We start from the raw sequence: 72,089 nt of genomic DNA, 5'->3' as shown, positions 1-72,089 counted from the left end.
GACTTTTTTACAAGTAATCAGGGGTATACTTTACAATAAGTGTGTTAGACTTTTACAATAATCAAAGTTATGCTTTACATTAATTGATGTTGAATTTTTTTGCAATTGTTCTGATTTTGTTCATTTAATAATACCTTGCGCTATTACAATAATCATGTGAAAACTATACAATAATCACAATTATGCTTTATATATTTCCATAAATATATTAATTTGATAATGCTTTACAGTGATTGATAATGCTTTGCACTTGCCAATTTGTTACAATAATCAAGGATATGCTTTAAAATAATTTGGGAAGAGCTTTACAATAATCAGATACATGAGAGCTTTACAATAATCAGAGGTATGCTTTAAAATAATTGGGCAAACGCTTTACAATAATCAGCTACGTGAAAGCTTTAAAATAATTGCATTTGATCATTTGAATAACTGAATAATCATGTGAAAACTATACAATAATCACAATTATGCTTTATAATAATTGATCTTTGAGTTTATTCGCAATCGTTCTGATTTTTTTCCATAAATATATTAATTTGATAATGCTTTACTGTAATTGATAATGCTTTGCACTTGCCAATTTGTTACAATAATCAAAGATATGCTTTAAAATAATTGGGGAGGAGCTTTACAATAATCAGATACATGAGAGCTTTAAAATAATCAGAGGTATGCTTTAAAATAATTGGGCAAACGCTTTACAATAATCACTACATGAAAGTGATAGAATAATTGCATTTGATCATTTGAATAACTGTCTAGAGATATTACAATAACAACTTAAAGGCATTACAAAAACACTAACTTGTTCATCAATCAATGACTACATCAAATTTGTTCAAACAATCAACAACACTATCTAAACATTAGATTATCGAACAAATCCATCTAGAATTGTTTGCTAAATCCATCTATAATCAATCAATTGTTCTTTTATGTGTTTCGCCGAGAAGGACCAGTAACGGCTGTTGTTTTAACCCTTTTCTTCCCTAATCTTCTGAATTTTAAAACTTCTTTCTCTACTTCCGATATACTCCGCCTGAAAGTTCCCACTTGTTCCAAAAGAGATGCTCTTGACTCGTTGACATCTGACATCAACAAAATAGCAATCATCTCAAGCCATATAGGAATCCTCTCACATTTCTTGTTAACCGCATACAATCCTTGCTCGTGCTTCCCTTCATATGTGAGCATGTGAAACATTGTGTAAAATCCTGATTCCTTATCACCCCTGATAGTCGCTTTCCATTCAAAATCAACATTCACGAATGTAAATGTGTTAATGACAACTCCTACTTTTGCTGTTTTCCTTGTCTCCAAAAAGTCAGAAAAACAATTAACCTACAAAGATGTACAAAAAAAAGAAAGAATTAGAAAGCACGACTATACAATAACAAGTTTAAAACAATACAATAACTTTGTTACAAAGAATACAATAATTAAATTGAAAATAGCATTTGTATATGATCGGGAGTTAGAAAAACGTCTCGCAATCTTTGCAAGTCTGTAAAAATCGGATTTTTCCCAATCAGATGTATGACGTATGGTCCAAAGACATCAACCGTCTTGTTCATAAAGTTCACACAAACACAAAAGTAGTACTTCTCTAAAGACAACGGGATGAAGACAAGGTCCACATCGATCTCGAGTTTACAACATTTTCACCTAAAAAATAGGACCAAGATCGCACAACCTTGTCTTTCTCGGGTCATCGGTTACATCATCACTATCCGCTCCTTGCTCTAGCATCTCTTCAAAGATTCCCTATAAATACCATAAAACTGTGAATAAAATTGAAGATAAATGATTAAACATTCTACAAAGAATCGAACAATGAAAAACAGATCATACCATATGTTGTGTCCCAAGGAACATCATCACTGGCGCTTCTTTCTCCTTAACCTCCATGAAATTCAAGACAACTGACCAGGCAGCTATTACGCGCAACTCAGTGTAGTCTTCGGGCTTCGTAGAAAGAATATCAGACCTATCCAAGATAGCATTGCCCGCAAAAAGCAGTTCACCGCAAAGGAGTTAAAAAAAAAGCTTAGTACATTTTAAAAACAATATTTAAAAAATAACTACCAAAAATAATAAACGAGTTTTTCATAAAACAATAACTATGTTAATGTAATACAATAATCGATTATTGTACTGCATTAACATAGTTATTGTTTTATGAAAACTCAGTTATTGTAATTGTAAAAAAACATAGAATGATTGAACTTGTAGAATACAATTATTAGAATAATCACACAAACTTGTTTCTCATTGAGTTTGGAGAAAAATGAACATACCCATCTGCAAGATTGTAATCATCCAAGAAACAATAATCAACAACTTGTTTCTTCTTGCTTGGCATAGCGCGTGTATATCTGCTGTTAGCCCTCATAACTTTTGAAACAACAAGAAGATTTGTATCTGCCTTGCCACAGTTTATTGAACAGCCAAGACCATCAGAGTTCGGTCTACTACCTCGTGTGGACAGCGGGCCGCCCACGGGGGCGCTCGGGAGCGAAGGGGTGCTCGAAAACAAGCGTTTGCATTTTGTATGGAGTCGCCACCAATTTTTATGGGAAATTGGAACCGTTCGAATACCTCGTGTCATGTCAAGACACAAAGTAGTGACATGAACACTAAGCAATCGTTACCCTTAGCATTCTATGTCTAGAATGACTCTCGTGGATGCCAATGAACACGGGTGCTCACGGAGATCTGGAGTAAGGGGTGAGGGTACGTATTAGGAAGCTCTTTTGATCGAACACCTAATCCCGCCCGCCTCGACAGCGGCCTCTACTAATGATTAGGGAGTTTATTCGTACTTGATATATTGTCGGTTATATGCATGCAATGCAACATCCAATAGATTAATCCTAACATGTGAATTAAGACTAAGTCGGTGAACAATTAATTAGCATACAATTTGGTCGAAGTAGGATTTAGTATTGATTTACATGTGGAAGCATACAAATGATAAATGAAAGGAATACAATAAATTAATATAACTACAATAAAAAAGAATTACATTAATTACAACGGATTAGGCGATTTATGTCGAAAATACCGATAAAACGGATAATTTGAGAAAATGAATAAAAGAATAAAATAACAAATTAACGAACAGGAATTAGCGATATTACGAATATTAATTAATTGATACGTAAACTAATTAATCTAGGTCAAGGCAGAAAAGGAGTTCGTGATGACGAAGTCGTCCCCGAACAGTAGCGAGACATCGCGCCCTTTGGAAGAGGCGCAGCAGTTGCTTTGCGTCTGTTCCAAGGACGAACTCTGGCTGTGAAGCCGGAACTGCAATTGTTAACGTTAATTGGTGAATTTAATGGATTGATTTAGATTATGTACTCGGATGAAAGTGATTTACGGATTATTTACATATGATTGAGGTCATAAGACAGCAAAACATGAATGAGACGGAAATAAGACGGATTAAACATGTGAAGGGTCGATGTTAATGAATGATTAAACTAACTGAACGAATTATACTAAACATGATGAATTGATGGCGAATTAGTGATGAAACAGATGAAAATATATCAACAATGAATCCCAGAAACTCAATATGAACGAATTGAATTTCTAAAATCCGGGTTTGAATATTAATGACGAAAACCCATAAATATTGATTATCTAGGATTTAAGTCGGATGAATGATGAATTAAACATGTTAATGATGAATGAATAATATACATATGAATTATTAATGATGATGTGAACGAATCAACAGAAAACGATTGAAAGTAAATATAAACGAAAGACGAATTACAGAGGACGAAGAAGAAGAAAAGAGGCAGGAACTGCGGCAGCCTCACGAAGAGGCGCAGCAGGTGCTGCGCTCCTTCAAGAGGCGCAGCGAGCTTCGCGTCTTTTCTCGACGTCTGTCTACTGGAAATCCGCAAAAAAGGTTTTAAAGATGGTTTTAGAAATCGGCTTTAATGAGATACTTTCGACATAAACCTTACAATTGTTATACAATAATCAAAATACAATAAATAAAAGGGATTATACACCCTCAGACTTACATGTTGACGGAACGAGAAGAACTAAGAAAATCGATTAGTGATGCTCGACGCGAATGCAAGGAAAGAGTGCCCTCTTAAGAGGAAAACGATTTAACAAGATTGATTAATTAGATTGATTGAGTGTAGTGGTCAAATTGGTCGGTCATGCAACGGAGAGGCTGGTACCCGGAAAGATCCGAGCTTACGTGGTCGGAAGTCCAAGCACGTAGGCGCCAATTAGTAAGAACAAAGTCTAGAATGCAAAGGGAGAAGAGAAGGGCGGACACTCGCGTGAGAAATATGAGGAACGAAGGCTCCTATTTATACTAATCACGTGAAGGAATAGGGTTTCGGAGACTCTTTGGAAGTGAATCTCGGAAAGATATGAAAAAGATACGTAAATCATGCAAAGAAGGACCTGGGAAGAGGCGCAGCAGCCACTGCGTCTCTTGGAAGAGGCGCAGCACCTGCTGCGTCTGTTCCCAGGAGGTTTCCTCCTGTTTAAGAAAGATTTCCGTGTTTAAGTTATGGTAGGACGGATTTATTTGATTATCTTTTGAATATTACGGGATATTATTTGCCAAAAGATAAAATTTGATGAGTATGGAAATAGAAATATCCTAACATTCCGAACATTCGACTCGGGATTTAACAAATATCGAAAAATGGAGACGGTTTTTGACCCTGACTCAATGTACTCTAATTATCGCAAAACGACCGTACCGGCACGTAGATGACAATTAAGAGGTTGACATTAATATTTGAGCAATCACTTGACGATAATCTTACGAATTGTCACAAATCGTTCCGCGTACCAAACATGCGGCCCAATCATCACCGGGTGGTTTGCGAGGGGTGCAGAAATGAGGTGTCTACAGAGCCCCCACTTTGACTGAGGCTTGGACAAGGCGAAAGTCAAAGTATAGCCATCAGGTCAATCGAAGATTACAACCTGACGACTATGGCGACGCGAGGCGGCTCAAAGGGGTCTGAGCCAAGGACCTGTCGTCGGGAACATTTTAGAGTCTGTCGACTATCGGGGAGGGTCGTTTAAAGTCCATTAGACTACGTAAGGAAGCTCGCCAGCCATAAGAAGAGATCATACCTGAGACTTCTTTCTCGAGATGCTTTCGGAGGTGCATAGGAGCTAAGGTTAAGACCTAAAGTTTAAATAAGGATGGGTGCTAGGGTGTGGGACCCTAAAGGAAAGCATTGACGGGAAGGAGGCCAAATATAAGTTTCGACCTAAGGTTTGAGTGTAGGAACTTCTGGAGAACGACACCCTGTCGAACTTCGCGGGGAAACAAGAAACATTTGAAAGTAGCAGGACGTCGGTAGAAACTGCTGTGGGGAATCCGCTTGCGTTGGTCTCAAGCGAACTCAGGCAAAACTTGAAGTTGAATCTGCTTGCGTCGGTCTCAAGCGAACTCTCGTTGGGGAATATATCGACGATTAGGAACATCTTGATCATCGAAAGAGAAGGTCTTGAGCGAGCGGTACTGCAAAATACTACTCATACGCTGGGATAAAAAGAGCAATACTTGCAAAATACTCGGCCGCGAGGGATAAAATGAATTTGGACGACACTGCAAATATTGTCGCTACGGATAAGATGCGGGCCGGGACGAAGAAATCGTCGAAACGGACCAAAATGATAAAAATGTCATCGAGGAAGAGGCGCACCAAAGATGGGCCCACAAATAACGAACTCATAACGAATTTTCGAAAATTCGTAAGGAGGGAACAAAAAGGAAGAGGCGCAGAAGAGCTGCGTCTCTTGGAAGAGGCGCACGCCGCTGCGCCCTTTCCCAATTTGGCAATTCTTGCGTAAAAACGCGAACTCAGAAGGGTTTCAATTCATTATTTCGAAACACAAATCCTTCAATTTCTCTCTCAAATCTTCACCATTTTTATCAAGGTTGGATTCAAAAGCTTGCTTAAAATATGACTAATCGAGGTATGTGCTTTAATCTTGCATTAATCTTCCATGTTTGTCGAATTTTGAGCCGCGAACATTAGGGTTTTCGACCCAAATGATCGAAAATTTGGGGCTTTTCCCCCAAATGAATTTGCCATGCCAAATTGATGCTAGAAATGAGTAGTAGGCAATGTTAGGAACATAACCATGTATTTACTTCGAATTTTCATCAAGTTTTGAGCCCTTGAGCGAATTTTGAGACTAAGTTTCACAAACTAGATCGAAAATTGCTTCGAAAATGGCCTTAGGATTGCCCATTTGTGCTGAAATTTGATAGTAGGGACCCTTGGATGATGGGTAAACTTCCTGTCATCTTGGAAGTTTGGCTTGTGACAACTTTTGCAGGACACTTTTCTAGGGCATAACCGCCATTATAGCGAAATGCTGCCGAATTTTCGACTCGAACTCGGAACTAGGCTTTGACTTGGGCTTGACTTGACCCTATTCATCACATGAGTGATTGAATTGGCGGGAACATGGCCAAGGATGGCCGGAAAGGGGCGATTTCTGGGCCTTGAAGGCTCGAAAACTACTTAACAAGGGCTTGTCGTCATGTGACGCGGCCTGGATTTGCTTTAATCGTTGCGCGCGACGATGCTTCTACTGGGAGAGATCCTATGGACGTAGACGCCGCCGTTGTTGAGGAGGCTTTAGAGCGGTGCCTTCACCGCCGCGGTGATGGCCGCTGCAGAGAGAGATTCCCGAGGAGGAGGCTGCTGACGAGGAAGAGATTCCGAGACGGGCCCACCTCGGACGAGGGGGTCGCCAGCTGAGAGGTGCTCCTGCGTGGGCTGAGACCTGGGAGAGTAGGCACCTCGTGTGGGCTGCAGAGGGTCACTTGTCCTACAGGACGGTGAAGAGCTTGGTAAATAGGAATTCCCTAACTCATTACCTATCCTTTTCCATTTTTGTTCAAATCTCTTTTAAATTTACTTCAAAACTAAAGATAGCTTTGTTTCAAATTTTAATAGGAGGCCGGGAACATCCGGTCGTTCTCAGGGTATACGACGGCGATGGAGCATTACGAGCGGCTGTCGGAGGAGGAGAGGGCCATGATCGAGCGCGGAGCGTTTGGTCCTCTGGTCCAGGTTTGGAGGGATATCGTGAAGAGGAAGTTGCGGGCCAACCTTAGCCTGGTCCGCGCTTTCTTGGATCGATTCTGGGATACGACTTCCACATTTCACCTGCCTTTTGGTGAGGTGGGAGTCACCTTGGAGGATTACGGCATGATTTCTGTCCGCCAAGTGCGGGATCGAGGAGATGGTGTGGCCGGAGGCCGGCATGAGGGCGGACTCGGCCGAGGCGAGGAGGTTGATTGGTGGAACTTGTCGCCGAAGGTCTGTTGCGGTGTGCGGGTTTGGTACCCAAGTACTATGTTCGAGATTACTTTGCGGGGAAGACCCCGGCATCGGTGGTGATCGATGGGAGGGAGACGGTTCCTCCTCCTTGTACACCGAGCAGGGGCTCGCTTGTGGCTCTGGTGGTTCTTGTCTTCGATTTATCTCGGAGACAAGGGTGAGAGGTCACGACGAAGCTTCTTCCCTTTCTTTCGACTCCGAGTTCCTTAGGGCGTTGGGACCGGTCATCACGGGTTTTGCGGTCCTCATCCGCTTTATGAGGGCCATGGTTCGCCCAGAGCCGATGGAGAAGGGGACTTCTCCGGCGCCGTCGGACTGGACTACTGTTGGAGGTATGAACCTTCCTTTAGATCAACGTAAATTCCTTTCTTTCATCAAAGATCGAAAGATCGTCATTGACTATTTCGTTTTACAAAGCGTGGGTGTACTCTTACTTCCGGGCCTCGCGCCCAAGAGGACGGAGCCGTTGGAGAGGGCCTATCCCGCGGTGAGGGATTGGGTCATGTGCCGGACGAAGAGCAAGCGTTCTTCTCACAACGTCTACCGGCGGGATGTGAACGCCCTTCAGCTGAGCAGCGTGAGTATCCCATTTGTATTCATTCACATCTTCTCATATTTTGTTTTCAATTGATCATAGGAATGACCTTTGTCTTCGTATTGTCACAAAGGTGCCTGCCCAGACCTTGGGCGGAGTACGCTGGAGCGCCTCCCTTTGTTGCTTTGAGACCCTTCGTCCTAGGAGTTCGAGTCGGTCGCTGTTGTGGACGCGATGGGTCCCGTATGGTATTTGGGCGAGCGGTTAGCTCGTCGGTGCTTTCGGGCGCGTTGACGGTTCCCGTCGATCCTCCTAGGACGATGTTTAGGAGCCTTCGAGGCCGAGAGGGAGGCGGACCGGCCGGTGCCGGTGGGCGACGACCTTCTTCTCCCTGACGAGGATTACTCGGCGTTCCTTTACGGGAGGTTGGCGTATTGGCCGGTAGTGGTGAGTATCCTTTGTCTTTCTCGTTGATTTGATTTCCGAGACTTGCGACGAAAGGTCGTCGATTGATGAGAGTTATTCGTTTTTTCAGGAGGTTGAGGCGGCGGGCATCGAGCCCCCAGAGTACCCCGAGACCCTCGAGTACACCGACGCTACTGGGAGGACGACGATCTCCGAGCTGCGTGATTTTGACGTAGCTGTGACGGATGCTGGCCTAGATGACTGGCAGCATCTGATTCGGAGGGTGAGTTCCCATTTTGCATGGTTTTCGTGTAAGAACACGTTTGACTGTATTTGTTTAATTTGCTGAGAGTTTCCTTTTGAAATGCAGGTCGCGCCATCCCGGTTCGTGGCACTATGGAGGGTGGCCAACCGGCTACGAGCTACGGCCATTGAGGCACTCGTCGGCGGTCGAGGTCGTCAGGTATGAACCTTTATATCCATTTTTCGATCTTCTTTTTTTGATTTTTGGGTTTTCCAATTGAGTTGATTGACACGAGCCAATTCGTTGTTGTTTGCAGGGTGACCGCGAGTCAGGACGAGAGTTGGCCCAGGCTCGGGAGGAGACGGCTCGCTTGTCGAGGGAGCTCGAGTTTCGGGATGCCGAGATCGCCGCTCTGATGGCGAGAGTTGCTGAGTTGGAGGGTGCCCAGCAGTAGTCTGTGTAGTTTTGTAGATTTGTACATTTTGAAACATTTTTGGACTTGGTTCGGGGCGCAAGCCCCCAGTTTTCTTGGATTTTGGATTTGGTCGGGGCGCAAGCCCCCAGTTTGCTTGTGCATCTGGACTTGTTCGGGGCGCGAGCCCCCAGTTTGCTTGTATATTTGCTTTTTGTTGTATATATGATGGCCTGAGTGCCTTTGCTGCTGGGTTGTTTGTTTGTACCTGCAGGTTAGTTCTTTGAACAGGTTTGGTAGATAACGGTTTATGCCGTTATGCTGCCGACATTTACATGGAAAATCACGCGATTCATACATTTTATATACATATAAGGCCTTAAATTAGCGCATAAAGAGACTCAAAGGAATGCAAAAATTTTGCCGGAAATGACCGGACGGTAGGGAGGGTTACCCCCGGAAAAAAAAGAAAAATAGAAATTTATAAGTTAGAAAATGTAAAAATAGAAATTAAGAAAATGAAGTAAATATATAAAAGTTTGAAAAATAAAAAGAATTAAATGGACAATTAAATACACAAATGTGATAAAATGTCGAAAATGTCAATGTCGCCTCGAAATGCGTGCCCGTGAAATTAGGAAATCCCGAAACATGGTAAACTTCCGTAGTTTACCAAAATAAAATCCCATAGGAATAGGAAATCACGCGTGTTATAGAAATAGGAAAGATCCAAACGCGAAAATCACAGGAGTGAGCCTGGGGAAGAGGCGCAGATGAGTCGCGTCCCTTTGAAGAGGCGCAAAGCAGTGCCGCGCCTGTTCCCGCAGGGGGTTTGTTCGACGGATTTTGGAAACAAAGAAATTAGTATAAATAGAAAGCGCCGCCAAGCTTTGAATCATATAATTCTTCCGTCTTTTCTTCGTCGCTTCTCCTAAAACTCCTAAAATAAATTTTCAAGAGAAAATTATCATCATGAATACCTTGGAGGCTCGCTTGAAGGAATGGACTAACGAGTTTTCGAACACGGAAAAGCACGACATGGGTGCTTATAATCTTGGGCCTTTATTGAGTTTGAAACTCATCAAGGTGGTGAAACCGTTCTTGGATGCTTGCCTTGATTATTGGGATCCAAATTATCATGTATTTGCCTTTCCAGGAGGTGATATTTGTCCTTTTCCGGAGAAATTGCTCGCTATTGGCGGGTGGGACCCGAACACCTACCCGCCATCCCTTCTACTCGCTCAAGGGTATAAGAGCAAGTTTAGAGATTTGCTTGACCGACTAGACTCGAGGTAGATCGTCTTGTTACTTCGAAAGGTGTGCGGATGTTGGATTTTATAGACCGATTCATCAACAGGGCCGACCCTACTGTCTCTTATGTTGCTAGAAGGAGAGCATTTGGCTTCTGTTTGTTGCATGTGTACGTCTTTCAGGGACATGTTGATGAGGACTTGAGAGGCGATCCTCGCCTATTGGGTCTTATTGAGCAAATGGAGCTGCGCAGGAGCCCAGCTTGTCTATGCTTAGGGGAGATTATCTTGGGCTTGGATAATAGGAAATCCAACCGCGATCTTCCATTTTTGGGGAGTCCCGTCATCCTACAGGTAAAAGACACCTTCTTCTCTTTTTTTCTTTTTTTTTTTTTTTTTTTTTTTTTTTTTTTTTTTTTTTTTTTTTTTTTTTTTTTTTTTTTTTTTTTTTTTTTTTTTTTTTCGTTTGGTGTCTAATACCTGTCTTGGTAGGTTTGGCTCATGGAACGGCTCCGATTGCTTGAGCCCCCAGTTCATGCATTTTCCTATCATGCCCGTATGATTGCGATGAGGACACGGCTGTACATGGTGGACTTCACCCGGTCTCGACTATTGGAAGAACAAGCTAAAGACCGATGACGGCCCTTTGATCGTGTGGGTCGTACCATGGTGGCACCTCAAGTCCACACCGGGGTGTCTTCTTTGATCCTACTAGGTCCGTGCGTATCCCCGGATTGGAGTTTATGGTGTGCATCTTCCCCCGAGAGATTGATGAGGCAAGTTGGGTTGAAGCGATGATTCCTAGGCTTGACACCGTCCCGCAGATCGCCATGGCATTGACTACCGAGAGCCGAAGAGAGTGGGCTATGAAATGGGCCCAGAGAAACATGTGGTTCCTGAGCTTCTCCTCCAATGCTTTGTGGGTGTCGGACTCTTATCTGAGGTGGAGGAAGGCTGCAACTTCGGAAGAGCGCGAAAGACTGAGGAAGCGCGAGCCCGTTGATTACAAGGTGCGCGAGGGAGAGAAAGAGAAAGAGAAGCATCTGACCGAAGGAGAAGAAGAAGCCGGCTTTCAAGTCATTCATCCTTCGAAGAAATCAAAGACTACTCCCCGCCGCGGAGATGGTGGTTGGCAAGAATGGGAGAGTCAGGCCTCGAGAAAGACCGTTGGTGATTAGGTCTGAAGTGGTGCAAGAGCGCCCGGCTCGAGGTCGTGACAAGAAATATGACAAGAACGACAAGGGCAAGGGAAAGATGGAGGAATAGCCCAAGTCCTAGTTATTATTATTTGATTATTATTATTATTGTTGTAATAAAAAGGAGGGATTTTTAGAATCCTAGCCTATCTATTTTTATTATTTGTCGTACTATCATTATTAGAAATTGAATGAAATAAAAGAGGTTAAATGGTTATGAAACCGTTGGCATTTTCTTTAATTATTCTTGTCGAATTTCAAATGCAATGCAAATGTCCTTCTATTTACATTTATTTTATATATAATGGCGGGTTGAATCCGGTGAAGGATTGCCTACGTATTCACTTAAAGAAAGCGAAATCAAACCCTTGCGCGTAGTTCGAGTAAATGTAAAAGAATAATTGTTCGAAGCAAGAGCTTGTAATGAACATAGAAAATAAGCATGAGCTTTTGCTTACTCGGGAGGTGCGAATTTAGTTTGTTTAATGATATGAGGATGACAAGTTTGCCAAAATGCAAGAGCATAGTGACATTCAAATAGGCCGGGGGCCGTTTATTTAGTGCCACAAGAGCGACACGTGGGTTTACGCGAGGCGCGTTTCTGTTCTATCCTAGGCATAGTACCGTTTCAGTTGGTCGAGATTTGTGGGGTTTGAAAACTCATTCCCATCTAAGTCTGTGATTCTAACCGCACCCCCTGGGAGTATGGATTTGACTAGATATGGTCCGGCCCAATTAGGTTTGAATTTCCCTCTCGGGTCGACAGGTAAAAGAGCTCTAACCGATTTGAGAACTAAATCTCCTTCTTTGATGTTTCTTGGCCTAACTCTTTTGTTGAAAGCTCGTTTGATACGTGCTTGATATGTTTGGACATTATGTAAGGCACGTAGCCTACGCTCATCCAAGAGGATGAGTTCTTCGTATCTATCCCTTTTCCAATCGGCTTCCGGGATTTGACTTTCTAGTAGAATACGCAAGGATGGTATTTCTAGCTCAACTGGTTGTACGGCTTCCATGCCGTAGGTCAAATAGAAAGGAGTAGCCCCGGTGGGCGTCCCGACGATGTACGATACCCCACAAAGCGAAAGGTATTTTGCTTGGCCAATCTCTATAATTGTCAGTCATTTTCTTGAGGATCGTGACGACATTTTTGTTAGCAGCCTCTACCGCGCCGTTAGTCTGTGGTCGATAGGGCGAGGAGTGATGATGCTTGATCTTGTACTTGGCTAGCAATTGTTCGGTTTCGGCTTGGAAGTGGGACCCATTATCGCTAATGATCTCATGCGGGCAACCATATCGACAGATGATGTTGTTTTGTATGAACTTTGCCACATTTTTAGTCAGTAAGAGCGGTGTAAGAAGCCGCTTCTACCCACTTGGTGAAGTAGTCAATCGCTACTAGGATGAAACAAAGGACCTCCTGTTCCTACCGGGGTTATTTTCCCAATTATATCAATTCCCCATGCGGAGAATGGCCAAGGAGATGTCATTGTATAGAGCAACGAAGGAGGGACATGTTGTACGTTCCCGAAGATTTGACAGTTGTGGCAATGCCTCACATATTTGATGCAATCGGATTCCATTGTGGTCCAATAGTACCCTAGACGTGTGATTTTCTTTGCCATCATAGGCCCGCTCATGTGAGGACCGCATTCTCCGTCGTGGACTTCTTCCATTACTTTTCGTGCCTGTGGATGATCAAGGCAACGTAGGACTACACCAAGAGGTGTTCTTTTGTACAATTCTCCTTGCATCAGGATGTATTGGGAAGCTAGTAGGCGTATAGCTCGTTGTCCCCTTTTGTCATTTCTGGCGGATAGGTACCGTTAAGCTTGAAGTTTAGGATTGCTTGGAACCAGGGTTCTTGTGCGATTTCTTCCTCGTCGGTAATTTGATGGACATACGCTGGCTCCGACCGTCGTTCGATACACAAAGGCATTTCCATCATGTAATCTGGCATGTTTATCAAAGATGCAAGTTTCGCAAGAGCGTCTGCAAATTGATTTTCCTCTCGAGGTAGGTGTAAGTAGGTTACATGATCAAAGAATTGAGCCACTTGGTCTATCCTAGCCTGATAGGGTGCAAGGCTTTCACTTCGGATTTTCCAGGATCCCGTAACTTGGTTGATGATTAGTGACGAATCCCCATGCACTCGTAGGTTTTTGATACCTAAGCTTACTGCCGCTTGTAGTCCAATGAGACAAGCTTCATATTCTGCGGCGTTGTTTGTCACCTCGAAGTCGAGTTTGACGGCGATCGGTGTATGCTCACCTTCAGGAGAAATGAGCAACACTCCTATCCCAAATCCTCTTAGGTTTGATGCTCCATCAAAGTATAGATCCCAAGAGTCTACATCAGTTTGAAGTATATCCTCGTCGGGAAATGACCAAGTATCTATGGTTTGTGCGTCGTTGATGGGGTTTTCTGCGAAGAATTCGGCGACGGCGCGACCCTTTATTACTTTCAGTGGCACGTATTTGAGGTCAAATTCGGAGAGCATCATGGTCCATCTTGCCAGACGTCCGTTGAGAACGGGTTTCTCGAAGAGGTATTTGACTGGATCCATTTTGGAGAATATCTTGACAGAGTAGCTAAGCATGTAATGACGTAGCTTCTTTGTTGCCCACACAAGAGCGAGGCATGTCTTTTCGAGTTGTGAATATTTGCACTCGTATTCCAAGAACTTCTTACTTAGATAGTAAATAGCTCTTTCTTCACTTCCTACGCTTTGAGCTAGCATAGCACCCATGGCGCTTTCGATTCTTCGTGAGATATCAACCAAGAGGTTGATCTCGTTGTGGTGGCATGAGCACCGGTGGTTTAGCCAATATCTCCTTGATTCGTCGAATGCCTTTTGACACCGTCGTCCCACATGGTGTGGTCTGTTTTCTTGAGTTTCTTGAAGATAGGCTCGCAAATCATCGTGAGTTTCGATATGAATCGACTTATGTATTGCACTTTTCCCAGAATCCTCCGACTTCTTTTTCTCGTTTGAGGTTGTGGCATTTCGATCGAGCTTTGATTTTGAAGGATCTATTTCTATGCCTCGTTGGCTAACGACGTACCCTAGGAGTTTGCCAGATGTCACCCCGAATGTGCATTTTTGAGGATTGAGTCTCATGTTGTACTTCCGTAGCCTTGCGAAGAACTTGCGAAGGTTCGCAATATGTCCCTCTCTTTCCTTGGATTTGACAATCATGTCGTCTACGTATACCTCGACTTCTTTATGCATCATGTCATGTAGGAGTGTAGTCGCGGTGCGTTGGTATGTAGCTCCGGCGTTGATCAATCCGAACGGCATTACTGTATAGCAATAGGTTCCCCATTGGGTGACGAACGCGGTCTTATGCATGTCTTCCATGGCCATTTTGATTTGGTTGTAACCCGCATATCCATCCATGAAGGATAGTAATGCATGGTCTGCAGTATTGTCTACCAATATGTCGATGTGAGGTAGAGGGAAGTCGTCTTTTGGGCTTGCTTTGTTCAAATCCCTAAAGTCAACACAAACTCGGATTCTCCCATCCTTTTTGGGCACGGGTACTATGTTAGCTACCCAAATCGTAATACTCGAAACTTTGATGAACCCGGCTTTGAATTGTTTGTCAACTTCTTCCTTAATCTTCGAGCCCACTCTGTTCTCATTCGTCGAAGCTTCGCTTTTCACAGTTTGAAACCCGGCTTAATCGGAATCCTATGTTCGGCGATATCCCTATCGATCCCTGGCATGTCTTTGTAGGACCAAGCGAAAACGTCTTTGAATTCATTTAGGAGGTCTATGAAATCGGTTCTTTCGGTCGAGCTCAAGGTAGTCCCTATCCTAAGTTCTTTGGGTTCTAGTTCGGTTCCAACATTGATGGGTTCGGTGTCCTCAATTACAGGTCCCCCTTCCCCTTCCCCGTAGTATTTCTTTGGCTACGTAGGGAGGTATTTCATCAAGTCCGGGTCTTGGTCATCCTCGGTATCATCATAAACAGAATTGCACTCAAGATAACGCAAAGAGTAAGCGAACTCGATTTATTCATATTAAGATTTGAGTAAAGTTGAAACAAAGAAGCCAACTCGATCCAAGGATAGTGGCGGCAAAGGGAGAATTGGGGCATTTCCCGAACTACCGTGACTACTCGAAAATAAGCTAGGAGAAACGAGGGGAGTGGGGACGACGACAGAGTAGACTCTCTAATGACTTCTCTAGACTCGACTCGACTCCGACTCCGACTCCGACTCGATTCGAATTCGTCGTCTTCCTGGTTCTTCTTTGAACATCTCTCCTTCTCCAGTGGTGAGCTTGAAGAGTCTTCCTTGATTGTTGGTCCATTTGATTGATTTCCTCCACCCTTTCTCGCTTGGTGTCGATTTACGTGATCGAGCGGTGGGGTTGAAGCGATCGTCTTGAAGTATCGTAGTAATGATCTCATCTGCGCGCCCTAACAAATCGGTCCTCTCCAAACAGGAGGCTAACAGCTTGTTCGTCTAAGCAAGGTGCTTGACGGGTTTTGACGGTAGGAACCGTTTCTGGAGGGATGAAGTAGCAATCGTGAAAGATCTCGATTCCGGCTAACTTCTTCTCGAGGTAATGCCAAGGTTCGGGAAATCCACGAAAAGGTTCCGAACTTCCTTCTTGAACGAAGTATCCATTGAGGGTAGGGAGATATGGCCTCATTTGGACTCCTACATACTTGCGGTTTTGGACTTGGGCGAGCATTTCGAGAACTTCTTCTGTTGTGGGTTTGTACCCTAGTCCAAGTGGTATTCTCGATGAGTTGCCTTTCTTGTATGGCGCGAAGGTGTTCTCCCGAATTGGGTTCAAAGGCATTCCAGGGAAGTATCCCTGGTTTTTGAGTATGTGGTTGACCACTAAGTTAGAGTAGGGATTATAGTATAGGGGTGCCAACTCGCTTTCTATGACATTTACACTCTGGAAGCCTCCAAGTTCGTATATGGGATCCGCAAGGACTTGATTATTTGATTGCTTCTCGATTATGGCCTTAATGGGTGACGAAGTGATTGTCACAACTTTGCCATTTAGTGGGATCTTGATCTTTTGATGAAGGGTGGATGTTACGGCTTTAGAAGCATGAATCCAAGGCCTTCCCAGAAGTATGTTGAATGAAGCTTCGATGTCCACTATTTGGAAGTTAACCTTTCGTTCGATTGGTCCCGTTGCTATGGTTAGGTTAGCAAGTCCTACCACTTTTCGTCGTGTATCGTCATATGCACGTACACCTTGATTTGTAGGAGTCCAGTCCGACTCTCTCATGCCTAGTTTGTGTGCCGTTTTGAGGGGTATGACGTTGACCGCGGAGCCATCATCTACCAAGGTCATTGGCACATTCTTCTTTAGACAGATGACGGTGATGTATAGAGCAAGGTTGTGACTGGCGCCAAAAGGTGGCAAATCTTCATCCGAGAAAGTAACAGGGTTACTTAGTTTCGGGGATTCTTGGAAGACCAAGTTGACTACATCTTCAGGAGTAGAGTTATGTGCCACATTCAATTTGGCCAAAGCTTGCAGTAAAGCTTGGCGGTGTGGAAATGAGCTTGCCACTAGTTGCCGGACCGAAAGATCACCTTGGTTTTCTCGTAATTGCTTGAGCAAATGATCGGTGGGGTCATCTTCGTTGTCATTTGGTGTGATGACATTGGTGGGACCGTTTTGAGTAGTGCTTTGGTATGGACGACCCGAGCGAGTTAGGTGATCCACATCTTGGTCTTCGCCATTTTGGACTATTTCTTTGACTAAAGAGTTTTCAATGAGATATTCGTCTTCATCGTCATCGGCCCAAACTCCATTGATCGCGCCGTTCCTCATCATCATGATGTCACTTTCTAGTTGTATGATTTGATCGACTAGTTTATCGACCGTGGTGATGACTTCTTGCATAGTAGCATTTTGAGAGAAGATCAATGGTACGCGTTCTTTAGGTGTTGCATTGGGATCGCGCAAGATCATTGCCATGCTTTCTAATTCCCACACTTGTCTATCTACACTCCTTGCCCAAGCGATGAAGTCGGAAATGGTAGGGGAGATGGTAGAGTAGAGTCTTTCTTTCTCAATTGCCTGAATTTCATCCTCGGCGGGAGAAATGAGATATGAGCAATCTAAGGTAGATTCGTCACTTGTAATCACTAGAACTCCAAGAGGATTCTGAGTGTTATTAGGCTTACCTCCTGGTGGAATTGGAAGTCGACCATCTTCGATCATATCTTGAAGCACGTGTTTTAATTTGTAGCATTTTTCGGTGTCGTGCCCCTTACCCCTATGGTATTCACAGTAGGAATTTTCGTCCCAGAATTTGGACTTCCTTTCGGGCTCGGGAGTAGGCCCAATGGGTTGGAGTTTGCCTTGCTTCACTAGCCTTTTTAGAGCATTGGAGTATGTATCCCCAAGGTTTGTGAACTTCCTTGGTGGGCTAGTTTTCTTGGATGGTTCAAGAAGGTTAACTTCGTCGGTCTTGCTAGTAGAGCCGTATGAACGACTTGTGGACCCTTGATATCCTCGACCTACCGTTTTGGACAAGAGTCCTTTGCGGATGTCATCTTCAATTCGTGTCCCTAACACGGTTAAGTCTTTGAAAGTCTTGATGTTTTGATATCTCAAATGGTTGGCATATATGGGCTTGAGATTGTCCACGAATTTCTCCACAAGAGTGGCCTCATCTGGACGTTCTACTAGTTGAGTACTAGTCTTCCTCCACCTACTTAGGAAGTCGGTGAATCCTTCTTTGTCATTTTGGGTAAGAACCTCTAGAGTGCGCATATTGACTTGGATCTCGGCATTATCCGCGTATTGTTTTGAGAATTCGATCGCGGCGTCCTCCCAAGTAGCGACCTTTTTGTGATCTAAAGTGTAGAACCATTGCTTTGGGATGGTGTCGAGAGATGAAGGAAAGATCCTTAAGAACATCTCGGGTTTGATGCCTTTGATAGACATGTAGTCCTTGAAGGCACGGATATGGTTCAAAGGGTTCTCATGTCCCTTGAACTTAGGGATATCCGTCATGCTAAAGTTAGTGGGCAATTTGGAATTGACGGCTTCATACTTACGATTGTTCTCCCCAGAATGTCATCCCCCTTAAGGTACATCAATTGCTCCTCTAGGTATTGGAGTCTTTTCTCAGCTGCAGTTGTCCCCATGAGAGGATTCTCATCCTTAGATTCGTCATCGGAAAATTGTAGTACTTCACCTTTAATGGGAGGCAACCTTCCCTCTACGTCAAAGATACGGCCTTCGATGAGTTCGAGGCGGTCATAGGTTTGGTTCTGGGTAATTTGCATTTGGGCCAGCGCGGCTAGGATTTGATTACTATTCTCTTGAATTTGCTGGAGGTTCGTATCATCACTTGACCCAGGCATCTTGGAAACTGGATAAGAGACCGGCGACGAATCAAAACACGATCGACCATTCTATCACACTTGCTAAAAGCGGAAAAGTTTTGACTCGTGAAGTGGGTGTGTGCCACTTGTGTTGAGTGAGTTTTGAAGAAAGACAAGGTTTTTTGAAAATGTGTGTCCTAGCCAACTGTAGTGTAGTTGTAGGAGTGGACTCGAAGTGAGGTTTGAAATGGGCTTGTGGCCCGAATTTTGACACGACAAACGGACAGAGTTTTGACTGGACTTTTGTGCTAATTAAAGGCCCTATTTTCGAAATTCTTGATTGAAAACGGATTTTGATTTTTTTGAAAATTCGTCATGGTTTTGTTTAGAAATGGTGATCACATAAGGTTTTGCATATTTATACAAGCATTATAACGGGATGCTGAGTGCATTTAGAAAGGTTTTGGTTTAAAGGGTGGGTTGCCATACCGAACCATCAAACCCGAAGTCTGTGGAGAGGCTCGTGCCAAACAAGAGTAAGGCCGATTCCTAGTCCATTTCCTCAAGTAGTGAAGGCCCTTGATACAAACAAGAGTAAGCATCATGGTATGGATGACGTCAATCGCTATCCATCCTTAGGCCCAAATAAGAATTAGGACCGTTTAGACGGGACGATTGGTCGAATAGGTTGGGTTGGGCCTAGGAAGGCCGAATTAAACGGTCTTAGGAAGACCGAGTTATGAAAACCGACAATTGTCTTGCACAAACTTATTCCCTAACCTTGTTCAAGTTTCACCCTAGCTACACGTAAGTGTATGATCCCCAGCGGAGTCGCCAAACTGTGGACAGCGGGCCGCCCACGGGGGCGCTCGGGAGCGAAGGGGTGCTCGAAAACAAGCGTTTGCATTTTGTATGGAGTCGCCACCAATTTTTATGGGAAATTGGAACCGTTCGAATACCTCGTGTCATGTCAAGACACAAAGTAGTGACATGAACACTAAGCAATCGTTACCCTTAGCATTCTATGTCTAGAATGACTCTCGTGGATGCCAATGAACACGGGTGCTCACGGAGATCTGGAGTAAGGGGTGAGGGTACGTATTAGGAAGCTCTTTTGATCGAACACCTAATCCCGCCCGCCTCGACAGCGGCCTCTACTAATGATTAGGGAGTTTATTCGTACTTGATATATTGTCGGTTATATGCATGCAATGCAACATCCATAGATTAATCCTAGCATGTGAAGATTAGACTAAGTCGGTGAACAATTAATTAGCATACAATTTGGTCGAAGTAGGATTTAATATTGATTTACATGTGGAAGCATACAAATGATAAATGAAAGGAATACAATAAATTAATATAACTACAATAAAAAGAATTACATTAATTACAACGGATTAGGCGATTTATGTCGAAAATACCGATAAAACGGATAATTTGAGAAAATGAATAAAAGAATAAAATAACAAATTAACGAACAGGAATTAGCGATATTACGAATATTAATTAATTGATACGTAAACTAATTAATCTAGGTCAAGGCAGAAAAGGAGTTCAGGGACAGAAGTCGTCACTGGAACAAAGAAGAAGACATCGCGCCCTTTGGAAGAGGCGCAGCAGTTGCTGCGTCTGTTCCAAGGACGAACTCTGGCTGTGAAGCCGGAACTGCAATTGTTAACGTTAATTGGTGAATTTAATGGATTGATTTAGATTATGTACTCGGATGAAAGTGATTTACGGATTATTTACATATGATTGAGGTCATAAAACAGCAAAACATGAATGAGACGGAAATAAGACGGATTAAACATGTGAAGGGTCGATGTTAATGAATGATTAAACTAACTGAACGAATTATACTAAACATGATGAATTGATGGCGAATTAGTGATGAAACAGATGAAAATATACCAACAATGAATCCCAGAAACTCAATATGAACGAATTGAATTTCTAAAATCCGGGTTTGAATATTAATGACGAAAACCCATAAATATTGATTATCTAGGATTTAAGTCGGATGAATGATGAATTAAACATGTTAATGATGAATGAATAATATACATATGAATTATTAATGATGATGTGAACGAATCAACAGAAAACGATTGAAAGTAAATATAAACGAAAGACGAATTACAGAGGACGAAGAAGAAGAAAAGAGGCAGGAACTGCGGCAGCCTCACGAAGAGGCGCAGCAGGTGCTGCGCTCCTTCGAAGAGGCGCAGCAGTTGCTGCGTCTTTTCTCGACGTCTGTCTACTGGAAATCCGCAAAAAAGGTTTTAAAGATGGTTTTAGAAATCGGCTTTAATGAGATACTTTCGACATAAACCTTACAATTGTTATACAATAATCAAAATACAATAAATAAAAGGGATTATACACCCTCAGACTTACATGTTGACGGAACGAGAAGAACTAAGAAAATCGATTAGTGATGCTCGACGCGAATGCAAGGAAAGAGTGCCCTCTTAAGAGGAAAACGATTTAACAAGATTGATTAATTAGATTGATTGAGTGTAGTGGTCAAATTGGTCGGTCATGCAACGGAGAGGTGGTACCGGAAGATCCGAGCTTACGTGGTCGGAAGTCCAAGCACGTAGGCGCCAATTAGTAAGAACGAAGTCTAGAATGCAAAGGGAGAAGAGAAGGGCGGACACTCGCGTGAGAAATATGAGGAACGAAGGCTCCTATTTATACTAATCACGTGAAGGAATAGGGTTTCGGAGACTCTTTGGAAGTGAATCTCGGAAAGATATGAAAAAGATACGTAAATCATGCAAAGAAGGACCTGGGAAGAGGCGCGCAGAACCCACTGCGTCTCTTGGAAGAGGCGCAGACACTGGCTGTGCGTCTGTTCCCAGGAGGTTTCCTCCTGTTTAAGAAAGATTTCCGTGTTTAAGTTATGGTAGGACGGATTTATTTGATTATCTTTTGAATATTACGGGATATTATTTGCCAAAAGATAAAATTTGATGAGTATGGAAATAGAAATATCCGGAACATTCCAGAACATTCGACTCGGGATTTAACAACTATCGAGAAAATGGAGACGGTTTTTGACCGGACTCGAATGTACTCTAATTATCGCCAAAACGACCGTGCACGCGCACGTAGATGACAATTAAGAGGTTGACATTAATATTTGAGCAATCACTTGACGATAATCTTATGAACTGTCACTAATCGTTCCGCGAATCAAGCATGCGGCCCAATCATCACTGGGTGGTTTGCGAGGGGTGCAGAAACGAGGTGTCTACACCTCGGCCTGATCTAATCATCCCAGCGCTCATAGGTGTACCAGGCATACTCTTTTTCCTAGGCCCCGGAGTACCTACACCATCATCAGGTTCCTCTGCCATAACCCTAACAGACTTCAAAAGCATCGGCTTCACCCTTGCCGCTTCAACTCGGCTAGCCTACGCTTCTCAAAACAAAACAGCAAGGTGCCTTTGTCTTTGTAAAATCATCAACCAAATCCAACAATTCTTTCCTAATTTTGTTGATATTGGCTAAAACCAAGATGGCAATATCTCGGCTCTATATATGATCCTTTTCAATGCGTCATGCAACTCTGATTTGAACAACTTCCCGGCATAAAACATCATATGAATCATGACAAAAACACCACAATCCAAATTCGGGACCCCGCCGATTTCCACCCAAAAGCCACATTTACAAATTTGAAATTGCGGACCTCACTGCCTCTTTCAAAACCTTTCTCGACAAGATAACTACCAAATATTTCAACCTGGTTACATTTTTAAATCAAAAATCATCACTAAAGAACAAGAAAAATAACTAAAAGAAGTAGATGAAAACAAAAACTTATAATAAGGTACATACAATAGAGTTGGTAGCCAACACCCAGATACTATCTTCAAAATCATCATATACACGATTGTCAAGATAGTCCACAGTCTTCCCCACAAAGTTAACAACAACACAGAAAAAATGATCTCCAAAATGAACAGGAATAAAAACCTGGCATGATAAAACAGACGTACATAAACCTTTCTTTGTTCTCAACGATAAAATAATCAACAGAAGAAAGAAAGAAGAGAAAGAATTGGAAAAATTACCAAATCGGCACCAATGTCAAGAGAACCTTCGTTGTTCTCAATGACAGTGTCCCAAACATTAGAAATTTCCTTTACGTATAAATCTTTCTCATCATCGACTTTGATAAGCTTAAACAAAGAAGCCTATGAAAAATATTACCACACGATAAGAGAAAATGAAATATCACAATGAAAAAACTTGGTTAACTGAATACAATAACTACTATTCTGCTTTACAATAACTATCACAACAATAACAGCTTTCATAATACAATAACTGAGTTTACATAATACAATAACTATGTTTCCATAATACAATAACATTGTTATTGTAATACAATAATCGATTATTGTATTACAATAACAATGTTATTGTATTATGAAAACTCAGTTATTGTAACTTGTAAAAAAGACAGAATAATTGAACTTGTATAATACAATAACTGAAATACAGTATTAGAATAATCACAGAAACAAAAAACAAAATTGAAGAATAGGAAAATTGAAGAATAGGAAAAACTGTTTTAGCTGAATAAAATAACAGCTAATATACTTTACAATAATCAAGTAACTACAATAGAATAACTGTCATAACCATTGTAAATTTACTGAAACAGAAATATACCGAATGATTTGTACAAAAAAAACTTCTTGTGGGGGATAACCCTTTCCCAACCTTGACCAGCATGTCATTAAGTAAGAATGACCAACAATCAATCACGTTCGATGTGATCATAGTCTTAGCAGACAGTGAAATAATGTCATCTCGAGTTAACATGTGATGAAATGAAAACACAACCAAATCCTCCCTGCCACATGAAAACAAATTATATAGTAAAGACAAAAACCCAAAACAACAATAAAAGCTTTTAAAAAGTAGATATAATAGCAAAAAAAGAAAAAAAAAACAGAGAGGGAACAAAAAACATATAATGCTTACCCAATTCGTAGGTCATGATCGTGCAGAAAACAGTAATCAAGTACAGTCTTCCTCCGCATTAAAATAGGAGCAAAAAGCTCCTTGTACTTGCACAAAAAAAAAAACTACAATCTGCATCGGGATTGGGTGATTCACAATTTAAATCACACCCTATACCACAATTCCCAAAAAACGTATGCTCGGGCATAACGCCCCGAATGCACGTGCAGTAAGCACTTATAGCAGAATTATCTTGAATTCTATCCCCAACAATTACACCCTCATTGACAACTTTGTTAACAACGTCATCCACACTACTCAAGTCCACAGCTTCATTCTCAACATCAATATTATCAATGCCGTCATTAGTTGGCACCTCCTCATTCGGTTTCTCAACCGCTACCTCAGAGACCTTATTTTTACCTTTCTCCCGAGAATAAACCACCTTATATTTTTCGGGATCAAACGCAAAACCCCCATTCCTTTCATCTTTTCCCTTTTCATGCTCCCCCTTTTCATGCTTCCCTTTTCATGCTCCTTACAAAAGTTTCATACAACGGCATTTACTTCCCTTGTTTCATTTCCTCGGCTTTTTCACAAATAAAATTGAAATATTTAGTGAACAAAGAATCATCGTCACTAATGAAAGCGAGTCGAAGAAAGCTGAAGTGGTCTGTCGAAGAATCTTCAATCATTGAAGAACCACACTCCTTTCCCATCGCTTCCTTCCGTTGCGTGTACAAATGGAGAAATATCTCAACATCCCTCTTCATCATCAAAAGATGTGCTTGGGAAACCTAAGAAAAAGAAAAAAAAATGAATAATTATACTAAGTCTTTACAATAATTATACTAAGTCTTTACAATAATTGTCCTAAGTCTTTACAATAATTATACTAAGTCTTTACAATAATTGTCCTAAGTCTTTACAATAATTATACTAAGTCTTTACAATAATTGTCCTAAGTCTTTACAATAATTTACAATAATTGGAAAAATAATCGCTACAAAACTTTAAAATAACTACACTACACCTTTACAGTAACTACACAAAAATGATTAAAAGAATGATTGGAACTTACATCGGCGGCCTTTGCTCGAATAACATCATCGATCAAAACAATCGGGCGGTTCCGGATACTTTTTCCCAGTTCGGTTTATCAACGATCGCACACACCTCGCCTTTTGCTTCTCTTAAGCGTTTGCGACGGGATACACACCATTGACATATTCCCCATTACCTAGCGAACCGGACTTGAGCTCAAATACACCTACTAACAAAATACTTCTCATCCCGAGTGCTTGATAAGAGGAGTCTCGAGAAGACATTGTTTTTCCGTGAAAGACATACGATGGAAGTATGCCACCATAACAACAAGTATGCAACCACGCAAAGTAGACGACCCAGTTCTACACCGCTCAACACCTGCGACTAATTTATCAAACACATACCCACACCAATCCAAATGGTGGATACGTGAAACATCTTGCACCGCTTTAAGAATTGTAAAGTCAATTCCATAATTTGAAGGGGGGCAAGGACAATGGACATAGCATAAAGCACAAACAACCTCAAAATTCATCTCCCCATCATCCCCAAATCGGAATTGCGGTATAAACAGGGGATAGTAACATAATTTGTCCCTTCTACGTTAAACTTCTTCCTAACTCGACTTTCAACGTTTCTTGTGAAGACAATACACTATGTCCAAAGATAAACAACCTCAACCTTATCACCACCATTTGGCAATCCAAAAACATCACACACATCATCTTTTGTGAAGAAATTTGACATCTCTTGCTTTAAAAATATGAGCAGTAGCATTAAAGTGTTTTACAAACAATGGTATAACACCCAATGGTATCTTTGGTCACTTTAAAATCAAGCAAACCACCAAATCCGATCTCAATGATGACCTTTCGATTTGGACCAAGTTGTTTCACCAGATTAACCAAACCATTAGGACGACTCTCACTTTAATGTTTGAAGCACTGAAAATGGAAAATCAAGCAAAAATTAAAAAGAGTAACACATCAAATAAAGAGAAACTCATAACAAGGGGGCAACACACATATACTCACATGTTCAATTTTGAAGTTCCAGAACCTTCATCGAGCTTCTTTTTGGAAAATTTACTTTTGAGCGTTTCAAATCATCTTTATTATCATCTTCGGGCTCCTGCTACGTTTAGGACCCGTTTGTTTGTATCAACGAGCAAAGAATACAAAATTATCAGAATAAACACAAAAAATATGACAACAACTAATACAATAACCGAATTTTAATAATACAATAATCGGCATACAAAGAATACAATATAACTGGACTTGACTAAAATGATAACTAAATAATACTACGTATAGAATAACTAAATTACTATATTACAATAACTATCACAATACATTACAATAACAACATCAATCAATATATATATATAAAAGAGACTTTTTTCAGGCAATTCTAGAGACTCTAAGTTTTATGAAACACTTTAATATAAATAATTAAAAAAATAAAAATAACTAATAGATAAAATAATTTAAAAAACTTCAAGTATAAAACTAAAAGATAAAGTTTTAAACAACAAATATAAACATAAATAAATAAAAGAGAGATTAAAAAAATAAAAATAAATAATAGATAAAATAATTTAAAAAACTTCAAGCATAAAACTAAAAGATAAAGTTTTAAACAACAAAAAAATTGACTATGAGTAGGTACGTTAAAGAAGTCTAATAGGGCTCAAATTTGTCTACCTCTAATGTTATATATGCACAATTCAATGTCTTTACTTCAGCATTATTATTCATCTCTCTATTGTTTTTCCACCTTTTTTTTATTTGTTCATAGTGTTACATTACATTGATTGGTATCAAAAGATATATACGCATATAAATATTCTTCCCTATCTCCTTTTTTGGGATGATTTGTGTGGTCCAAATTCAATGACATGGGAGGAGCAATTAGTGCCTTCGATTTCTATGCGTTTCAAAGGATGCTTCCAATATTTCACCTTCTTCTCCAGTATATCCAGCAAAGTCTGCAAAACCAGCAACGTTTAAATAATGCAACATAAGTCGATCAGTATTCTGTGGTGTAGGCTGTAGCCGGAGAAATTTTGGGCGTGGGGAATTAGACGACATCCGATTCAAAATATCTGATCAATGGTGTCTTAGATGCACAAATCAGTAAGATTCTAACAATCCGACTCATATTTGCTAAGTTTGTCTTGCCACTCTAACCAATTTTTTTGTCCTTCGGTTCAAGATGCATGCCTAACAATTTGCGATTTATCATTGTGACCTTCATGGAATGGAAGGCGGTTAACCATAAAATGCAAACCTAAAAGGTACTCCTTTCGTATGATTTACATCCCTCCAAATTGACAATGATGCTTAGCTATGAAAGGCGCTAGGCACACCAAAGCTACGAGACGCAAGCACGGTGAAAATACTATGAGAAGGGATTAGGGAGGCCACAAAGTATTCATATAGCTATGTTCACTGCAATGTCATAAATAAATGAAATCAACAATACACAAATTCGGACAAAAATCACAGAAACAGTATAATGAAAGTAGGCATTAATGGAAACATACCCTGATGACAACACCATAGCAGGCCGTCTATGAGAGCTTTACATGAAGATTCTTCAGGGACGGAAGTGGAACATGATAAAGACAGCTTCAGTTCTTGGAGATCATAAAGTGGTCCAGCAAAAATCTTGCTAAGTTGGTCCTTGTTAAATTCAATCTATACATTCAACATACAAATTGATCAGAAAATAAAAAAGGGTTTCAAAATTATTGAGTTTACAGTTTACACTACAGTACTACATGAAATCCTTGAACTTCGATCATTCTTCAATGTTTAGGATCCAAACTTTCATGTTTAGAGTTATGGATGTAAAAACGTATCTCTGTTAACTTTCTTCTCCCTCTTGCTCTAACCTAGAGTGGTCCAAATTCACTTTGTTATTTCTTAGGTAAAAATGAAAGGAGAAGAAAATATAGAATAGGAGGGAGTATTATTTTGAATATAACAATAATTCTCTCTTTTTTATTCTTTGATGATGTCCTAATTTAGCAAAATTAACACCCCATTTTGCCCTAATTGATAATACTCATTGATAGCAAATGCCGGAAGGATTCTATGAGAGCATATATTCTACCACTACTACTCCACGTTTTTATATCAAAGTTAATTTTAAAACTCCTTAATGAGGAATTTTCTTGGATAGAAATCAAACTATTAGCATGTATATTATCTCATATAATCTCGTGTGTTTCAATTGGACTTAAAAGCTAAGATAAACTATTATTAATTAATTAATTAACTCCGTACTTCGTTTTTAATAGAGTAAATTAACAATTACTCCCTTATATAAACCACTTTTCTAAAATAACTCCCTTATGAAAACTTTTTAATAATTTACTCCCATAATATGTTCTCAGGTCAAAAATTACACCCAAATTGACACTCCGGTGAAAGATTCCGTCAATTTTTGAATTTTCTGATTGTAAGTCTATTTTTTGGACGAAAATGCCCTTACACATGTTTTTATTAGTTCTTCCCTCTCCCTTATACTTCAACCACCCCCAACCATCATCACAACACCACCACCTTCAAACCACTGGCGCGCCGCTTTGTCAGACCTTACCCGCCTTGCCCTTTCTTCCCATCGTCTCCTTCACAGTAAACCTAGAAAGAAAAAAAACAAGAAAATAGAAAATGTTACCTAACCACAAGAGAAAAAAAAAAATTAAATTGAGATATGGTAATTATGAATTTGGGAAAATCAAATCCAGTCGGGATGTATAAGTGCCTGGATAAGGAAATTTGGGAAAATCAAATCCAAGTGGTCAATCAGTGTTGCATATTCAAGGGCGGAATTTGATTCTATGTGTACGTAATTTGGGAAAATCAAATCCAATCAGTTTAGTATGAGATAAGGAAATTTGGGAAAAAAATTGAATTGAGTTAAATTGTTGATGCTGCAATCGGGTTTCGGTTTCGCCATCACGATAAGGAGCAGGGAAGACGCACTATAGAGGAGGAGCAGACGGTGGTCGATCAGCAGGGTGTACGAAGGTGCTCGATTGATTGATGGTTGAATTGGTGATGGAGGTTGGATAGTGCGACGGAAACGAGTTGCTGCTCTTAGGTGAAGTGAATTATAAGCACGGTGGTGGTGGTGGTGGTGGTGGATCTGGGTTCGCGAAACGGAGCTAGGGAGGTTGTGTATAGTGGAATTAATGGTGAACGAGTTTGAGAACGAAAATGGCGGTTGAAGCTTTGATAATGGTGATAATGGTAAATGGATGGGGATAATGAGGGATGTAAATGGTAAACGATTTGTAAATTGAATTTTTGGGGGGCTTGGTTGTCAATCCAACGAAGTAGCAGGGGAGCAAGGGGCAATAAATTTGATAGGGAAGAAGATGAAGTATCAGGGGAGCAAGGGGCAATTTGATAGGGAAGAAGATATGAACATAAGGGTAAAACGGTCATAAAAAAAGATTTTTCACCGGATTCTCAATTTGGGTGCAATTTTTGACCTGAGAACATTTTATGGGAGTAAATTATTAAAAAGTTTTCATAAGGGAGTTATTTTAGAAAAGTGGTTTATATAAGGGAGTAATTGTTAATTTACTCTTTTTAATAATAGATGCAATAGCATTGTGATGAAGGATTTAATATTTAGTTTACAAATCCTAAACGAACTCAATTGTTACATCTTCTTAAGTATAAATATGGTCTTTCTAGACTCCCTTCCTCTCACCAATAACTATAGGAGATTTAAAAAAAATTGTACTTTAACCAATCAACATGTATATATTTCCATTATAAAAACATGTATAAAGATCTGTTGTTATACACCAATTATTTGTCTACCTACGTTTCATATTGTTCAAGTCCATTTCGTAGATCACGTTACCAGAAACGTGAGGATAGTGAAATTATTAATTAGATAGAATTTGTTTTATTTAGATAAATAAATATACAATTTTTGGGGATAATTGTATATAATAATATTTTAAAATTTAATTAGGAGGATAAAAAAAGTTGGAGTCTCTATATCAAATTAAGTTTATTTAGAGTTATTTTTTACAATTTTGATTTATGGTTGACATTCCTATGTTTTTTTTTAAATAATTCAACAAACAATTTTGTTTAGTAATACTAATTGAAAAATTAAGAGAGAGACCTACAGTCTTATACCGTGAAGAGTAGCTATCCGGTTACAAAAATAGTATAGTGCAGCTAATACATATAAGGATTCTAAATTTTCTGATGTCCGACTTTCCGTTATTGGTTAGTTTTCCTTAAGACGAATAGTATCATTTCACTCGAGAATATAAGACAACACATCTTAAGAAGGGCGTTTTCCGAAAAGATTCATAACATAACTTTAAACAAGTGACGATTTATCAATTTGTTACTAATATATATCGTACACTTTTGTAGGATTCGGTGCGTTGAGAATTGGTTACTACACCCTATATATACGCAAGAGTGGTACTCTTTCCGTTTCAATAATTTAATTGTTTTTGATTAAAATAGCTCTCACAAGTAAGAAAAAAGACAAACAAATGAGTAGGACAAAAGGGATATATAATTAATCCTTCATAAGTTGGGTCAACGGTGAATTGGTGATGGGTGACGATATTGAGTTCTTTATGTTTTTATTGAAGTAAGTTTGAGAATAAAGCGATTTATTGCCAACTGAATAAAAAACTATTATATTCTTGACAAATACATTAGATTTTAAAAACCTGAAAAGAAAAATAATACGAAATAGAATTTCGCATGGCCATTAGTTATTTACTCAAGAGAAAAAAAAACGTCTAAGTACACAATGACAATGTCTATAATGAAAAAAATTGATGTTAATGTTTTTTATTCCCTTTGACTATTTTATTTGCCTTAAATTTTATAGTATGAAGGATAATTCATGATTGTGAACACCGTTTAAAATGATTAAAAAGGTCCACATCAATTAAAAGAGAGTCAAATTTGAAACCCGTGCAACGCACGGGCACAAAATCTAGTATATTACAATAACAAACTTTTCATATTAAAATAACTGGACTTGACTAAAAGCTGACTTTTAAACACTAACCAAAGATCAATATCTAAAATAATACTCATTACAATAACAGATTTTCTAAATTACAATAACTAGCACAAATACATTACAATAACAACATCAATATATTACAATAACACAAATAATTCCAAACAAACACACATTATGTTCATTAGAATGTACAGGAATTCAAGACGAAAAAGAAAAACCTGAAGAAAAGATACAAAAAATGAAAAAATGAATTACGAAACCCTAAATTATGCGGAAAAATTGGTAAAACTAATTTAACAACAAAAACAAAACAAAATTAAACTATATACTAAACAAAACGAAGAATAAACACAGAAAACAAAAGAAAATCAAGTAGAAAACAAGAAGAGGAACCGAAAATCGAGTAGAAAATCGGCGAAATTGAGCACAATAATCAAGTTCAATTGAGTTCATTGATTACCTGTTGAGAGAAACCGAAAATGGAGTAGAAGGACGAACAAATTGAGCACAATAACTGAAGTTCAATTGACGAGAACCACGAACGAAACTGACGAACGAAACTGACGAACGAAACTGACGATGAATGCAGAGAGAGAGAGAGAAAGATAGAGAGATAGTGAAACTGAATTAAAAAAGTGGGAAAAAAGAAGTTCAAGTGTCAAAAATTTACTTTATATATGAGATGTAAGATTAAATCTCACCACATATCTTATGTTAGATGAATGGTCAGTTTTAGAGGGTAACTCACCAAAAGTACCCTAACTCATTTGATCCTATTTATATATATATATATATATATATATATATATATATATATATATATATATATATATATTAGAATTTCAACCTATAATAAAGTCTATAAAAAGATAAAATATAAAAAGATTTTTTTAATATTATCTTGTTGCTTAACATTTTTACGTATTTTCGAAAAGTTGGACTCTCTATAATCGCTCGAAAAAAGCTTCCTTAGATTATCTTGTTGCTTAACATTTTTAAGTATTTTCGAAAAGTTGGACTCTCTATAATCGCTCGAAAAACGCTTCCTTTATTAATATAGACAGTTAGATAGATCATCAAAGTTAGTTTTGTAAGAGGTGTCACGTTGGGAACTCAGAAAGAGTAAAGACGATGAGTTACGTGATGAAGACGCTAACGAAGAAGAAGGAGGTGGACTCCATGATCCGAGACACCATTGATAAAGTTCTCGTTCTTCGTTTTGGTCGTCCGTCGGATTCCTCTTGCCTCCACCTCGATGACATCGTATTACTCTTTCTCTCTCTTTTTTTCCCTTTATTATCTGCAATTTCATTTCAATCATTTCTGGTTAATCGGAATTTCGATTGACTCATAACGATTAACATACCTAATTATCTCCGATACTTTAATTTGGTCACGTTTCGCGTTATAACAAACCTAATTATCTGCTTCTGATACATGTATTCATCCATGATCCTCTTAACTTTTTAATTGGCTCACTAGGAATTGTTCAATTTTTATATTTTCTTCCAATTGACGTGTTTTGGATGTAATTGTACGCCATGATGGTATTTTCTTCCGTTTGATGTGGTTTTTGGCGAAAGTTTCACTTGAGGTCATACGGGAATCGGAACAACCTGTGTGTATTGAGGAGGTGTAAGGTTGGGTACATTTGACACTGCTTATTCCGTCTTTTGCGGGATCTCACATCGAGACAATGGGGAAATGTTGTAGTAACTCTAGTAAGGATAGATTTTGGTTTTGTTGTGGTATTATTTCGATCAGTAAGAATTGGGGAAGGGAAGAATGTACTGGAAGTAAACAATAACTGGAATTGTTTATTTGTTTAATACTCCACATATAGCCAAGTAATTCAGAATATTGGAAGAAGTAAGTCGAATGGGAGTGTTTTAGGACATGAGTTTTATATAGAGAACCATCTTTTAGATTTTAAGGCGCTTCTTTAAGCTATCTGGACTGGATTTTGCCATGACTCCTTTTTACTTCATTGTTGCAGTTGGCGAAATCTGCTCGGGATGTCTCTAAGTTTGCTAATATTGCGTTGGTTGATATTGACTCAGAGGATGTACAGGTGTATGTCAAGTACTTTGACATCACATTGATACCTTCCACTATCTTTTTCTTCAATGCTCATCATATGAAGATGGATTCAGGGTATGTTTCTTCCGATGGGTGATTATCATCTGAATTTGTGTTTGTTTCTGTATGTGTTAATAACTTAATATGTCCCATGAAATCATCTTTAGAGTGGTAGTATATTTCGCATGTGTCTATTTATTTAATTCTTAATTAACTAATTGGGAAGAAAGAATGTTGCTTTTTTTTTGACAATATTATTTTCGAGACATCAGTGGCTCTCTTGGCCTCTCATAGCGTGCTATTTCATAAACGAGCAATTTGATGGAATTTGTTGGCAGTTGAAAAGTTCCACTAGGAATGAAGAACTATCATTGATCAGCAGGCTTCACATTGTCCTTTCTTTTGCTGTGTTGTTGTTATTACTGCTCTAGAGGTTTCTGCTTCATTATCCAGCCTGATTTAGAATGTGTTCGTTTCTATTTAACATTAAGCATGCACAACATGTTTTCATAACAGAATTAGATAGCTGTGGTTAACTTTGAGAGCTTAACCCGAAAATGGTTCTCTTTTTGGAACTATATTAGTATATGGAATATTAATTTCATGTTTGTCGTGATGGTTGATACAGGACTGCCGATCACTCTAAATGGATAGGAGCATTCTACAAAAAACAGGATTTTATTGATGTTGTCGAGGTATGTGAATTTTCTTGTGAATTTAATCTTACGATTTTCATCATATTTTTTTTTTTGAGTTAATGCGCTATTCTTACCTTTCTTATACCTCATTTTTAAGACTCTCATCTTTTCTAATATTTTTATAGAACTCCCACATATTCCAAATTGTCTCTAAAACTTCTACTTAAAGCCCATTTTCGCATAATTAAAAAATCTTTTTGGCAATATTAATATTGAAATAACTTCATTCTTGCCCAAAACGAACTTTTGGTATAAGGGAAAGACCATTGATTGATATTTCCGAAAAAATGGCGGGTGTTTTGGCAAAATGGGTCTTTGGCGGCAGTTTGGAGAAAATGTTCTGAATGGTGGGAGTTCTGGAAATAATTTACAAAATTAATTATAGTTTGTTTCTCTTAAATTTTATTACGACAAAAAGCCAAGAACCAAAAGAAAGACACAAGTGTCTCCCAAGAAGCCAAATTCAGGAGATGAGTAACAATTAAATACAAAACCAAACGACAATGTAAAAACTACTAACAAAGTTTAATTCAAACCAAATTTTATAGTCTAAATCATCATTCACCACCATCAGTGGGCCCAATAGTCAAATCTTTTTCCCCTGGAACCCATAAACTATCGAAGTTACTGTCAAACCCCATAAGGTCAACATGAACATCCTCTCATCAATGTCCATTTTCGAACTATATCCTCTACAAACATCAAGCTCAATTACAGGCCCATCAAACAAGTACAATCCCAATATTCAACAGATTAAACTTTTCTTGCCGCATTTACTGAAGCAAAATCATTGGATCGAAACAAAATTCTTCTAGACAGTTTGTGTCCTATTTGTTATGCTCCAGATGGCAGACGCCTCAATGTTAGAATGCTTTTTTTACTTGTCACAAGTGGATTTCATGATGGCGGTCAAATTATGTGTATATCTGGTGTATAACGTTTGCTTAAATCAATTAGACATTGTGACTTTAAACTTGAAGAGTTTTCATGGTTTTTTTTTTCAGGCAATATATAGAGGGGCCATGAAAGGCAAACTGATTGTGACCTGTCCTTTGCCGCCTGAAAGAATACCAAAATTCCAGTTGTTATACAAGGGCGTTTAGGAGGTGAGACAACCTCATTAATTTCATCACTGTGAGGGAATGAATGTCTTAAAATCAATAGTTGCTACCCGAATTAGGAATTGTCAAAAATCTGAGTTAATGTGTGTTTTAAGTCGCTAAGGAAGACTTTCATATGGCCCTCTAAAATCAATTTCCAGTATGAAGGTTGTGTGCGACTGTGTTTAGTATCCCAACAAGACTTGGCTAAGGGTTCTTTCGAGTTAGGTGAAATTGGTAAAGCTTTAGGAGTTAGATCATCATCTTGATTACCTATCTTATCATTTGCTCTATTTCAGGTCAGATGCACGTTCACTGCATCAGATCAGGTGTATTCAAGTCATTCCATAGGTATTACACACAAACTATTTGGGTCTCTATTCGTGATGCTGGGTATTGGAGGCTTGGTTTTTGTATTGAGTCGGTACGACTTTTAAGATTGGACATCAGGCACAGCTGGTCCAATCAATTTCAAGCTGCTTTGTTTAAGGCTTCAAACATCAGTGACTATTCTGGACGAGTAACGGTGTAAGCCAGCAAACTTATCTAGATGCAATGTCTTGGACTAACTGAGTGAAAAATGACCATTATTCAAGACTCCGTTACTTGTTCTGCCTATTGAAGCTTGTCAATTTAATCTTTATGATATGCACTCTCTAATCATGGTTGCTTGTAACTCATGTGTTGGCCCTTGCCTGACAAATTTGGCTAGCTATTCTATGTTTTGTGTTGCAGTCTGGTTTGAAAGTGCAACATAGAAATCACTGCGTAGAAGCAGGGCTGATTTTCTCGGATTGTTTAGAAATTGCTAGCTATCGAGCTCTCATCCATTAAAACAGGTACTTGCCGCTGCTTTATGTTTTTGTGTATGACCTCCTTGAATATCAAGGTAGCCCTTGTGCAAACAACATTTTTGTTCTGAAAGTTTCAGATCATAATTGTGAAACTGCTTTGTCTGCTTAGTTTTTGTCATTGATATGAAATGTTATTGTTAGGTTTCTATAATCTGTATAATTAACTTCAAGCGGAAACTATACACATTTTTGATGTTAATGTTACGTATTCATTCGCGCATATTCTTTAATGGAAGTTAGCATTGCTTACAACAAACTCTTGCTTGAAAATTTCTGATTCCTGTCAAGATGAAACATAATCTGTATAAATAAAAAACTAGAAGGGACAAGCAGAAACGTAGAACTAGAACAGTATAGTATAACTTTAGTTTGAACGTTGTTATTAACGGCAATTAATTAAGTGGGAAATAGTCTACTACGGGGCTTCTACCCATAGAGGTAAGGTGGATTTGCTAAGACATGACGAACCTTTATAAAATTCGTCGATTTTATGGCCTAAGCTTATATCATAGATACCCATGTCACACGTTTGTATCTCATCGAATAGGAGGTGGTTGTGAACATAATTATCAGTGTAGTAGATACAATTAGGCTTACAAATAGGAGGGTGCGCCTCGACTGAGAAGGACGAGTTATGACCAAGAAAAAGAGCCCTATTTCCCAAACTCGTCACCAGCTTAGCCACCCCGGTATCAACATTTATCTCCCACACTTTGAAGCATTGAAGCTCCACTGTATAGGTACCGGAATTTTCTAATTGCTTTAAAACCATCAAAGAACTTTCCAGCTGATTCGACCAAGTAAGATGAGCTTGGGTATGTATGTGGGAACTCTAAATTTGCCACGAGCCTCGGTGTTGCTGGGGGGCTTGAATTTCCAACCGCTATAATTTTGCCATATTGCTCCAGGGCGTAGAATTCTCCCCGGTAGAATATGACGTCCAAGAATTGCGCATAATGTGTTTCGAGCATGGTCCATTTTGTATCTCCATTCTTCCAGAAAGCCAAAAAGATATTGCAGGGAAATATCATGGTTAAGACGAACTCACTATTGGTTGACGGATTTGCTGATAGTTCAAATTTGGAAAACATGTAGAGGTACATGTCAGGTTCCCAATTCCATAAGTCCGAGCGATGCCCAATGATATCGTCAGGAATGGCCGGGGGCTGAACAACTTGCTTAGTTATTGGATTTATTAGGGTGATATTCAAACCAATTTGGGTGACACATATAAGCCAACCACGGGAAGAGAAGTACCTCCAGTCACCGAGCCCGTCCTCATCCTTGTCCGGTGGGAACAACAGAGAGAGGCTTATGTCTTCATCATCCTCGGTCTGACCACATGTGGTTGATGGCTTAGGTAGTTCAACGGACAAAACCTTATTGTTATAGAGGCTGTATAACCGACGCTTGGACGTGCATGGTGATTCGGCAAGTAATAACCAAGGAGTTTGGGCTGGCGGCTTTTGTCTTTTTGCAATCTTCATTGCTTTTCTCCAATCACTACAAACTCTTGTAAATGCATCAACATCTTCGTAAAATTCTATTAACTCGCCAATTTTCTGCCATATGTCTAATGGTAGCTTACTCCAGTTTGCCATGTATTATGGTTCTAGCTAGGCAATGCAATTTGTGGTTTAATATATATATATATATATATATAGGCGGGATCTCGTGAGTTTGGTTCTTATGGTGAGTTGTGAGTTTTGTGCTTTAAAATCTCAACCATTGGATGAGAGCAAATGTATGACTCAGATTAAATTTAAAAATAAACAAATGCCTGACATTAACATTAAAAAAACGCGTCATCCCTCCCAAGCCATGAAAATTAAAAATTCAGTCCTTTCTCTAAACAAAAAAAATCCCCAAATCATTCGAATAAACCCTAGAATTGACTTTAATTGAAACAAACTAATTGATTCTGAAATACTTTTGTTTGATTCTAGAATTCTATTGTTTCTCGACCATTTACTCAAATATGTAAATGAATTTCAATTATATTGTTTCGGATTTTTGTTAGTATCGTTTTTGAATTGTTCAAGCTAAGCACGAAGTCTCATCTTTTGATTTCAATTATTTTCCTCAATCCAATGATTTAGGCGGAAATTCGGATGCTTCTGATGCGGTTTTGGAGTTTCGGCAGCGAATTCCAGTAGTGCGACATCAATTGTGGTGGACGAATGGTGGTGTTCTTATACCAAGGCTTTGATCCAGCAACTGTGAATATGCCTTCAAATAAATTGCCTCGTGATGTCAAAATGGGTGTTGTAAATCAAAAAGTTGCGGATGTTCTCTACCTCTGGAAAAAGGTAAGCATCTTGCTCTTCACAAATATTACGACTGAAATTAACACGTTATTTTCGTAATTAAATGATGTATAGAGGGTGTTATAGTAAATGAGGCCATCTTATGAAATTATATGTAATTTTGACTGGGGTGCAGTATGAAAGAGCGAAAGGAAAACGGGAAAAGCAAGAAATCTTCAAAGAAATAGTGGAGACGATGAAGCACAGAATTCATCTTGATGGTAGCATTGACCAGGGATGCCTTTGGTAGATGATTGGGACTAGAGTGATGGAAGGATGTGGATAGTTTGGTTATCGTGAAAGTGGAAGGAGAAGGTAAATTAAAATAACTCAACAAGAGTGATGGAAGGATGTGGTTTTGACCTTGTGGCAGATCCCATAGCTGACTTTTCTCTATCGATTCTCATTCTTGTCAATGATGTAAGTATGTACCAACACGTAAAGAAAAAAAAAAAAAGGTAACAAAATGAGAATTTTTTTTAAAAAATAACAATAACACTACAATAATAGCATAATCACAATAACACTGTAATAATAAAAGACAATAACACGGAAAAAGAGTTAAAAGAATAAAAGTAGTAAAAAAAAAAATCAAAGTTACACCTGAATAACATCACAATAATACTGTATAATAACAAAGACAATAACACGTGATAAAAAAGAGAAAAAAAAATTAAAGTAGTCAAAAAAAATCAAAGTGACACCGGAATAACATCACAATAACACCAGAATAACAGCACAATAACATGCGGTAAAAAAAAAAGAGTAAAAAAATCAAAGTAGTAAAAAAATCAAAAGTAAAACCGGAATAACATCACAATAATAAATAGAATAATAAAGAAATAACAAAGACAATAACACGTGGTAAAAAAAAAAAAAATCAAAGTCGTACAAAAAATCAAAGTGACAGTAGAATAACATCACAATAACAGTGGAGTAACAATAACACCACAATAACACGTGGTAAAAAAAAAGAAAAAAAATCAAAGTCGTAAAAAAAAAAATCAAAGTAAAAAAACACAATAACAACATAATAACACGAGGTAAAAAAAAATAAGTGAAAAAATATTAAAGTAAAAAAAATTGGTACAAAAAAAAAGAAAAAAAGGTAACATAATGAGAAAATTAGAGAAAAAAAAAATCAAAGTCGTAAAAAAAAACACAATAACACGAGGAAAAAAAAGAGAAAAAAAAAAGTAAAAAAAAAAGAGTAACACTAGAAAAAAGAGAAAATAAGAAATAACAGTGATTTTATATGACAAGGTAAGATTAGATCTTGCCATTCATCTCTAATATAATCTAGTGGGTTTGAGATTTTCAAGCACAAAACTCACAACTCACCATAAGAAACAACTCACAAGAACCTAACTCTCTCTCTCTCTCTCTCTCTCTCTCTATATATATATATATATATATATATATATATATATATATATATATATATATACTGACCAAGATGAAATTCAGTTATATTTTATTTTTAAGGAAAAAACTATTTCATTTGTCACATTATATATATACTTGTCCAAGATGAAATCAAGTTATATTTTATTTTTAAGGAAATAAACTATTTCATTGGTCACATTATGGAATAATTCCTAAATTTGAATCTGGAAACTTTTTGTTAATAAAATCTTTGTATCAATCAATCAATGAAACATGAGAAGGAGCCTTAAAACATACTCGGTATATATGGGTATTATACAAAGTGTGTATATATATATATATATATATATATATATATATATATATATATATATATATATATATATATATATATATATATATATATATAAACAAAGTTTTTCTAAGTCCTTCATATCTTTTGAGTCCCTAAGTCTTCATATGGGCCTTTGGATGAAGGAGATGGAGGAAGGAGATTGCATCTCAAATGAAAGGCTAGGAATGAATCTATCTAATTTCCCTCCCTAATCATTCCTAAACACCTCCTAATTCTAATCCTCTCTTTTTACCCACTCCCTCTTCCCCTCACTAATCATTCAATTTCATACATTTCATTTCCTCTCATTCTCTCTCAATAACAAAACAAAAAAAAAACCAAACAAAAAAAACCCACGCAGCCCCTCAAAATAAAACCCCCTCATCCCCTCACTCACCACAAACCCGACACCCACCATCAACCATCCTTCCTCCGGCGACCCAACCAACCGCAGCCCCTCCTTCCTCTCCTTTCTCCGGCTTCCCCAACCCGACACAAACCCGACACCATCACCACCACTGGCCTGCTGCCGCCCCCGACACTCCCACCACGACCTGATTCAACCGCCATTCACACCCACCGGACACTATCCTCCTGCAACTATTCACCACCACCACTCCTTTCGTCCGCCATTCAACACCACCACTCCTTTCGTACTTCTTCCCTCCGTCCCTCCTCTCACACCACAAAAACCAATGACCGGCTTCAGATCTCGGTTTCACCTCCGTTTCATTGTTTTTTCTTCAGATCTCGGTTTCACCACCACCACTCCTTTTGTTTTTTTTGAGATTGAATTTCAGTTTGGGTAACAAAAAAGATGGGTTTGTGTAATGAAAAAGATGGTTTTATTATTGAATTTCAGTTGGGTTTGAAACTTTGAATTTCAGATCTCGGTTTTCTTTTGTGCATTTTTTATTTTCGTTTTTGGTTTTATTATTGAATTTCAGTTGGGTTTTGAATTTCAGATCTCGGTTTTCTTTTGTGCATTTTTTATTTTCGTTTTTGGTTTTATTATTGAATTTCAGTTGGGTTTGAAACTTTGAATTTCAGATCTCGGTTTTCTGCATTTTTTATTTTCGGTTTTTTTTTTTGTCGGTTTCATATTTTGATTTCGGTTTTTTGATATCCTTGTTGTGTATTGTCCCTTTGAATTATCATTTTTTATTTTGTATATCTATTTGGGTTTATTTTTTCAGATTTGTTGGTTTTTAATTATTATATCTAGTTAGTTTTTAATTTTTATATCTATTTACTTGTGAATTTTTAATCACGCCTTGTTAATATCCGTCTTGTTATAACTATTATCCATTTTGTAATTACATATTATTTTGTGCTAAAATTATAGATTTTGTTAAAAAAAATGCACAACCTTCAAACATTAAAGGTACACTTTTTTTTTTTGTTAAAATAACACTTAATTTTTAAAAAAATTACACTTTTTATGTTAAAATTACACTTTTTTTTGTTACAATTACACTTTTTTTTGTTAAAATTACACTTTTTTTGGTTAAAATTACCCTTATTTCTGTTATAATTACACTTTTTCCTGTTAAAATTACACTTTTTTCTATTACAATTACACTTTTTCTTGTTGAAATTACACTTTTTCTTGTTACAATTACACTTAGAATTACACTTTTTCTTCTTACAATTACACTTTTTTTTGTTACAATTACACTTTTTTTTGTTACAATTACACTTTTTTCTTGTTACAATTACACTTTTTTCTGTTAAAATTCCATTTTTTCTTGTTGGAATTACACTTTTTCTTGTTACAATTACACTTTTTCCTGTTAAAATTACACTTTTTCTTGTTGGAATTACATTTTTTTCCTTTAAAATTACACATTTCTACTTTAAAATTACACTTTTTTCGGTTAAAATTACACTTTTTTCTGTTAAAATTACACTTATCTCTATTAATGACTAAAGTTACACTCTTGGACTAAAGTTGGACTAACTAATTTGGACTATTTGGACAATTTGGACTAACTAATTTGGACAATTTGGACAATATGGAATAACTAATTTGGACATTTTGGACAATATGGACTAACTAATTTGGACTATTTGGACTATTTGGACGAACTAATCGAGTTTACGACTATATTGAATACAATATGTACAACTAAATTTTGACTAAAATTATACAATTTTGTACTAAAAATACATTTTTGGATTGAAAATACACTATTTACGAATAATTTTGAACTAATAATACACTATTTACAACTAAATTTAGAGTAAAATTACACAATTAGAACTAAAGTTACACAATTCATTTATTTTGAGTCATTTAGATTGTGCAATTCCAATCATTGTCCACTAAAGTGTAACTTAGTAAATTGATAGTGTGTGTATCTTTTATCATTTTATGAGTGTAATTTTAGTCCACAAAAGTGTAATTTTAGTCCAAAAAAGTGTAATTTTAGTCTACAAATGTGTAACTTTAATTCACAAATGTATAAATTTAGTCTACAAAAGTGTAATTTTAGTCCACATAAGTGTAATTTTAGTCCACAAAAGTGTAATTTTAGTCCAAAAAGTGTAATTTTAGTCTACAAATGTGTAACTTTAATCCACAAATGTATAAATTTAGTCTACAAAAGTGTAATTTTAGTCCACATAAGTGTAATTTTAGTCCATAAAAGTGTAATTTTAATCCAAATGTATAACTATTGTCCAAATTTGTGTATCTTTAGTCCAAATTGTGTAATTTTAGTCCAAATTTGTGTAATTTTAGTCCAAATTTCTGTAACTTCATTCCAAATTGTTCTAACTTTAGTCCAAAAGCGTAACTTTAGTCATGGAGAAGATAACCTTAGTAGAGATAAATGTAACTTTAATGAAGACAAGTGTAATTTTAAAGGAAAAAGTGTAATTTTAACGAAAAAAAAGTGTAATTTTAACGGAAAAAAGTGTAATTTTAACCGATAAAGTATTTTTAATAGATCCTAAATCACACAATACCAAAAGAAAATTTTAAATACGAAATTTGGCAAATATATATAACAAGATGGATATTAACAAAGTGATATTAACAAGAAAAAAGTAAAAAATGAGATTTCATAACTAATAGATTTAGTACTATAATTTTAACCGGAAAAAAAGTGTAATTTTAACACAAAAAAATGTAATTTTAACGGAAAAAAGTGTATTTTTAACAAGGAAAAAACTGTGATTTTAACCCAAAAAAAGTGTAATTTTAACGGAAAAAAGTGTAATTTTAACGGAAAAAAGTGTAATTTTAACGAAAAAAAGTGTAATTTTAACCGATAAAGTAATTTTAATAGATCCTAAATCACAGAATACCAAAAGAAAATTTTAAATACGAAATTTGGCAAATATATATAACAAGACGGATATTAACAAAGTGATATCAACAAGAAAAAAGTAAAAAATGAGATTTCATAACTAATAGATTTAGTACTAAAATCACACTATAATTTGTAAGAATGTCAATAACCGAAAAAAAAAGACCAAAACATCAAAATTGAAAAAAAAACTAAAGATCAAAACGAAAATGAAAAAAAAAAAAAAAAAAAACGGGTCAATGAAAATTGATCTACTTTAGTAGATCTAAGATTAAAATTTAAAAAAACTCACAAATTTAAAACAATATTATATAGCAAGACGATATAAGGAGAAAAAAAAAACAACAAAAAAAATAAAAAGAACACCCAAACATCAAGTTTTTTTATTAAAAAAAAAAAAAAAAAAAAGACGTCGGGCGGCGGCGGCGGCGGTTACGGTGGTGGTGGTGGTGGCGGCGGTGGCGGTGGCGGTTGGCGAGTGTGGTGGTAGGTGGGTGGTGGTAGGTGGATGGTGAATGAGGAAAAAATGAGTAAATGATTTATTTGGATTTTTTGGGTTTTTTTTTTGTTTGATTTTTTGGGTTTTTTTTTTCTTGGGTTTTTTTGGAGAGAATATGGAGAAGTGAGATATAGAGAGAGAATAAGGAGATGTGATAATGAATTGATGAATGAAAGATGAGGAGGATTATTGTAGTTAATGAGAAAATTAGAGGAAGATGGCAAAATTAGAGTATTAACCTTAATTTTTGGGTTCTCATCTTAGCCCTCCATTTCCAAGATCCAATGGCCCATAATGAGACTTATGGACTCAAATGTAAGAGGTGGACTCATTTGATCTTTTCACTATATATATATATATATATATATATATATATATATATATATAGAGATAGGATCATGTAAGTCCTACCTTTTAGGTTGAGTCCATAAGTCCTAGTTTAAACCTTTGGATGACAAAGATGAAGGGCCAAGATTAGATCAAAATAAGGGAATGAAAGGCTAGGATTAAATTAAAATATGTGGCTGAGAGTGATCCTATATAAACCCTCATTTCTCTCATTTCACTCACAACCTCTCACAACTACTACTCCTGCTTCTCTCTCTTCCTTACATTCTCTCCCTAAACAAACCCTAGATCTCCCCAACCACCACCTCCTCTCCTCTCCTCTCGCCTACCACGACCACCCCAACTACCACTACCACGACCACCCCAACTACCAGCCGCCTGTCCTCCTTCTATCGCGCCGCCTCCTCACGCTGCTGCCTCCTCACGCTGCCGCCTTTTTTTTTTTTTTTTTCAGATGTAAGCCAACGCCGCCACCCTTCCCACCTGCCAACGCCCACATATTCAGCCAACGCCGTCGTCCCCAAATGCTTAAAACCCGCCGACTTCTCCTTTCTCTTTTCTTTTTTTCAGATCTGAAAAAATAAATGGTGGTTGTTGGTTGTTGATGGGTGAATTCTTTGTGGTTGTTGATGGTGTTGCCGTGGTGGGTTTTTTCAGTTTTTTTTTTTTTTTTTTTTTTTTTTTTGGCCGTGTGGGTGATAATGGTGGTGGTTGTGGTGTTTTAGTGCGTGGTTGGTTTGCCCATCCTTTTTTTTTGTTCAAATCTGAAATAATAAGTGATTAGGGTTGTTTTTGGTTGTTGCGGTTTGGAGGTGGTGGTCCTGTGGTGGTTGGGGTAGGAGGTGATAGGATGATAGTGGTGGTGGTTCATAAAAGAAGAGTTATAGTTACACTTTCGCGACTAAAGTTACAAATTTAAGGACAGGAGTTACAAACTCAAGTACTCCAGTTACAGTCGTAGAACAGTAAAATTACATCTATATTGACTAAAGTTACATTCTTGTAAAACAAAAGTTACACTTGAAAGGATTAACATTACAATAGTAATGTATAATAATTCTAATTTGTACATACAAATCAATATATAACTAAAGTTACGATTTCAACGACTAAAATTACACTTGAAAAGGGTAAAGTTACACTCGTAAAAGTATATAAATTCAAATTTATGCATAGAAACCACCACACGACTAAAGTTACACCTAAAATGACTAAAATTACACTTATAGGGCAGTAAAGTTACACTTCTAATATTACATAAATTCAAATTTATTTATTAAAAATTACATTTTTATAACATAAATTGAAATTTTTCTGAATAAAATGGGTTGAAAAGGTTGAAGTTACACTCTACAAGTTAAAGTTACATTCAAAAGTCATTAAATGAATAAAGTTACAGTCATAATATAGTAGAGTTACACTAAAAAAATGTGTGGCTGAGAATAGGACTTAGGGACTCAACCAAAATGAGGGACTTACCTGAACCTATCTCTCTCTCTCTCTCTATATATATATATATATAGCAAAGTTTTTCTAAGTCCCTTTTTTTTTTTTGAGTCCATAAGTCCCTCCCACAACCCTTGGATCATGCATGGTGGAAGGTTGAGATTGAAAACAAAAAACACACTTAACACTAATGAATTCACTTCTCTCTCTAGTTTTAATAATACATTCACTAATTCATTATCATACACAATTAACACCATATTTTGTCTTATACTTCAAAGTTTATGAAAATTTTGTTAACATTTTTCCAGTTTCGATTTTTTTCGTTTTTTTTTTTTTCGAGACAAGTTTTTTTTGTTTGTTTTTTTTTTTTTTTTTTTTTCGAGACAATTTTCGACATTTTAGGATTTTACGAGTGTAATTCTAACGGCAAAAAGTGTAATTTTAAGAAATATTTTCGAGAATTTAGCGTTTTACAAGTTTAACTTCAATCTTTTCCGAGTGATTTTAACGAATAATATTTTGAATTTTTGTCATTTTATCACAAGTTATTGTAATTTTAGCATTTTAAGAGTGTTATTTTAACAACAAAAAGTGTTATTTTAGTCCATATAAGTGTAATTTCAGTCCAATGAATTTGTTATTTTAGTCCAGGAGAATGTAATTTTAGTCCAGAAAAGTGTAATTTTAATCCAGAAAAGTATAATTTCAGTCCACCGAGAATGTAATTTTAGTCCATTGAGAGTGTAACATTAGTCCATAAGTCCAATGAGAATATAACCAAGTCCATTGAGAGTGTAACATTAGTCCAATAGAGGTAAGTGTAATTTTAACAGAAAAAAGTGTAATTCTAACAACAAAAAGTGTAATTTTAGCCGAAAAAAGTGTTATTCTAGCAAAAAAAAGTATAATTTTAACAGAAAAAAGTGTAATTTTAATGGAGAAAAGTGTGATTTTAACAGAAAAAGGTGTAATTCTAACAACAACAAAAAATGTAATTTTAGCAGAAAAAAGTGTAATTTTAGTCGAAAAAAGTGTTATTCTAGCAGAAAAAAGTGTTATTTTAGACGAAAAAAGTGTTATTCTAGCAAAAAAAAGTGTAATTTTAATAAAAAAAGTGTAATACCTTAAAAATAAGACTATAAAAAAAAGAAATTTGTAAAGAAAAACTGAAAAAAATAATACTATACATAAAAACGAGATCTAAAAAAAAACGATAACATAATGAATTTAAACAAGACGGGATTTAAAAAAAAAACAAGACGATATTTGAAACTAACGCACACACACCAACACCCAACATAAAGTGTAATTTTTGCCGAAAAAAGTGTTATTCTAGCAGAAAAAAAGTATAATTTTAACAGTAAAAAGTGTAATTTTAATGGAAAAAAGTATAATTTTAACAGAAAAAAGTGTAATTCTAACAAAAAAAAGTGTAATTTTAGCCGAAAAAAATGTTATTCTAGCAGAAAAAAGTATAATTTTAGCAGAAAAAAGTGTAATTTTAATGGAGACAAGTGTAATTTATTAGATCTAAGACTAAAATAAAACGATCTAATATAACAACAATTGAAGATCTCACAAAATTAAACAACTTATGTGAGATCTTTTTTTTCGATATATTTCAAAAACCTAGATCTAAAATTTTAAAAATAATAAGAAGCCAACAATAAGGACATTTAAAAAAAAAAAATTAAAAAAAAAAAACTAAAAACAACAACAAAACACAGGAAATAAAAACACAAAAAAAGGAAAAGGAAAAGAAAAAGAAAAATAAAACAAAACAAACACCACATTATGGACATTTAACATCAGCACCATCAAAACTTTAAAAAAAAAGGTCGATCTTAAAATAAACGCAAACAACGCCAACAAAACAAACAAACACCACCACTCTTCCTTTTCCTCCTTCCCCATCGGCGTTGCAAATCCCCCACCAAAACCGAGATCTGCGACAAAACACAGATCGGATAATAGGATAAAGTGGGAGGAGGAAAGATGGTGGTTGGAGGCCGTGAGTGTGGGCTGGTTGTTGGGTGGTGCTGTTGTTGGGGGTTGTCGTGGGGTGTGGTCGGAGAGAAAAGGAGTCGGTGGTGATGATGTTGCTATCGTGAGGTGTTGTGAGGCGGTATTTCAGATCTGAAAAGAAGAGATTAAAAGTATGTTGATGGTTGAGTCCATAAGAGGCTGCGGGTGTTGTTGTTGTCGCGGTGTTGTTGTCTCGGTGGTGGGGGCTCTGGGTGGTGTGGTGGGGGATGATGGTGTATGTCGGCGTGAGCATGGGTTCGGTGAGGAGGTGAGGTGGTGGGTGAGGGAATTTGGTGTCGGTTGTGGTGGCGAAGGGATATGGCCGTGGTTGGTGAGGAGGTGAGGTGAGGTGGTGGGTGAGGGAATTTGGTGTCAGTTGTGGTGGCGAAGGGATGTGGCCGTGGTGGGTGAATGGTGGTGGTGGCTGTCGGAGGTAGATGCGGAGGTGGGTTGGTTAGTGAGGAAGAGGAGATTTTTGGGATTTTTATTTATTTGGTTTTTGTTTTTAGAGATTTGAGTTTGAGAGAGAAAGAGAGCTGAGGATTGAAATTGTGTGAGATGAGAGAGAAAGTGGTAAGTGGAAAAGTATATATGTTAGATTAGGGGTTAATTAGGATATGTTGTTAATTAATTAGTATAGTAGAGAGAGAGTGGTAAATTAGCTCATTAATCTCCTTTTTTTTGCTTCAATCACAACCTTCCATTTTCCTCATCCAAGGGCTATAAGGGGGACTTATGGACTCAAATGTAAGAGGTGGACTCTCTTGATCTTTACACTATATATATATATATATATATATATATATATATATATATATATATATATATATATATATATATATATATATATATATATATATATATATATATATATATATATATAGAGAGAGAGAGAGAGAGATTGGATTTGGTGATTTTGGTTCTTATGGTGAGTTGTGAGTTGGGGGAATCTTAGCCACTAGATTATATTAGAGATGAGTGGCCAAGATCAAATCTTACATGTCATATAAAACCATTGTCATTTACTTATTTTCTCTTTTTTCTAATGTTACTTTTTTTTTTACTTTAATTTTTTTTCTCTTTTTTTTACCTCGTGTTATTATGCTTTTTTTTCCACTTTGATTTTTGTTTTCTCTTATGTTTTTCTTTAATTTACTCATTATGTTACCTTTTTTTCTTTTTCTTTTTGTACCGGATTTTTTTTTACTTGAAATTTTTTTTAACACGAGTTGTGAGTTTGTGCTTGGAAATCTCAGCCACTAAATTATATTAGAGATGAACGGCCAAGATCTAATCATACCTGTCATATAAATCACTGTCATTTACTTATTTTCTCTTTTTTCTAGTGCTATTAATTTTTTTTATCTTTTTTTTTTACCTCGTGTTATTATGCTTTTTTTACAACTTTGATTTTTTTTTTTTCTCTTATGTTTTTCTGTAATTTTCTCATTATGTTACCTTTTTTTCTTTTTCTTTTTGTACCAGATTTTTTTTTACTTGAATTTTTTTTCTCTTATTTTTTTAACTCGTGTTATTATGCTCTTATTGTGCTTTTTTTTACTTAGATTTTTTTACGACTTTGATTTTTTTCTCTTTTTTTTGCCGCATGTTATTGTGCTGTTATTGTTATTCCACTGTTATTCTGCTGTTACTTTGATTCTTTTTACGACTTTGATTTTTTTCTCTTTTTTTTGCCGCATGTTATTGTGCTGTTATTGTTATTCCACTGTTATTCCGTCATTATTCTCATTACTTTGATTTTTTTTTACGACTCGATTTTTTTCTTTTTTTTTTTTACGTGTTATTGTCTTTTTATTCTACTCATTATTCGATATTATTGTGATGTTATTCCTGTTACTTTGATTTTTTTACTACTTTGATTTTTTCTCTTTTTTACCGCATGTTATTGTCTTTGTTATTCCGGTGTTATTGTGATGTTATTCCGGTGCCACTTTGATTTTTTTTTACGACTTTGATTTTTTTTCTTTTTTTTTTACCACATGTTATTGTGTTGTTATTCTACTGTTATTCTGCTACTATTGTGATGTTATTCCGATGTCGCTTTGAGTTTTTTTACTACTTTGATTTTTTTTACTACTTTAATTTTTTACTCTTTTTTTACCGCATGTTATTGTGTTGTTATTCTGGTGTTATTGTGATGTTATTCCTTGCCACTTTGATTTTTTTTTTTACAACTTTGATTTTTTTCTTTTTTTAACCACGTGTTATTGTCTTATTCTCTTATTATTATCTTTATTATTGTGATGTTATTCCAGTGTCACTTTGATTTTTTTTTTACTTTTTTTTACCACGTGTTATTGTGATGTTATTTTTGTGTTATTGTTATTGTGATGTTTTTTCAATGTCACTTTGATTTTTTTACTCTTTTTTTTTACCACGTGTTAGTGTGATGTACCAAGATTATTTGAACCTTATTTTAGACTGGACCATGACCTGCCAAACCCATTTCCAAAAGCAAAAGACACTCAAATCTTCATATCTAGTATCCCTAAAATAGGAAATTGAGAAATAACTCATTCAATGGAACATTGGATTTGGGGGATAGCCTTAGCCAACAGCTGGTAGATTTTAAGAACAACCAAATTTTCGCTGTGACACTTGGCTCTAAGTACACGAGTACATTAACGTGAGAGTCTTGATTTACTCTATCAAACTCAATACTCACTCTTGTCCATGAATACACTTTCTAAGATGTTTTGAACAAAAGGTAAAAACATAATTTGTGAATAACATGTGATTGAAATGCAAGCTGGTGAAAAATTGTGGCATCACAAACCAAAATGACCATAAATAACATTAAAAAAAAATGGATTTCTTGCAGAGGATGTTTATTCGTGGACAATCTAAAAGGATATTAGAAAATTAATTTATGAACAGATGAATACTTTTTCTGTTGAAATTTAATGGAAGTTTGATAAATGGGTGGATGATATTGCAGATTGATAGGAAACCCGGTTTGCTCTACTCCACTCTCTAGTACAAATTATCGCACGATTCTGTAACAAGAAAACCTTACTCTACAAGCCTTGCTAAATCGAAAATAGTAGATTAAGCCTAAATTATTCATGTTCCGGGTGTAATTCCAGAGCAGTTATTTGTTACCACTCGTAGCTTGTAATTCCAGGCACGGTCAAGGCCAGTCATGCAGGCCTCGCCGTGATCCAAGATATGCGGCCTCTCACCATCAGAAGGAGTCCTCTCATCACCACCATCGTCATCATCAACATCCTCATCCTCCCATTCCTCCAAAATTTGTGGATTAACTTCGGGAGAAGGAGACTTTGGACCCCCAAACCTTAACGGGATGTCGTCTAGTACCTGTAACACCCCCATACTCCGAGTGCCTTACCAGGACCACTCAGGTATGAAGACATTACCATCTCGGTTGCCCGAGGTATGATAATCAAACAACAACAATAAAGAAACAACATTTATTATAATTAGTTTAATGAATAAGTACAATCCTCGAAACCAAACTGAAAGTACATTACATTATTCCAAACTATCTGTTATCAACTGAAATGTAAATAAATGCTAAACTACAGCGGAAGACTCTATCGTCATGTCGTGGCCATCCCAGCTATCCCAGTACTCATCTCTATACCTGTCCAACATCTGTTCACCATCCCCGAATGGATCACCGCAGGTTTACAAAACAACACCGGGGTCAGTACTAATCACACAATCAATATAGACAACGATACAAGATACACAGACAGCTGAACTGTCACACACACACACACACACAGCCAACCAACCGTCTCAATCACTGACTGTCCACTGGACCAGCCCTGCCAGTGGGGGACCGCAGCCGTTCCCACCTAAGCCCCGCTCATCGTACGAGCGATAACCCTGTCCATTAATGTGCACATCCCCTTCCGTGGCGGGTTCCACGAAGGGCGAAACTAGGGCGTGAAGTCACTCCCGCAAGTGACCCCACTCAGCCGAGAACGCATCTCGAGAACCAATCAAGAACAACCACAACCACAATCACAACAATCATAATCACAATCATCATATCAAACAACTAACTACAGCACATCACCAACATCCCATTATGGGACTAATACTGAGTAGGAAATCCTACCTGGAAAGCACAACACGCAGACGGTATCTACAGCTGTATCAAAACGGCTCCTCTACGAATCCTCCTCCTATCATACAACACATAGATGCTACCATTCAAATACTACTCATAAAAACCCCCAATTCCTAAATTAGGGTTTCACCAATCTTAACAAAACATTATATAAATTATATTAAAAGCTTACCCTCGACGCAAGGAATCCAACGACACGAACTATGATACGAACCGACCGTCTGAACTCCGGGAATTGTCAAGAACGCGATTAGGAAGAAGAACAAGTTGCTTTCTCTCTTAAACAGGTTTTAGGTTTTGTAAAAAGTGATTTAGAACAATGCCGAATAAGTTTAAATACCTTAATCGCGTAATTAACAAAACCCGAGAAAAACCCCCGTAAAACCGGACACTCGATCGAGTACCCAAGGTACTCGATTGAGTACCCCCCTACTCGATCGAGTGCCCCAGCTACTCGATCGAGTGCCCAACAGGTCAGAAACTATTTGTCTGCGCAACTTACCCTTACTCGACAGAGTAAGGGCTACTCGATAGAGTACCCCCAAGACATATAAATACGGAGTATTACAGTCTTCCCTCCTTAAAAAGAACTTCGTCCCCGAAGTTCAAACCACCACTAAACAAAGGTACTCCCTCAACATTCCCGACTCAACAATCAAACAAAAACATGATACAAACCCAAGACAAACATCCCGACACAACATATAAAAGGTGTATAAAACTCTTAAAAACTCTCGCGATCATCTCCTACCCCCCTAAAAGAAACAAGGTTACGTCCCCGTAACCATACATACCTGATCAAAAAGGAAAGGGTAGCGCTCTTTCATGATATCCTCGGCCTCCCATGTAGCTTCCTCGGTCTCGTGGTTAGACCACAGGATCTTAAGCAAAACTGTCTCACCACTCCTAGTCTTTCTAACCTTTCGGTCAAGAATCTGCTTAGGTACCTCAAGATATGATAGGGACTCATCTAGCTCTAAGCTCTCTGCCTCTAACACATGTGACGGGTCACTCACATACTTCCGCAGCTGCGATACATGAAACACATTATGCACTCTCTCTAACGCACGTGGTAAAGCCGGACGATAAGCAACCTCTCCAACTCGCTCTAAGATCTCATACGGCCTATAAACTTCGACCGAGCTTGCCTTTCTTCCCAAATCTCATAACTCCGCGCATAGGAGATACTTTCGGAAGAACTTTATCCCCGACACCGAAACTCTATATCCCGGCGATGTAGATCTGCATAACTCTTTTGTCGATCCTGAGCTGCTCTCATCCTTTCCCTGATCATCTTAATATGTTCAACCATCTCATGTACCATCTCTGGTCCTAAAACCACTGCCTCAGCACTATCGTCCCAACAAATTGGACTCCTACATCTCCTCCCATACAAAGCCTCAAACGGTGCCATACCGATACTAGTGTGATAGCTGTTATTGTAAGAAAACTCTATCAAGTCCAGCCTCTGCTCCCAGCTACCACCAAAATCCATCACACAAGCTCTCAACATATCCTCCAAAGTCTTGATTGTTCTCTCAGTCTGTCCGTCTGTCGCAGGATGAAATGCTGTACTCATCTTCAAAGCTGTTCCCAACGATTCCTGCAACTCCTTCCAAAACCTCGATATAAACCTCGCATCTCTGTCAGACACTATGTCCTTAGGGACTCCATGTAACTTAAGCACGTTCTTTCGATAGGCCATAGCCAATTGTGCCTTAGTCCATGTATCTTTCATTGGAACAAAGTGAGCTGACTTGGTCAGACGATCCACTATCACCCAAATCATGTTGTTACCTTGTTGACTCTTTGGCAAACCCACAATGAAATCCATGGAAATGGATTCCCACTTCCACTCAGGCACCTCTAAAGACTGAACCTTACCTTGTGGTCTTCTCTGTTCCCCTTTAACTCTCGGCATGTCAAACAACGGGACACAAACTCAAATTGTCTCTTTCTTCATCCCTGGCCACCAAAACGTTTTCTTCAAATCCTTGTATAGCTTGTCTCCACCTGGATGAACTGAATATGGTGTGCAATGCGCCTCTGTCATGATTGTCTTTTTCAACTCCTCATCATTAGGAACACACCACCTACCATCAAACCTCAAACTACCATCTCAGTATGAATAAAAAAACCGGGACACTGTCCCTTTCTCTACTCCCGCTCTCCACTCAACTATCTTAGGATCCAAAGCCTGTTTACCTCGAATGTCATCATAAAACTCCATATGTACTGTCATATCACTCATGGCATCTCCTTTCTGCATCATATGTATCCCAAAGCTCGCTACCTCATCCCTCAGCCTCATCAAAGATAGAGCTGTACACAAGGAATGTACACTCTTCCTACTCAAAGCATCAGCAACTACATTGGCCTTCCCTTCATGGTAGATGATTTCCATGTCGTAATCGCCAATCAACTCCATCCACCTCCTCTGTCTCATATTCAACTCCTTCTGCGTGAAGATGTACTTGAGACTCTTGTGATCAGAAAATACCTTAAAGATTGCTCCATAAAGGTAATGTCTCCAAATCTTGAGAGCAAACACCACTGCACCCAACTCCAGATCATGTGTAGGGTAATTCTCCTCATAAGGCTTCAATTGCCTAGAAGCATAGGCAATCACTTTACCATTCTGCATCAACACACATCCCAACCCATTCTTCGAGGCATCTGTATAAACCTCAAAGTTCTCGCTCCCTTCAAGCAATGCTAAGACAGGAGCTGTGGTCAAACGCTCCTTTAATGTTTGGAACGCCGTCTCACAACTCTCATCCCAACGAAACCTGTTCTCTTTCCTCATCAACGCTGTCATCGGTCTAGCTATCTTGGAGAAATCTTTCACAAACCGTCTGTAGTATCCAGCTAAACCCAAGAAACTCCTAACCTCAAAGAACATTCTTCTGTGCTTCCCACTTTGTCACACGCCTCAATCTTCGCGGATCTCAGCTACCCCATCTTTAGAGATCACATGCCCCAGAAAAGCCACTTTCTCTAACCAGAACTCACACTTGGACAGCTTAGCATACAACTCATGCTCCCTCAACGTCTGCAACACGATCCTCAAATGCTCCTCATGCTCCTCCTTAGTCTTAGAGTAGACTAAGATATCATCGATAAACACCACCACAAACTGGTCCAAGAACTGTCTAAAGATCCTATTCATCAAATCCATAAACACTGCCGGTGCATTAGACAACCCAAACGGCATCACCACATACTCATAATGGCCATACCTCGACGTGAAAGCTGTCTTTGGTATGTCCACCTCTCTAATCTTCACCTGATGGTACCCCGACCTCAAATCAATCTTAGAAAAGACTGTTGCACCACTCAACTGATCAAACAGGTCATCTATCCTTGGCAAAGGATACTTGTTCTTTATCGTCACTCGGTTCAACTCTCTGTAATCTATGCATAACCTCAAGGTTCCATATTTCTTCTTCACAAAAAGAACTGGTGCTCCCCACGGCGATACACTTGGTCTAATGTATCCCTTCTCTATCAGATCATCCAACTGCTTCCTAAGCTCCTCCATCTCCTTAGGACCCATACGGTACGGTGCCTTAGAGATTGGCCCCGTCCCTGGCTTTAACTCAACGGTGAAATCTATCTCTCTCCTCGAGTAACCCCTAATCTCATCGGAAAACGTCAAAACTCTCCCACCACCGGTATCTCATCAACTGTCGGACTCTCTATCCGGTCATCTCTCACATGGCATAAGATCAAAGGACACCCCTTCCTCAGATAAGACTTCAAGGTGACAGCTGCAATCAACTTAACTTTGGGTTTGACTAGAAACCCACGGTAAGACACGCTAACCCCCTTAGGAACTCTCAAGGACACTTTCTTTTGATGACAGTCTATCTTAGCTTTATACTTTCCTAACCAATCCATCCCAACTATCATCTCAAAACCGTTAAAAGGAAACTCTAGCAAGTCTACAGGGAAATCAACTTGCCCAACTATCAAAGACACATCTCTAAACAACCTCCCACATGGTACAAACTCACCCGAAGGTATGAAAACTTGCTCACTAACAGACTCATATACTCTCAAACCCAACTGTTTTACATGACTCGAAGACACAAACGACTGAGAAGCCCCCGAATCGAACAAAACAAACGTAGGAATACCATTAACAAGGAATGTACCTGATAACATGCGCATCTTCCTCACCGCCCTTCTTGTCCATCATGAATAACTTGCCATCGGTCTTCCGCCCACCTCCCGACAAGATCTTGGGCGATGCGGTCGGCTTAGCACCCGACCCTTGATTGTTGTTGTTGTTCATCGGTGTCTTCCGATAAGAATTACCGCCGTTGCGGTTGCCTCCACTCTGGTAGCTCGACCTCCCGGTTTGGCCATGACCCAAATGGTCATTTGCTCGCAAAGCTCGTGCGGGTCTCCGAAAAGATCCCGGTGCGCTCGTGCACCGATGTCTCTTGTGGCCTACCCCACCACAACCAAAGCAGTCACTCCCAACTATTACTCACACTCCCTCGGCCTCGCCCTACGGAAGCCCCACTAAACCCGGATCCGAAAGAAAATCCTTTAGACTGATTGTAGTTGCCTTTCTTGTAATTAGATTGGCCACCACCTCGCTCTCCGACTTCCTCTTCTCACCGCCGGACCTCTCCCGAGCCATCTCCACTAGTCTCTCGGCTCTCCCGGCCCCTCTCATACGCTTCCTTTACATCAGTAAGGACTCCCACGGGTAACTTATCCATAATTTTCGTGGTTAGTCCGCTCTCAAACCTCAAAGCCAAATTCTCCTCACTCAAACCCATGTCCTCAAAAGATATCTAGATTTCTCATTGAACTGCCCTGTAGTACTCGGCTACCGACATCTCGGCGGTCATCTTAAACTTATCAAACTCTTCCCTCAACTTACTCCTCACATGCTCGGTACAAACTCCTTCCTCACAACCCTACGAAACTCTTCCCAAGGTATAGCAGGTAAGCCTTGGTTGGTATACAATTCCTTAGCACTCACCTTCACCAATCCCACCACTTGCCACCGCCTCCCTCGGATAAAATGCAGCTGATCCACTCTCATCTCATCGGACAATGGACTAAATCCAGATATTCTCCATCTCCCTCGACCAACTATCAAGATGGTTAGGCTCCTCAACTCCCTTGTACTCTTTCGGGTTAAACCTCGCAATATAGAGGCTGACTTTAGCATGGTCAACCTCCTTCTCCTTATCCTTATTCTTGTCCTCATTTACTTTCTTTAGGGTCTCGGTAAGAGCATCCTGGTGTTCTAACATCTTAACGATGTCATCCACGGTCATAAGCTCAGCTCTCGCATACAAGGCAGTTCTCTTTGGCGGCATCTTGAAACTATACATATATAAGAAAGGGTAGATATGAACATACGTACTAAACTTCAAAACACGAAACTCGCTGCCCAGCACCTACTCGATCGAGTATCCAAACCCACTCGATCGAGTAACGGGCTACTCGATCGAGTGCCCCCATGTACTCGATCGAGTACCCAAACTCCAGAACCAAACAGACCTTCTGATCTCTAACCCACTCGATCGAGTATCTAGGCTACTCGATCGAGTGACCCCCTACTCGATCGAGTACCCCTAGTTACTCGATCGAGTGCCCCAAAACGTGATTCTGGACTCAAAATTGCCAAGAACCCACCCGATCGAGTTAGTCTCACTCGATCAAGTAACACTAATACGTAAAGGCTACCCGCATGTTACGTCATATACTAACATGCTAAACTTTATGAAAACCACATGATATCATAATAATTATGCTACGCTTCTACTCTACTATCAACAAGATCAATTCATCATGTTATTAAAGCCACATTTGTAAATCATTCAACATGTTATCATCTCATTAACATGTTCCACATATCATTTTCTTTCACATGCTCAACTTCCTATTTCCACACCAAACAATCAACACACTTCATCACTTTGTTGCACAAGTTAAGCAAACACACAGATGACTCGACAAACACTTTCCCCCGTGACCGGTTCAAAGTTGTAGGGCGACCCCTTGCGACTTTAGGACGTCTCCCAAGCCTTTGCACTAGCTCCTACAACTTTTACCCCGGGTTCATTTTAATTGACTCCCTATGTTCATTAAGTTCATTGGTTACAGGTTTCAGGATCGTCGCTCTGATACCATTTGTAACACCCCCATACTCCGAGTGCCTTACCAGGACCACTCAGGTATGAAGACATTACCATCTCGGTTGCCCGAGGTATGATAATCAAACAACAACAATAAAGAAACAACATTTATTATAATTAGTTTAATGAATAAGTACAATCCTCGAAACCAAACTGAAAGTACATTACATTATTCCAAACTATCTGTTATCAACTGAAATGTAAATAAATGCTAAACTACAGCGGAAGACTCTATCGTCATGTCGTGGCCATCCCGGCTATCCCAAAGACTCATCTCTATACCTGTTCAATATCTGCTCACCATCCCCGAATGGATCACCGCAGTTTACAAAACAACACCGGGTCGCACTAATCACACAATCAATATAGACAACGATACAAGATACACGAGAACCGAATCACACACACACACACACACACTGACCAACCAACCGTCTCAATCATCGACCGTCCACTGGACCCGCCATTCGCCAGCTGGGGACCGCAGGCCGTTCCCACCTAAGCCCCGCTCATCGTACGAGCGATAACCCTGTCCATTAATGTGCACATCCCCTTCCGTGGCGGGTTCCACGAAGGGCGAAACTAGGGCGTGAAGTCACTCCCGCAAGTGACCCCACTCAGCCGAGAACGCATCTCGAGAACCAATCAAGAACAACCACAACCACAATCACAACAATCATAATCACAATCATCATATCAAACAACTAACTACAGCACATCACCAACATCCCATTATGGGACTAATACTGAGTAGGAAATCCTACCTGGAAAGCACAACACGCAGACGGTATCTACAGCTGTATCAAAACGGCTCCTCTACGAATCCTCCTCCTATCATACAACACATAGATGCTACCATTCAAATACTACTCATAAAAACCCCCAATTCCTAAATTAGGGTTTCACCAATCTTAACAAAACATTATATAAATTATATTAAAAGCTTACCCTCGACGCAAGGAATCCAACGACACGAACTATGATACGAACCGACCGTCTGAACTCCGGGAATTGTCAAGAACGCGATTAGGAAGAAGAACAAGTTGCTTTCTCTCTTAAACAGGTTTTAGGTTTTGTAAAAAGTGATTTAGAACAATGCCGAATAAGTTTAAATACCTTAATCGCGTAATTAACAAAACCCGAGAAAAACCCCCGTAAAACCAGACACTCGATCGAGTACCCAAGGTACTCGATCGAGTACCCCCCTACTCGATCGAGTGCCCCAGCTACTCGATCGAGTGCCCAACAGGTCAGAAACTATTTGTCTGCGGAACTTACCCTTACTCGACAGAGTAAGGGCTACTCGATAGAGTACCCCCAAGACATATAAATACGGAGTATTACAGTACCCCCTCTGGTGACAAATATCTGCTCTACAAGCTACGAGTGGTGACAAATATCTGCTCTGGAATTACACCCGGAACCATTCAAAATCAATCTATAAAAATCATAAAATATTATCAACAAATTGAAATAAACTCTTTCAACAAAAAAAATATTGAATCAAAAGTAAGAGATCTGAAAAAAATCGATCGAACATAGCAGAAATCGTAAGATTACAAATCAATTCGATCACCTAATTGTGCGCCTACCTACTCCTTTGAACGTTATGAACAGCCCATATTTCTTAGACAAACAGCCACCAACTCCTCGTCTCGAACTCGGAATCGAAACCAAGCCACCATGGCTGCCCTCCGTCACTTCATTAACCACCAATTAAACAAAAAAAACAACAGCCCGTGGTGCCAATTCCATTGGTACTTGATAAGGAATTCTGAGCACACCAATTCCAATCAAAAGCTACATCCAAACTCCGCCCCGAAATCAATCACGAATATATATTGCCCGAAAAAGAAACACATAACATTTGCGAACAAACTAACATTTCATCAACAAAAAAAATACGAAACTCATTAATCTTACAAGTTACGGCATTTTCCTTGTGCGAATTTAAAGTATAATCGTCTTTTCTAGATATTTTGGGGGTTTTCTTAGGTTTAGAGAGTGGTTAGGTAGATAAATCATAAGCTTATCTTTAATGGATTTGTTACGAGGTTACAAGTGACTTTTGTCTTTTGCGGAGAATAGTGGACTTTTATTTTATTTTGTGAATCAATCTCAACCGTTGATTTATCTTGATCCTATGGCTGAGATTTTCCAAACTCACAACTCACTGTAAGAACCAAACTCACGAGATCCCGCCTCTATATATATATATATATATATATATAGAGTCGGGATCCGGTGAGAACTCCTAAATATTTGAGGATTGAGTAACGAATAAAGTATCACACCATATACAAAACAATATCGCGAGGAAAATTGACAAAGAAAACCACCTAAAACTCAAAAAATCAATCGTCAGTTTCTCTCTCTAATAATTTTACCAAAATCAATCAAACATCTCAAACGAAAACTATCACAAAATCCTCTCTAAAATCTCGCCGAAAATCCACAAAAACTTAAAATTCAAAGACGATTTCAACTGCATTTCAACATTCTAGATGTATTCGTTCACTAGATTGAATAATCTCACCAGAATTCTCTCCAAAATCGTTGAGGTACATTTGTTTCTCATCTTTATCCATTTCTGCGATTTTTTTCAACTTTTGTAGCATTAAATTGATTATACATTTTGATTTTGTTCGAAATTATTGTATGTATGTTGAATTAGATGAATTTAATAGGATTAAATCAACAAAATCGAACTAATTATCGAGTTATTTAGGGTTCTTTCGTGTTCTTGCTGTAAATTTCTAAATATCTTACTTAAAAATGATTTTAAACGTTTTTCATTCATAATATCGACACATTGAATCAATTACTATCATCAATTGAAGTTTTAGTTGTTTATAAGATGTCTTTTTAGTTTGAATCGCTAAAATTAGGGTTTAATATTGATCGATTGTGAAAATTAGGGTTCAACTTTGTTTAATTGTGAAAATTAGGGTTTCATATTGTTTTAATCGCGAAAGTTAGGGTTTAACATTGTTTAATTGTGCAAAATTACAGTTTCATATGATAGAATTGAAATAATCGTTTGTGTTGATTAAAATGAGTAATGTCGAATTACATGTTGGCTATGATAACGGAAAACGTGTGATCTTGTTGTTTGTATGATGTGATCTTTTGAATGTGAATATTCGTGGTACTCTATTTTCATACATTTTGGCAGGTTGACTACTACATAATTAAGTTGTAAAATGTCATCAAGGCCCTAAAATGCTATAGTATGGTGTTTTTATTTGTAAATGTCACCGGTTTGCGAAAAATAATGTAAAATGTTGCTTTGTAAATGCTTGTAATATGGTGCGTTTTTATATTTGTTGTATTTTCTTTTGTCCGAAAGATGATGTTTGTACTTTTTTTCCTTTTTTTTTTTGCAGATTTCTTCGCTTTTGGAGGTTACTTAAGAGTATGTGTGCATCTTTGGCGAAGTCTATAGTGCATGATCAACTAAACAAATCATGTTTTTTATTCATTTCTCTTATAAAGACAAATTCTGTATTCTTAGATATTGTTTTAAGCGATTATAAATTTGTATCTATTTTTTTTTTTGCATTTTTGAGTTGGAATGTAAAGTAATGGTAACAATATTATAGTTGTATCAGGATTTGCCACTTTTTTTATGTCATTAAATAGAGAATATATGGTTCTTAAAGTATTTCATTTTTTTGGTAAACAATATCACACGTTTGTTTTAACAATATCACAAGTTTTAGTAAACAATATCACATTTAATTATAAAAAATATCACCTTTCATGACACAATATCAAATGACTTTGAGAACAATATCACACTATTAGTTTAACAATATCACAAGATGTGGTAAACAATATCACACTACTGGCTTAACAATATCACAAGATGTGGTAAACAATATCATAAAATAATATCACCATTATTGTGTTAATAATATCAAATAATTTAGTTCTTTCAAAAAAAAATATCAAATGATATGGTAAACAATATCAAGCTATTGTGCTAATAATATCACACTATGCTATTAACAATATCATATATTTATCTTTATTTGCTAGTTTCCAAACAGTTATAAGAAACAATATATATCTTCATAAGTATCACATCATATTGTTCTAGAAGCATTACCGAACAATAGCAAACTTCACACATCCCGGTATCACACTTTATCCAAAACAATATCACATTCACAAGGAATCTTGAAACCCTCAAACTTTTTGCTATTGAGAAACAATATCACAACATATAAGATGAAATATTATTGCTGATTCTAAACAATATCACAAAAGTACAACAACAATAATATTAATTTATAACGACTACAACAGATTACTATCCTTCCAAAATTACATCAATCAGTGCATATTCAATTAAAGTTCTGTCAACACAATCTGAGTACACAGATTAGTTCCTTATTTCTCTTCCTCTACCTTTACCAATTTCTTTTTATTATCCTTTTTGGCATCTTTTTCCAGTACAATCTTCAACTTCTTGCTTGAGGTTTGTTCAACCTCATCTTGTTTTAAACACCAGTACAACCGTTTTTACAATCATTTCATGATCATGACTCAACTTAATACAGCCACCTGACTATCTACTCAACTTTCAGGAACTCAATTACATCAAACCATTAGTACGACACCAATGAAGAATATCATGAAACTTCATATCCCCTTGGAAAGTAACACTGATCCTTAGCTTCATTTCTGACTTGGTTTTATCAATTAGCTTCTCTGGACGCATCATGAGACTTCATATCCCCTTCAAAGTGGATTTGCCATTCCCAGTAAGCAAACATGTGAGAGATATACAAGGATGCAAAATAAAGCTCGTCAAGACGAATGAACCATACTGTGTTGTGGCGTCTACTTCCACTTCATCGATGATCCATCTCAAAGAAAGAAAAGGTGGCCAACACATTTACTCCGCAGGATGCTTCACCTTTAAGCCGCTTAACCAACCTGGTTTACGCAACCAACAATCTAGTGGGACAAAGTCCAACCTATTGTACCAATAGAAGAAAGTGGATTAATCAAAACTCGAATCCACCAATGAATTAAGAGCACTCACGAAAAATGAGCAATGCCACAACTTAAATTAGACAAATCCGATCTAATTTTTTTCAATACCTGATGAAAACAATGGAATCAGAAGAACCAACAACATCTTAAAATTTATGTTGTGCTTGCTGCTCAACAAGATGAAATGGTGATGGTCAAACAAATACCGCAACTCAATAAACAAGCAGAATGTAAATCAGAAACATATGATGACAACTCAACATCAAATCTATACCAAAACCAAACATACACCAAACTTGGAGACTCATTTGGCAGGTAAATTAAGCCTTAAGCCCAAAGCTTCTTAGGCCAATTTGGACCAAGTCATATCTCTGTCCAATAGGCCGCTCAAAGCTAAACAACTTTCACGATCTGACAAAAAATAGCACAAAAAACTACAATGTAAACAAACAAGTAGTAATTGATTTCTGACAATCAAAGTAAAAGGGATGTAATAAAACAATATCACACAGTCTGCTAAACAATATCACATAGTCTTCTAAACAATATCACACCAATACTTTAGCAAAGAAATACGTGATATTTATAAGATGTCAAACAATTTAGAACCTAAATCAGCGAAATGTATACTACTACTAGCTAACAATAAAGAGTAACAATGTAAAACAGATGTAAATAAATCTGACACAAATTTAAAAATTTTTGAAACAAGATACTACACATGTAAATTAGGTTTACATGACAACAAAACTCGAACAAAGTGAAATAATTTAAAATCGCAATCAAATAACAAGACTATGAATCAATCTCATCAAAATTATAAATCGAGAACAAAAAAACTCATAACAACAGGTGAATTTAACATAGATCAGGAAAAATTATCAATATATAACAAATTAAGAATTTGTTCAATTAAATTAACCTAGATATATGAGAAAGAAGACCAATAAATCATATGAAATCCTCACAAATTAAACCTAATTTAGGAAAAAGAGATACAAAGCATTGAAATCACGATGAGTAGCTACAAAATCATAACAAACGCAGTAAGATGACTAGTAATTGCAAATATATGTAGCGAAACAACAATCACATGAAAATAAAACTAAATTAAAAACTAAAGATAAAGTAGATGTACATCATCGCGATTTCAATTGAAAGAGTATGATCGTTGATAAGAAATATAAGAATGCCAAATGATTGAGTTGAGATTGAATTCGAAACAAAAAAATCACGAAAACAGGAAAATTAGGGATTCATCGAAGAAGATAGAAGGTAGATAGAGAAAGACTTTAAGTGAGAATGAATGAATTAAGTTTGTTCGATGGAATAAGGAGTATATATGTGCGTCCGCAAAATTACCATATTACCCTTACTTATCCGCACTAAATCATGGATGTTGGATCTCTTATATCTGACAGCTAGTATTAATCCTCAATCCTCAAATATATGAGTCATACTCACATGATCCCATTCCTATATATATATATATATATATATATATATATATATATATATATATATATATAGGATCCGGTGAGAACGATTACTCAGTGAGAACAGTGAGAACGTCCCTCCTCCCTTAGATTAAACTGAAATCTACGGCTGATATTTAATCTTTAATTAAATTCATTAATTAAACCCATAACGTCCTTCCTGGTTCCTTCGTTGTGTGGAACTCCAATCCCCATTTTTTTATTAACCAAAACAACTGCAACTGCAATTCAATTCAATCATCATTTCCTTTTAATTCACCATTCTTAACCACTTAAATCAGCAAGACCTTCCTCCATCATTTCAAAAACTAAAACAACTCCATTACAGTAACTAACTTATGCTCCTTCCTCTAAATTATCCCCCTTTTCCAATTCGTAAATGGATAAATTCAGAGTTTCGTATTTCTTGTTTTTCTACTGAATTTAGCGAGAATTCCGCCGACAGGGTCGCGATTCAATAATGAATACTCGAATAGAGCGAGATCCATGGGAAAATTCTCGTTTTTAATCGAGCAAAAACGTAGGGTGGTGGTAGTCGCGGTGTGAATTGTTATCGTCGGCGACGCGCAAAACCTCGGTGATAAGATCCCGTCGTTATCCTCACTGGCGAACAACGGAGTCACAGAGTGGTTGTTGAGGTAAGTTTCGCGCGCACAAGAAGTGAATATATGGTATCTGAAAAGAAATATACCGATGGAGTTGGGTGGCGAGGAGTCTTATGGCGGTACTTCTCCGTGCGACGTCAATGCTTGATGGTGGTCGGAGGTGTTGGTCAGGGAGCCTGGTGGTGGTGCGGTTGTAGTATGGTGTCGATTTTATTTTTGGAAGTTCGGGTTTGTAATATGGGGAATTTTTATTGGATTTTGGATAGTGTAATTTGTGTTGTACCTACGATAGAAAAAGATATATATGCGTTCCTAAAAAATGTATCTAGAATTTATATAAAAAAAATGTACCTGCGACAGTTTAATGTGTATCAGATTCGATAAAAAAAAAGTATGTATCTGAGATATATTTCATTGTATCTACATTGGCAAAAAAATGTATCTAGAATTATGGGAAAAAAAAAAAGTGCATCTACAATAGATTTTAATGAACCTGAGATTTTTGTTAAAAAAAAGTGTAAATAAGCTAAATTTTAGCGTATCTACTTCGTTCTCACCAAATATTGTTCGAAATAGATACATTAAAATAATATGCTGGATACATTTTTTTCTTAAATTTCAGATACACTTTAAATTATCGTAGGTACGCTTTTTTTAAAAAAAAAAAATTCTAGATACATCTATTTACTTTGTAGATACATTTTTTCTATCTTTTTTTATTCACTTATCGCCACTAGATACATTAAAATATATTTCAGGTACAATTTTTCCTTACTTTACGATTAATGTATTTAACAATATAATTAATGCATCTAACAATATTTTTAATGTATCTAAAGATAAATATACCCCTAATTACATACATAATTAATCCCTCTTGAGTTCTGAATTATTCCAAAAGAAAGATAAGTTAGTAAGGCCTATGATTTGCCAACTTGCAATTACTGCATGAAATATTGAGACTAAAGCCCACCAACATTTTCATCCAAAACTAAAGCATTTAGTCCAAAGCATCTTTACATCGCACTACTCTCTCGCTCTCCTCTGTCTGTCTCTTTCTCGATTATCCATGTCACACAACATCATCATTATTATTATTCAATTTAATTCCGTAATGATCTTAGATACAGCAATTTTAATACCGTCTATTTCCGTATTTTATTTGAGAATTTTCTGGAGTTGAATCTTTGCATAATTGATTGTGATATCACAGATGCTTAATCCCGATTGCATTTTAAAATACGACTGTATTTTAAATCGACGTTTGACTGAGTGAGGTGCGTTAATGAAGGCAAAATGCAACTCCGGTGTTCGAATGAATGGAACTCGGAATCAGAGGAAGGTAAAACGAGATCTGGGTTTGCAAATCGGGAATGTCGGGGATTGGTGATGTTCAATGGTGTCGCCGTAGTTGCGCCGTCATCGAGTATCTTCGACTGTAGTTCGCCGGCCTTGTTGGTGGTTGATATCGACGGCGACGGCAGGTGTTGGGTAGTGACGGGAACGATGAGGGGTGGTTGTGATTTGAGAAGGGGTTCGACGGAGTTGTTGGTGAACGTTGCCGGCAACACCGACAGGTGGTAGGTGGCGATGACAGGGTGGTAGGTGTTGACGGGGAGTTTGAAGGGTGGTTAGGGTTTGAGGAGGGAGATAACTGGGAGAGATAGAAAATGAGAAATGAATTTTGGTTGTCACTAACAAAGGACGCGCGTGAAATTTGATTATAAATATCGTTCTCACCGTTCACCGAAATGGTTTAAGCTCTCACCTGATCTTACTTTCTATATATATATATATATTTAATTTAGTAGATACACTCCTTTAAGTTCTTTGATACATATTTATTTAAATTAGATACACTCCTTTAAGTTCTTTGATACATAACTCTAGATATGGTAGATCACTCTTTCAAATTGTTAGATACATACGTCTACTTAAAGGATACACTCTTTCAAATCATTAGATAATTAGATACACTCTTTCAAATCATTAGGACGACTCTACGCGTGTGCGCTACCTAATCCAACCCTAAACCCTTTCTCGTCCCACTTTAAGAAGGGTTTAATACACTAGATAAGTCTTTACTCTCTACCTACTTATCTATTTGTGTGATAGATACATTTCTTAATAAATAATAAAAGACGCTTACTTATCCTGCCACATGCTTAAATTTGAGTGGCTTAAGTTATTGTAATTTAGGTCTTAATAAAGTATTAGTATCACCATTAATTGCATTAAACACCCTATCTTTCCCGTCCTACATTTAGGATACATGTCCCTCTCGTTTGATCCCATTAAATTGTTAGATACAAACCTTTAGCTTGCTAGATACGCTCTTTTAAGTTGATAGATACTCCCTCTGTCCCGGTCATTTGTTGTCATTTTCCATTTTGGGGTGTCTCAATCATTTGTTGTCCTTTCTATTTTAGGATTGCATTTGATGAACAATTTGATCATTCATACATAATTTCATCCACATGTCATTTAGTAATTGGTCATTTCCTCTTTCCTTGGTCTTTGTGCCAAAACGAAAGGACAACAAATGACCGGGACGGAGGGAGTACATTTTTTTTATCTAGCTAGATAGATATACTCATTTAAGTTGCTAAATACTTACCTCTAATTAGCTAGATACACTCTTTAAGTTGTTAAATAAACTCCCATCTCCCAAATTCTCTTGTTAATATTACAAAAAAAAAAAAGAAAAAAAAAGAATCACTTTTGCTCAAAGACAAGACAACTTAAGCTAGATTTCCGGTAGATTCTTAGCAAAAAAAAAAGGTGGAAAAAAGCTGCAAATTAGAACAATAACCGGGAAGAAAACCCAAAATGTGATGCTCAAGTAAATAACTTTTGGTAATTAGACATTAAACAAGTGAAGAAGATGACCCCAATAGTGTGTACCACTAGACCACTAAATTTGAGACTTCAATTCAAGTTTCAAGCATGTAAGACTAGATAGAACAGTACAGGGGCCGAGGAATTACAACTAGTGTAGGCTAGCACCCATGCTCATCTTACAAGTGTGGACGAAGTTGAAGGAATGCATCGAAATTCAACAGGTTAAAAAAATCATTACGTGACCCGTCACCGCTATTATTTCTGCCACCTCTGAAATGAGCCTTATCTCCGGCGGCGACGGGCCATATAAACGCCACTGAACCAAATCAACGACCACCCTGACCAACGGCTATCCTACCCAAGCGACGACGCCGATGAAACCTCGACGGAATCAATCCAACGCCGACGCCGACGAAACCTCGCCGATAAAATTGACAGGTGAAGATAAATCCACGACATCACAGCTTCATCAACGTCGAAACCTCGCCGGAATCAATCATGGTTCACTTTTGTTATTTCAAAATTCGATCTAACTACTAGATCTACACAAAACGAAGTAAGATTAATGGTACTGTGTGACCAATGTTGGGAAGTGGCAACCGGAGCTCCGGCGGTGCGCCGATAACGGTGGTGCCTTGTCGGTCATCTGGTGGCAGCTGCAAAAGCTGTTGGTACTTGGTTGTATGGTGGATAAGAATGAGTAAGAAGAAAATTAGGGAAAACAATGAGTAGTGGTCGTGTTTGTCTTTGAAAATTGGGTTTTTTAGTTGGTTCGTACAGTTCGTACTGAACTAAAGTTCGTACCTGATCCCGCCCCTATATATATATATATATATATATATATATATATATATAGAATTAGGATCACATGAGTCCACCCTATCTTTTTGAGTCCGTGAGTCCAAGATATAATATCACACGTTATATTAAATAATATCACAGCTTCTAGTATCACACGTTGTACTAAACAATATCACAGATGGAAAAAAACTTTTTGAAAAAAAAAATTGAAAAAAAAAATCGTGATATTATATTGTTTTGTAATACAATATCACACGTTATGCTAAACAATATCACACGTTATACTAAACAATATCACAGCTTTCACGAAAAAAAAATTGTTAAAAAAAATTTCCGAAAAAAAAAATTCGAAAAAAAAAATTTCGTGATATTGTTTTGTAATACAATATCACAAGTTATGCTAAATAATATCACACGTTCTACTAAACAATATCACATTTTACACGAAAAAAAAATTGTTAAAAAAAAAATTCGGAAAAAAAAAAATTTCGAAAAAAAAAATCGAAAAAAAAAATTTTGAAAAAAAAAATTTCGAAAAAAAAAAATTCGAAAAAAAAAAATTTCGACAAAAAAAAAAAAATTGAAAAAAAAAATTTCGTGATATTGTTTTGTATATTGCGTGATATTGTTTTATGGACTCATGGACTCAAATATTTAGGTGGACTCACCGGATCCCACCTCTATATATATATATATATATATATATATATATATAGGGTCGAGATCCAGTGAGAACCACCCATATAATGAGAACCATGAGAACCACTTAACAACTCTTGAATCTAATAATATTACAGAAGACTGAGATTAACTCAACCAAACTTAAAATCCTACGACGCACCCCCAGCACTCAATCTCATTTTCCAATTTTTCTTTATCTCTCATCTTCTGGGTTACAAAACAATTGACATTTCCGCCATTAATACGCCTCAAGAGCTCAAAAATTTCCTTCAACGACAAGCTTTACCGTTAGGGAAAGACTCTCGGTCCGGGATCACGGAAATGACAGCTTCTATAGGTCATACTTGTGCTAAATCGTTTCAAAATTTATCGAATTTTATGAATTATAAGGTTTCTGGGCAATGCCCGGGCGATACGATCGTCGCGGAAAAGTTACTTTTACGAGGCTGTGAACCGTTACCTCGAAGAAGGTGTTTTAGTAAAACGGTTAACAAATTTGGACAACTTTACCCTTTGCCAAGGTCGCTTTGGAATAGTGTTAGTGATAAGGTTGCTGGTAGTTGGGAAGGGTATAATTGTAATAGTTTTTGAGCTCGAACAACAGGTGTATTAATGGCGGAAATTTTTGAGCTCTGGAGGTGTATTGCGATCTATATTTGATCCGGCTTTTTTCTTTGGTATTAAAGCCCTGATTTCTCCTAAAAATTTACAATACATACGGAGACAACGAAGTATTTATGTTATTTTGAGATGCAATTCACATTTTCCCATCAATTTTTGGTTTTTAAATAGATTTTTTCGATGTCAAAGAAAAACGATTATAAAAGAGATTTTGTAAAGTAACTTTTCATGAATTCAAATGTCGAGAAACCGAAAAACATATACTGATATGCTAGCATGGGATTTGTCACTCGGCCTAAAAATAACATAAAAGCGCAAGACGACCCAAATCGTGATTCCTTAATTCATTGCTCGAACTTCACTTAAATCATGACCATTCAGATATGCCTAAGGCAACAACCCATTTCCATTGCCATAAAACAATTATGAATGTCATTCGGATATCATATGCCAAAGGCAACAACCCCTTTACATAAAAGGCCGTTCAAATTTTCCACAAACTTTTGGGGACCGAGAACAAATCACAAGGTTAGAATTCATCAACTGGGATGTTCAATCAATAAATTCACTAACAATGTGATCGAAGTTCATTACATGAAACTATAGATGAACTAAAAATACAAACATAATGAAGATGACATTTCTTATGTTCATTTTCTAAAACATATCCTGAGAAGGAGTTCCACCCTAATTTTTTTTCAATCAACCATACACCAACCTAGCTGACGTGCTGAACAAAGGACGCCAGCGTAACAAGTACAATTGACTACAAGAATATAATTCCACAAAAAAGATCACATAGACCACAAAAGCTTAGACACGCAAACCCACTTGCGAGCAATGTTGATCAGGTCATCCAGCCATTTAAAAGACGCACAATTCAGTTTAGCACAGAAACCTTTTCCGACTAAGAATCTCTTGCTCTTTTAGCCGATGTTGGAATTTAGCTAGCCGTGCCTGTAAACTAACCAACCCAGCTGCCTTTTGTGAGAGCACAAAGCTTAATTGAGACACATAATTGTCGATTAGACTTCCTCAATGATCAACTTCAACCAACAATTTCATTTCCTGTCATGAAACAAATGACAACCAATTCAATCATCCACCATAATAGCAGTCTACCAAGCTAATATAGAGTACAACAGAAACTTAAGAAAAATGTTTGTTTAAATCTTTAATGCATTCTCTAAATTCACGTATCACACTACTAAATTTATTGTCAAATAGCAACCACACACTCAGAGAGAATAAGACAAGTTGTAGCAACAAAGGTCGATACATTCGTCTCATCGCAAACTAAGAACATTCCATTACTTTTGGCATAAGGTTCCACACAGTAAAACTCTTGTGATCTACAAATTTCTCAATGCGATGTCCGAAGGGCTTGACTAGTTTTCACTTTGGTGATTAAGGGAATTTTAACACAATTTACACGGAGGAAAATTTACTTTAGTTACATTATAATGTCGGTCATAACAAGGTATAACCCACCATATTACATTACTACTAGAGAAGTCTTTTTCGAAATCTCGAGGTATATAAGTAGAATTAGCCGAACCTGAACGTACTGGAGTGAAAATTTTCCAAGTTGTGGTTCTAAAGCTAGATACAAATAGCCATCTAATTTAACTTATTATGCAACAAAGAGTATGAGTGTGTACTTCATGGTAGTTCATGACTTCATGCCTTTCTAGATTCAGATTGTATTTGGTCGAAACAAGTGCTTGTATTTCAGTGCATACATGAAATAAGTGTTATGCCTTCTTTTACTCTTTTTAATGAACATAAAACCTTATTTCATGTACATAGAACCTTATTTCTAGCACATATAACCTTATTTCACGCACGTGTAACCTTATTTCATGCACACATGTCACTTATTTCATGCATGTACACGGTTGTTTTATGCACGTATATTGTTTTTTTATGCATCTACAAGGCTACTTCATACATTCATATGGCTATTGCACCCAGAAATCTTGTCATTCTATTAGGACGGAAAAGGTTTAGGGTTGGATTACGCGGCTCGCTACGCAAAACCTCCTAATCCAACCTTAAACCCTTTCCCTTATTAGAGGAACGAGTTAAACTTAAAATTAACGGAAATTAATGTCCTTAACAAACAGTAATTAGTTTCGTAATATAATCAACTAATGGGAACTGAGAAATTTTTAATGCACATAGAACTTTATTTCATGCATACATAACCTAATTTCATGCACACATGACCTTATTTCATGCACATATAACCTTATTTCATTTGACGGGATTAAAACTAGGGCAATAATGTCCTAAGATTTAGGACGGCAAAAGGTTTATGGTTGGATTAGGCAGACCGCTATGCGGACCCGCCTAATACAGCCCTAAACCCTTTCCCTTATTTTCATTCGAATGGTAACAATACCAAAAGACAACCCTAATGGAAAAGAGTGAACCCTCTTTAGAGGAGGGGATTAAAACTAGGGAGATAGTGTCCTAAAATTTAGGACGGGAAATTGTTTTGGGGTTGAATTAGGCGGCCCGCTACCATGGAGCCGCCTAATCCAACCCTAAACCCTTTACTTTATGATGGGAACGAGATTAAATT

At 37.6% G+C, this 72,089-nt stretch overlaps 2 protein-coding genes across 2 annotated transcripts; one reads left to right on the top strand and one right to left on the bottom strand.

The window, feature by feature from the left end:
• The first annotated feature begins 31,847 nt into the window (after window positions 1-31,847).
• On the top strand, window positions 31,848-35,659 carry LOC141653399 (uncharacterized). The gene is made up of 5 exons (XM_074461153.1): window positions 31,848-32,040; window positions 32,774-32,931; window positions 33,485-33,551; window positions 34,559-34,660; window positions 34,954-35,659. The coding sequence occupies exons 1-4, from the start codon at window positions 31,909-31,911 to the stop codon at window positions 34,655-34,657; spliced, it is 456 nt and encodes a 151-aa protein (XP_074317254.1). The 5' UTR covers window positions 31,848-31,908; the 3' UTR covers window positions 34,658-34,660; window positions 34,954-35,659.
• A 541-nt stretch (window positions 35,660-36,200) lies between these two features.
• Window positions 36,201-37,109, bottom strand: LOC141651348 (F-box protein SKIP23-like). The gene has a single exon (XM_074459064.1). It carries the CDS (start codon window positions 37,107-37,109, stop codon window positions 36,201-36,203), a length of 909 nt encoding a protein of 302 aa, XP_074315165.1.
• Between the last annotated feature and the right edge of the window lie 34,980 nt (window positions 37,110-72,089).

Source organism: Silene latifolia, chromosome 4, assembly GCF_048544455.1.
Source record: "Silene latifolia isolate original U9 population chromosome 4, ASM4854445v1, whole genome shotgun sequence".
Lineage (NCBI taxonomy): Eukaryota > Viridiplantae > Streptophyta > Magnoliopsida > Caryophyllales > Caryophyllaceae > Silene > Silene latifolia.
This window is presented reverse-complemented; position numbering and strand designations above follow the sequence as displayed.

Bases quoted from the DNA above. Each gene is read 5' to 3' on its own strand.
- LOC141653399 (XM_074461153.1), top strand. From the start codon at position 31,909: ATGAGTTACGTGATGAAGACGCTAACGAAGAAGAAGGAGGTGGACTCC. The intron at 32,041-32,773 runs GTATTACTCTTT...TCATTGTTGCAG, and splicing joins GCCTCCACCTCGATGACATC to TTGGCGAAATCTGCTCGGGA. The intron at 32,932-33,484 runs GTATGTTTCTTC...TGGTTGATACAG, and splicing joins CATATGAAGATGGATTCAGG to GACTGCCGATCACTCTAAAT.
- LOC141651348 (XM_074459064.1), bottom strand. From the start codon at position 37,109: ATGGCAAACTGGAGTAAGCTACCATTAGACATATGGCAGAAAATTGGC.